Below are 72,089 nucleotides of genomic sequence, written 5' to 3' on the forward strand. Positions count from 1 at the left end.
ACCCATAATTACAAAAGCTTGTATAAGGAATTCAGTGACTATTTAGGTATCACTTTTGCTGTTGGTATTGCAAAAGTAAATCCTGAAAATTTACTACAACATGGATAAAAGACAGACAACCAAAAGATTTATAATGGGTCACATCCATTTGCCAAATTTCACTGGGTCTCAAACCATGAGGTTCTTTCCTGGAGCGTGGATGGGAAGGCAATCTGTACAGCCTTTTATTATGCTCCTAGCTTCCTCTTTTGCTATCCCAAATTGTAAACATAAAGCTTAAGCAGCATGAGGATATTTAGAATAAGATTTTGGGGCTGCCTGAAATAAAGGCATATTGGCTAACATTGTTAGAAGGCTATCTGCCTTTGAATTTCCATAAAAAATAGGACCTGGAAATCCACTATGAAAGTGAACATGAAAGATATAAATCTTTTTTAGATGTTTTCTCACTTGCTCTTGAAGTTCCTTAAAGAGCTGATATATATTAGAGGCTACAAATTTTATTGTGGCAATTCTTTGTACCACACCTACTGAACAGGCTAAATCAGATATTATATTAACATCGCCTGAATAATAAGTAAGAGCTAGAACAATTGCATACAATTCATTCTGCTGAGTGGACTGAAAAGGAGTTCTGACTTTATAGTTAAGTCATGAGAGTGTACAGCACAAATGTTATGTTTGGATGCATCTTTAAAGATAGTTGGTCCTTTAAGAGGAACCTTAGAAACTTTTTTGTCAAAAATCCATTGCCAATTATGTAACAGCCAGCTTATTTTTAATGAAAACCCGTGTGTAAAGTTTGGAGCTGTGGCCAATAAAATTTGCCACTCTGGGATGGTTTCACAGCATACATTAATTTGTGCATTGGTACAAAAGGTATATATCTTGTCAGATCTTATCCCAGATACTTGTACTACCTGCTTAATGGCCTTTAATAAAATTCTAGTCACAAGCACTGGGTAAGGAGTAAGACTTTGTTCTGGTTGTGCTGGAAGGTTCACACACTCTATCACACTGTGTCCTTGATGAAGGACTGCTGTGCATGCTTCTTTCGTAGCAAAAACTGATATTTCCAAGGGTTTTTGAGTAACTTTTTCAACCACATTGGACAAAAACAGTTCAACTTCTCTCAAAGCCTCTTGAGCTTCTTTTATAAGCCGGTATGGTGAGTTTAAAACAGTCTCCCCTTAAAATGTCATATAATGGTCATAATTGATTGGTATTCAAGCCTAACACTGGACACATCCATTGGATATCTGCTATCAATTTCTGAAAGTCATTTAAGGAGACTTCTGGCCAAGATGGCAGAGAGGAGGCACACATCTACTTAAGCTCCATTTTTTGTCTCAGAATTTATTTCATGACAAGCATCGGAATTAGTGGTTGACTGAAAAAAAAACCCACAAATAATTACCAAGAGAAGACATCCTTGAAATTCACCCAAAAATGTCTGCTTTTGCTTGAGGGCATAGGCTGAGGGCAAGCAGCGGCAGTAAGAGCATGGCAGACAGCTCACAGCTGAGCAGATCGGAAGAGGGTGGGGTGTGATCTCAGCTATCTCTGTGGGGAGAGCTTTACCACAGTACTGGATACTTTGCTATGGCAGCAAGCCAGTAGGCAAGCAGAGAAGCTAAAAACACAGGGGGTGAAGACTATAACCCTGAAAAGCTAAGATCTCTCAGGACCTGGCCACCCACCCACAGTGTCTCAGCACACTCTCAAAGTCTCAGAGCACAGACACAGCACAGCCATTGCTGTCTTGCTAGTGCCTCACTGCTGCGAGCTTGGTAACACCATTCAGCCACACACACACTCCCCCCAAAAAAGCAGATTCTATTTGGGTTTTTTTGTTTTGTTTTGTTTTGTTTTTTTTTTACTAGTTTGTCTTCTTTGATTCTTCTCTGACAAAATGAGCAAAAAATTTAAATGGACCTTAACCATTGATAGATTCTATATGGATAGAACAGACTTTAAACCCTGAGGAGATTAAAAACTGACTGTCTCCAGATGAATCCCCAAAGGAGGAGATCATCTGTTCCTTAGCACAGATGAATTTCATAGAAGAAATTAAAAAGGTTCTCACAAGAGAGCAAGAAAAAAATGGGAAAAGGAAAGTGAAGCTTAGCAAGAGAGTCTGGATAAATCATCCCATTCATTTAAAGATAGAGTGGATAAAGAAATCAAATCCTTGCAAAACAGAATTAGTGAACTGGAAAAAGAAAATAGCTCTCTAAAAAATAAAATTGGCAAAATGGAAAAAAATTCCATAGAACAAAACAACTCACTTAAAAACTCAATTTGACAATTATAAAAGGATATAAAAAGTGAGCAAAGAAAATACTTCTTTGAAATCAGAATCAAACAAATGGAATTGAATGACTTGAGGAGACACCAAGAATCCATCAAGCAAAACCAAAAAAAAAAAAAAAATGAAACAAGGAAAAAAATGTCAAATACTGTCTTGGGAAAACAACAAATCTGGAAAATAGATCTAGGAGAGACAATCTGAGAATTATTGGACTCTCTGAAAAATATGATGAAAAAAGATCCTGGACATTATTTTCCAGGAAATTATCAAAGAGAGCTTCCCAGAAGTTATAGAAACAGAGGGTAAAATAGAACTTGAAAGAATTCATTGATCACCTACTGAAAGGGACCCTAAAATCAAAACACCAAGAAATATAGTGGCCAAAGTCCAGAACTATCAGAGAAAGGAAAAAATAGTACAAGCTGCTAGAAAAAAAATCAATTCAAATATAAAGGAACCACAATAAGGATTACTCAAGACCTAGCAGCATCCACATTAAATGAGCGATATTCCAAAAGGCTAAGGAACTTAGTATGCAACCAAAAATAACTTACCCAGACAAAATGAGCATCTTTTTCCAGGGAAGAAGATGGACATTCAATGAAATAAGTGAATTTCACCTATTTTTGATGAAAAAAATAGAACTTAACAAAAAGTTTGATCTACAAATATAGAACTCAAAAAAAAAAAACTTTAAAAGGTAAAAAGAAATCTTGGGAACTATATTTCTGCTATAAAGGTATATAAAGAATACATGTATCTCTTATTCTAGAAACTAGAGGTGGAAAGGAAATTGTACCCGGGAAAGGGTAAAGTGGGGGTACTACATCTCACAAAGAGACAAAGGAAACCTATTATATCTGAGAGAAAGAATGGAGGGGAATGAACATAGTGTGTATCTTACTTCCATAAGAATTATCTTAAAGAGAAAAATTTTAGACATATTTGATTTATGGTGAAACTTCTCCCACCTCATTGAAAGGGAGTGAAAAGGGAAGGAATAAACTAAGTGGAAGAGAATATAGAAATTGTGAGGAAAAGGAATAAGATAGAGGAAGGAACTCTAAGGTGGATGGAGGGATACTAAAAAGGGAGGTCTGTGAGAAGCAAGTGGTGTTTACAAGTTTAATACTGGGAAGGGTGGTAAAAGGGAAGAAAGGGAGAAAAGCATAAACAGGGGTTAGCAAGATGGCAAGTAATATAGAATTGGTCATTTTAACCACAAATGTGAATGGGGTAAATTCCCCCATAAAGAGGAAGCAGTTAGCAGAATGGATTAAAAGCCAGAATCCTACAATATGTTGTTTACAGGAAACACACCTGAAGCAGGGTGATACATACAGAGTAAAGGTAAAAGGTTGGAGCAGAATCTACTGTGTCAGGTGAAGTTAAAAAAAAAAAAGGAGGGGTAGCCATCCTCATCTCAGATCAAGCAAAAGCAAAAATTGATCTAATTAAAAGAGATAAGGAAGGACACTATATCTTGCTAAAGGGTAGCATAGATAATGAAGCAATATCAATATTAAACATATATGCACCAAGTGGTGTAGCATCTAAATTCATAAAAGAGAAATTAAGAGAACTGTAAGAAGAAATAGACAGCAAAAATCTAATATTGGGAGATCTCAACCTTGCACTCTCAGAATTAGAAAAATCAAACCACAAAATAAATAAGAAAAGTCAAAGAGGTAAAAAGAATACTAGAAAAATTAGGTATGATAGATCTTTGGAGAAAACTAAATGGAGACAGAAAGGAGTACACTTTCTTCTCAGCAGTTCATGGAACCTATACAAAAATTGACCATATATCAGGACATAAAAACCTCAAACTCAAATGCAGTAAGGCAAAAATAGTAAATGCATCCTTTTCAGACTGCAATGCAAGGAAAATTACATTCAATAAAAAGCCAGGGGAAAAATAGACCAAAAATAATTGGAAACTGAATAATCTCATACTAAACAATGATTGGGTGAATAATGAGACATCATACCAAAAGGTGTGAGATGCAGCCAAAGCTGTAATAAATGTAATGGGCTGAAGCTCTTGAGTTGTTGCCCTGAGGTCCCAAGCACGTGAGGCTAAATAGCAATTGGACAATACTCTATTACTATATGCTTGTAGAAAGAATGGCCCCACCCACTCTCTATGCAAGTTTTAATGTGTTGTATAGGAATGACGTAGAGACGTTTTGGTGGGTGGAGTGAGAGAGGCAGAGGCACTGCCGGCTAGATTCGTGTTGTAATTGCTCTTACTTCATATCGCCATTTCTCCTTCACCTCCACAAAGAATAAAGATCAAAGATTTTCCCTTAACCTAAATTCCTGACTGGCTGATTTTAACATACACAGTCATCACAAATAAAGGGAAATTTCATATGTTTAAAGGGCTATTTGCATAAAATAGAGAACGAGAAGGTCAATGAATTGGCCTTACAACTAAAAATGCTAGAAAAGGAACAAATTAAAAACCTCCAGTCAAACACGAAACTTGAAATTCTAAAATAAAAGGAGAGATCAATAAAATTGAAATTAAAAAAAAAACTATTGAATTAATTAATAAAACTAAGAATCAACTCTTAGTAGTTTCATAGAATCAATGAAAAAAAACAACAAAATAGACAAATTCTTAGTAAATCTCATTAAGAAAAGGAAAGAGGAAAATCAAATTGTTAGTCTTAAAAATCAAAAGGGAGAACTTGCCACTAATGAAGAGGAAATATTGAATTAATTAATAAAACTAAGAGTTGGTTCTATGAAAAAACCAACAAAATAGACAAACCCTTAGTAAATCTGATTTAAAAAAGGAAAGAGGAAAATCAAATTGTTAGTCTTAAAAATGAAAAGGGAGAACTCCCACTAATGAAGAGGAAATTAGACCAATAATTAGGAGGTACTTTGCCCAACTTTATGCCAATAAACTCAATAACTTAAATGAAATGGAAGAATACCTTCAAAAATATAGCTTTCCCAGATTAACAGAGAAGTAAATAGACTAAACAGTCCCATTTTAGACAAAGAAATAGAACAAGCTATTAACCAACTCCCTAAGAAAAAATCCCCAGGACTAGATGGATTTACATGTGAATTCTACCAAACATTTAAAGAACAATTAACTCCAATGCTATATAAACTATTTGAAAAAATAGGGATTGAAGGAGCCCTATTAAATTCCTTTTATAACACAGACATGGTACTGATACCTAACCCAGGTAGGTTGAAAACAGAGAAAGAAAATTATAGACCAATCTCCCTAATGAATATTGATGCTAAAATCTTAAATAAAATATTAGCAAAAAGATTACAGAAAATCATCCCCAGGATAATAACAATGACCAAGTAGGAACAAGCAGGGCTGGTTCAATATTAGGAAAACTATTAGTAGAATTGACTAACCATATTAGCAAAAACCATATGATCATCTCAATAGATGCAGAAAAAGCATTTGATAAAATCCAACAGCCATTCTTAATAAAAACACTTGAGAAGATAGGAATAAATGGACTTTTCTTTAAAATAGTCAGGAGCATATATTTAAAACCATCAGTAAGCATCATATGCAATGGGGAAAAACTTCCCAGTAAAATCAGGAATGAAACAAAGTTACCCACTATCACCATTATTATTCAATATTGTATTAGAAATGCTAGCCTCAGCAATAAGCCAAGAAAAGATTAAAAGGAATTAAAGTAGGTAATGAGGAAACCAAACTATCACTCTTTGCAGATGGTATGATGGTACACTTAGAGAACCCCAGAGATTCTACTAAAAACTTTAGAAATAATTCATAACTTTAGCAAATTTGCAGGATACAAAAATAAATCCACATAAATCCTCAGCATTTTATACATCACCAACAAAATCCAACAGCAAGAGATACAAAGAGAAATTCCATTCAAAATAATTGTTGATAGCATAAAATATTTGGGAATCTATCTACCAAAGGAAAGTCAGGAATTATATGAGCAAAATTACAAAAAACTTTCCACACAAATAAACTCAGATCTAAATAATTGGAAAAATATTAAGTGCTCTTGGATAGGCCAAGCAAATATACTAAATATGACAATACTCTCTAAACTAATCTATTTATTTAGTACTATACCAATCAGACTCCCAAGAAAATATTTTAATGATCTAGAAAAAATAACAACAAAATTCATATGGAAGAACAAAAGGTCGAGAATCTCAAGGGAATTAATGGGAAAAAAATCAAATGAAGGTGGCCTAGTTGTACCTGATCTAAAACTATATTATAAAGTAGCAGTTACCAAAACCATTTGGTATTGGCTAAGAAATGGATTAGTTGATGAGTGGAATAGGTTAGGTTCACAAGACAAAATAATCAAGTATAGCAATCTAGTGTTTGACAAACCCAAAGATCCCAACTTTTGGGATAAGAATTCACTATTTGACAAAAACTGCTGGGAAAACTGGAAATTAGTATGGCAGAAATTTGGCATGGACCCATAGTTAACACTGTACACCAAGATAAGATCAAAATGGATCCATGATTTAGGGATAAAGAATCAGATTATAAATAAATTAGAGGAATATAGGATAGTTTACCTCTCAGACCTGTGGAGGAGGAAGGAATTTGTGACCAAAGATGGACTAGAGATCATTATTGATCACAAAATAGAAAATTTTGATTATATCAAATTAAAAAGCCTTTGTACAAACAAAACTAATGCAAACAAGATTAGAAGGGAAGCAACAAACTGGGAAAACATTTTCACAGTTAAAGGTTCTGATAAAGGCCTCATTTCCAAATTATATAGAGAATTGACTCTAATTTATAAGAATTCAAGCCATTCTCCAATTGATAAATGGTCAAAGGATATGAACAGACAATTTTCAAATGAGGAAATTGAAACTATTTCCACTCATATGAAAGAGTATTCCAAATCACTACTGATCAGAGAATTGCAAATTAAGACAACTCTGAGATAACACTACATACCTGCAGATTGGCTAAGATGAAAGGAAAAAAATAACAATGAATGTTGGAGGGGATACAGGAAAACTGGGACACTGATACAGTGTTGGTGGAGTTGTTAACGAATCCAATCATTCTGGAGAGCAATCTGGAATTATGCCCAAAAAGTTATCAAACTGTGCATACCGTTTGATCCAGCAGTGCTACTACTGGGCTTATATCCCAAAGAGATACTAAAGAAGGGAAAGGGACCTGTATGTTCCAAAATGTTTGTGGCAGCCCTGTTTGTGGTGGCTAGAAACTGGAAAGTTTTTGTACTATACACACCTTAGGATATACTTCATATCTTAAAATCCTGTAATTTCCAGGCTAGCTTTCTGGAGATACTTCTGATGGGCCTTGGTCTCAGCAGGATAGACACTATGAGAATGGTCAGGAATAGAATCTAGAGTCTTTATTCTGGCCCAATCTTGATCTTAGTGGAGGAGTGCAGGAGGCAGGAGAACCTCTAGGAGGATGATCAAAAATTGAATGTGTCATTTCTAGTCCTTCTTAGTCCGTATACCTTATTGTAATTACATTATTACAGCATACTGATTATGTGTGAACTAAAGAACCATTACATCACCATGCTAAGTACTAAGTGTATATATACTAAAGAACCATCATCTCATCAATTTCACTGAGTTAAACCTTGTTGTAAGTATCCTTGTTTCAAGAATACTTCTCCAAAGTTCAGGCCATCTACCCAGTATCCATAGTTCTCTCACTAGATGTGGTTGGCATTTTCCCTCCCAAGTCTATTATAAATGCCTTGAATTATCACATTGCTGAGAATAACCAAGTAAATCACAGTGGATCTGTTGATTCTATATTTGACCCATGAATTATATCTTTAGTAAAAGTTAGTATCATATCACATGACAGCCAGTCTAGGATTCAGCAAGCTTTCCACCCTAATTATTTCCAAAGGATGTATTCTTCATTGACACTTAGAACTTAGAATTTGAGGAGGAAAGTTAATGAAAATTGTGATGAAATCCTTTTAAATGTCCATATTTATAATGCCTTGTTGTTACATTTTATGTTTAAAAACAAAACTGTTTTAAATAGAATGGCCTGGCTCTCCATCATAGTTCTACTACAGTAATGCTTTGTTGTAGCATAATACATGTTTTCAGAGATAGAGAATAAATTCTGGCAAGCTGAAATGGCTTTAAATAAATGTCTCATATAGCTGTTATTGAAGGAACAACCTAGAAAAATTCAGAGATTCCTCACTGTAAAGGGAAAAAGTATCCTGCCCAGCTGCACTAAATATAAGGGAGTAGATTTATTCTATCCTAAATATGCCAGTGTATATAATGACATGCCCTCAGAGAGAATACTGAGATATCAATAAGGATTCATATCAGATTAGTTATTAATAAGTTTTATTAGAGTTTATTGGGTTAATGGGATGAATTTACTCACAAGAGGCCAATCATCCTGGGCTGTAGCAGAACAAAGTACCATCATCATGAATTCCCACACCAACCCTAAGCCAGGTTAGGTATTATTAAAAAAACAGCATAAGGATGGCATAGAACTAGGATGGTCCAGGATCATGTACAAGTCTTCTCATGGGGTAGTTGGAGCTTCTTTTGTTCTTCACATCTATTCAAGGTAGTTCACATTTTTCTGTGGAGGCATAGAGCATACTCTCACTCTGGCCTACCTCCATACCTGATAATGATTTCTTTTTCTTTTTGAGTCAATTCAAGAAACTACAATTAACCATTGTGTTATAATGTAAAAATACAATCTATTAAGTGAAACTCAAATGTTATTTTTATGTTTATTTGATTCATCAATCTTAAATTGCATTTTATTTAATATCTCTATTGTTATCATGTATTATTGTGATTTCTAATTATCTCTATATGTATCTTATCCATTTACTAAATTGTTCTGGAGTATAAGGGTTTGTCTTCTGCATATTTTGCATCTCCTACATAGTAGGAGATTTAGTATTTAATAAATATCTGTCAAATTTAATTGAAATGAATTGAGATGCTAGTGTTTGGGAGCAGCTAAGTGACACAATGAATGAACCACTGGCCCTGGATTCAGGAGGAACTACATTGAAATCTGGCCTCAAACATTTTCTGGCTGTGTGATCCTGGACAAGTCACTAAATTCTGATTGCCTCAAAAAAGAAAAGCAATGGTAATGTTTTCCTTGAACCAGCTCCATAATTTGCTAATATTGTGTGAGGAGCTATTGTCAGGGGAAAGTGAAAAGATATTTGTAGTCAAATACCATGATTCTAACATGAGTTAGACTATACCATGTAGGTGCCTTCCCTTCCAAATGTGTTTCTGTGCTGTCCTAGCATACTCACTCTACTCCCTGAAGGAAAAACCTCAAGTGTATCATGTTGTGTGTGTTTTCCATGATATGTCTTGTTTGTGCCTCTAGAGTGAGCTACCTAAATATCCTTGTATGTGTATATTCCCTACTGAGAATAAGTTATTTATAATTTCTCGAGTATCTTAGGTTCAGCTATTACTGCTTGCCTGACATAACCTCCTGAGACCATTCTTTTGTTTTCTCAAATCATAAGTTTGGCAGAGATCAGAAATCAAATCTTTAATGGCAGCAGATTTCCCTAGATCTTTGTTTAATTATTATTTCTCATCAATACAGAAGCATCCCCATTATAGTTACCACATCAGTTCCCTAGTTGTGGGGGTTTTTTGGTCTTCTTATACTAACAACATTTGATGTTACCTGTATTTTACATCATTGAAATATAGAGTTAGATATTAAGTAAATAATTAAATTTCAAGACTTTTTTGGTCTGTTTATTATGGCAATTTACTTAAATTAGTTAAATTCCTAGATAGAGATTGCTATGATTAAGGTAAAGGTCATTTCTTTTACCTATTACGCTTTTTTAGTTTTCAATTATTTGCTAAAATATTTGAAGGTTAAAGTATTTTCATTGTATGTTATATCTTTTTCTCATTATTCTTCTTGGCTTTTGCTTATTCAGATCTTAACTTAAGAGAACAATTTGAATCAAATATATGGACATCAATAAAAACACTTTCATATCTATACAATCTATTTTATTCTTTGGATGTATTTGGTACTTACTATGTATGCCACCTACCAATTCTTTTCTTTAAGAAAATGATCATGTTCATGTATACTTATTTTGTATTTAATTTATACTCTAATATATTTAACATGTATTGGTCATCCTGCCATCTAAGCGGGGGGGGGGGGGAAGGAGGGGAAAAGTTGGAACAAAAGGTTTGGCAATTGTCAATGCTGTAAAATTACCCATGCATATAACTTGCAAATAAAAAGCCATTAAAATCTAAAATAAATAAATAAATAAAATATTCTTCCCACATTTCATCTAACTGTAGCTCATGAAGGCCATGCTTTCATTTAATTTCTTTATAAATACTTCCCTCATTATTCCATCCCAAACTGGAAATTATGTTTAGATGAAAATTTATTTTTGAAATTCAAAATAGGAAATCACCATTTTTATGTTTGGCAAGCAATATAAAAGTGTTTTGTTATTACCTAAATACTACTTTTAATAAAAAGTTTTCCTATTTAAATAAAAAAAAAAGAAAATGATCATGTTGAGATTCAAGTTTTTTAAATTTATATCCGTGTCTTTGGTCTCTCATTCTAATTCCCAGAACCATGTTTTTATATGTGTATATATGTATACAGGTAGGTTGGTAGGTATATGTGTATATGTGTTTGTGTGTATGATAAGGATGCTTGCCTTTTGGTACCTTTGTACTAAAATCATCAAATATCAAGTTCATCATAAAATTTCTCTACCATTTCGTACTCAGCAACTAAAATTGATATCTTAGCATCAATTACATTCATAATAGTTTTTTGCAAGTACCTGTCATTAGAATAGCAATGTGTAATGATTGAATAAACCATGAAATAACTTTTATTACCTTCATGTATTTGGGGAAAAAACAATTCTTCCACTTCTTTTCTTACCTCTCCCAGAAGTGCCTTTAAGCCATTCCACTTAGTTGCAAAGTTCTTTCTTCTGCATCTGTTTATATCATGAATATCATGATTTACATAATTTGGATAATAATAGAGTTATTGATTAATTTGTAAAAAAGAAAAAAAAAAGATGCTACATTTGGAATGCCAGTAATTAAAAAGTGATTCTTAGTACTATTCTCTCACTTTTCCATCATTTTGTCTGTCACTGCAGAAGGAGAGGGGGTATATAAGAGTAAGGAACGTTTTTAAATGTTTTCTTTGTTTTATGGGTAGTCATGGCTTCCCAAAAAAAAAAAATCAGTGCCAGGTGGAGAGCTTTCAAGTAGTGTAGCTCTCTGCAATAATTTACTTTGTTCTTCATAAAATAGATTTGGTCTATGCTGGAGTTATATCCAAAGCTTTCCCATTAGAGTAGAACCTATCAAACCATCCCTTTGGATGATGAAGTCCTCCAAATGCTGTTATTTCCAGATTTGCTGTGTCAAGCTTCTTTCCACCCACCATTTCCACCCCCACCCCACCTCCCAAAACTAAATAAATAAATAAATAAATAGCTTGCCGAGCCTCCTGGAAAATAATTTATAGGTGCTTAAAAAGAGTTTGGAGTATTTACCCACCATTAAAAGAGCAAGTGCATGCATAGTGTTTATTGCCAAAATTTCAGCATCCTTTTGGTAGAACATCCTAGAAAGATTCTCCTTTACTATGTTCATTTGGGACAGAAAGACTTGGTCTCTGTAGACAAAAACCAAGCTGAGTGTCAGAATTGAATAGGAAGAAAAGAACAAATTAGATTGCCTTAGGTAATGATAAATCTTTTTTTTTTGACCCAAACTTTTCGTGATAGCAAAGACTTTTCTTTTCCAAACTAGCATTCTTCTAGTGTGGTTATATAACACTGGAACAGCTAGGTACTTCAGCAAATGGAATGCCAAATCTGGAGTCAAGATTTGACTTCTTGAGTTCAAATCTGGCGTCAGATACTTACTTTCTGTGTGTCCCTGGGCAAGTCATTTAATCCTGTTTGTCACCTGTAAAATGAACTAAAGAAGGAAATGGCACACCAAGAAAACCAGAAACAGAAATACAAAAAGTCAGACATAACGGAATTGGCTGATCAACAACATAGAATAAGACTGTCTACCAAAAATTAAAAATAAAAATAAAAAAACGCACAAGCACACATTGTACCACCCAAGGTACAATGGTAAGGAACAAGATAGACATGAATCAACTACAACATAATGATGCGGTGTAGCCCTTAGAAAAGATGTACCAATAACCCCAAGGCCACACAATCTTGGAAATGATGTAGTTAGAAATGATGTATATCATCCCTTAGTTTATCATGCCCCAGTTTACTCTGAATGACCAGGATGCTGAACTCACAAATATTGATGTCAGATAATAGCCTGTTACTCCGGGATAACAGGGTTTCTGAAACTAATGAAAAACAATAATGAGATACTTTGAAGGTACAGAACAAAATTGGGTGCTCATCATTTGAACTAGTGACATTTCAGGCCTAAAAACATGCCTCCAGAATAAAGAACTATGAGTATACTACATCTGCACACAAAGTCATTACCAGATCAGTCCTCAACTCTACCTCTAAAACATAAAATTAGCATATCAATCCCATGAAACACCTGTTTATTTAACTTTTCTCTATAAATTTACCTTCCTTCTCTTGGTTCTTTGCTAACTTCTTTGGATTTAGCCCATTTTAATTGCCGTTACAGTTATAATAAATTTTGCCCCTTGACTTGGAGATGGGTCCAAGCCTGCAAATTCTTTTGAGCCACCTCACAACATTGGTCTGTAACCTCAATATTTTGGGAGTCTCCCTTGAGCCTCAAACAAAGAACTCCAGAAAACTGGAGAAAAATATATCAAGCAATTATATAATAGGAAGAAAATTTGGCAGTTACATTCAAGAGTAAGGAATGACAAATTGAATTGCCAGAGAACTACATTAAACAGAGTATTACATATAATGTCAAGAGAAAGCAAGAAAGGTCTTCAACACATTAGGTAAATCCCTCTGGAGAAAGCTTATGGGATGGCATGAATATAATTCAAACATGATAGGAAGGATTGAATAAGTTTTAATCCATATCATTGGAAGGAAATCCTGAATGGTTAATCAAATCCATTTTAAACAATAACTGAACAAGTATTTATTAATATGGGAAAGAAATCATAAAACTCTAAGCTTTTGCTAACTGTGCTAACTGTGATCCCATTTGGAGTTTTCTTGACAAAGATATTGGAGTATTTGCCATTTCCTTCTCTAATTCATTTTACAAATGAGGAACTAAACCAAACAGGGTTAAGTGATTTACCCAGAGTCACAGAAGTAGAAAGTATATGAATCCAGATTTGAACTTAGGTTTTCCTGACTCCAGGGTCAACCAACTCTTTTTATGTGCATGTAAAAAAGCAACAAGTAGATCTTTTAAAAGGCATTGTGCTGTGTGCAACCTATTCAAGATAAATTGCAACAAACACAGCCCCAAAAGAACTTATAGTCTATCAGGAGAAACAAAATTTATACATCTACATAGACACAATATAGAGTAAATACAATAGAAATAAAAGGTGATTTCAATGGGAACAGAGAAAAAAGAGTCTCTGTGAGTTAGTGGAATCAGTGAGAGCTTCATGAATGAAAAGGTGGCTTGAGAGGACATTTCACTTAGGACACTTTACAATTCATCTTAGGAATTCAAAAGGTGGAAGAGAATGCATTCCAGCTATGGGGACCAATGTGTACAAAAGCATAGAGATGGGAAATATGTAGAATATGTGAGGAACAACAAGAAGGCAAGTTTGGCTAGAATTCAGAGTACATGAAGAGAAGTAAAGTCTGGAAAGCAAGCAACTGGAATCAGATTGTAAAGGCTCTAAATGCCAAGAAGAGGAGTTTGAATTCAATACTAATGGCAATGGGAAACTACTGGAACTGCATGAAGATGATAGACATGGTCAAACCTGTGTTATAGCTATCCCATTTTGGCAATTGTGTGAGGATGTATTGAATAGGAAAAAGACTGCTTCAAAGAGATCAATAAGGAGTATTTTATAATAGTACAAGAAAGAATTATTAAATGATTGAAATGTATCAAAGCAGAGAGAACAAAATTGATGCAAGAGGTGTTAAAATAATATACATTTTTCTTTAGAAAAATTAGAATCAGCTGTGCTAAAGTGAAACCCTGGCCTTGGAATTAAAAATACTTCAAATTAAGTCTCAGATTTGCTATTTGTAAACTATCTGATTTGAGAAATGACACTGAACCTCTTTAAGCCTCAGCGGCTTCTTTTATCTGTAAACTGGAATAATATTGAACTACCTACCTCACAAGGTTATAATGAGTTTTAAATGAGTTAATGTATGTAAAGTATTTGTTAAGTCATAAAGTTCTATGTAAATGTCAGCTGTTAGTATAATTTTAAAAGGAAGAGAAATGCATTTTTTATAAAAATCAAATATCAATAATATGAAACTGGTACATATTTTATGTGACTTAAATTGTTTTTTTTTTTAAACATAAAGCGTGAAATGTATGAAAATCATGTGCATTTGGCTAGTCAATTAGAAATCTCTTCCAAGTGTTAGTGATTGATTTTGTGCCATATTTTCTTCTTTTTTATATGTAAAACCATGGAAATAAATATTAGTCCCAAGATCTAAAAGTAATCAAAGTGGACATAATAGCTTACATTTGGATCACAAAGAACTTTTCCAGATATATTTCATTCCATTCTGATTTCTAAAAAAACGAGCTAATAGGAGTTCAAATGGTATCAGGTCTATTTTACATACGAGAAATGAAAGGATCAGAGTAATGAAATCACCAGAAAGGTGATTTGATCAGGTCACCCAGTGAATAAATGACAGAGAAAGAATTCTAACTTGTGTTCTAACTTCAAGTCAAATGTTCATTTTTTATGCCATGCTTTATGCATCTCCTCTCTATTGTTAATAAAAAATAGTGTCATATTAATGAATACTTGTTTTAGAATAATTGAGTGATTCTAAGAGCATTAATAAATGGATGTATGGGCTGAGGGGGAGAGGTATATAAGATGATAGTGAGACAAGAAAAATCCTCAAGGGTAGATGGAATTTTATGGTATAAGGATATTTTTAAAAATTTGAATGGAAAATGAATTTTTGCTAGCATCCTAAGTATGCTGGGTGTGTGTGTGTGTGGGTGTGTGGGTGTGTGTGTGTGTGTGTGTGCATTGATACCTTGTTAAAAGACAATGTCAATTATCTTTGACTGAAGTATTGATTGGTTTTTAATTACTGAGACTGCCACAAATAAGATAGTGTAGCTGGTATTCAGGTATGTAGGAGCTTTGGGTTGACCTATGCAGGAGAGCAACAAACTCTTATCAGGTTCTTTCTCATCTTTTCATGTGTACCTTCCTTCTAAAAGCTAAAGAATAGAGGGTAGGAAAAAATTTGTTCCTTTTCTTCCCCATTCCCCCAGACCAATTGATAATGACTTATAGCACAAGAACATTGAAGAATTAGACAGATTTTACATATAGCCCAAGAGCAGGGTAACTGACAATGGACTTTCCGGTCCCAAGCAAAATCTGCAGCCAACAAACACTTGTAGCTCGTACAGAAGTTTATGGAAGAAGGAAGCAAATTGTGTCCTCCCCTTGTCCTATAATGGAAATTCAGGCACACTGCTTCTGAATCTTAGCCTCTGCTAGGAAGAGGTGGGAATTTGGACTTATTATGCAATGGATTTCAGAATATAGTCTTCTAACCAGAAAAGGACGATTTCTTGGACAGCACCAGCCATGTGGGTTGCCTTACAGATAACTTCAAATTAGGGTTCCCAAGTCTGAGAGTACAGAGAGCTCTCCTAGCCCTCTAGCAAGAGAAAAGAGGATTTCCTGAACAATGTTCTTGGGTAAAGAAGAAAATTGTCCACATAGCCCCCATCACTCAAGAATCAGTAAAAGAGAATTGTGCCTGAAGGAAGCAAGGAACTTGGACCTTGACAACCCCTGTTATTTTGATGAGTCATTCAAACTTTCAGGTTCAATGGGAAGAGGAGGACCTAGGGACAAAGTTAGCCCAAAATAATCCAAATCTAGTTCACCCCCTTCATTACTCACAACAGTTCCAGGTGGTGTTGTAGAAGGAGGATGTAAAGGGAGTATGTATTGACCTAGTTCCTACTAGGAATTGATATCCACATAAACAGAACTTTTAGCATTCACTTCACTCATGCACATGCCCCTTTTTATTATTATATTATATATTAATATTATTCCTCTTCATGGACTTCATTCTCCAACCAAACCAAACTATCCTTTGTTCCCCAAATTTGTCCTAAGTTCCCCAGTGTCATGCTTTTATTCACATTCATCTAGGCTAGAAGGTCCTCCTATCCTTTAAATCACAACTTATATTGCATTTCCTTCATTACACCCTGCTATCAGCTAATAATTCTGTTTAGAACAGAGTTCTAGGTAAGCAACCCAGGAGAGTATTATGAGATAAGATTAGGAGAACAATTAGAGACCAAATACAGAAGCCTTTAAATTTTCTTTTTTAATGCTATTTTTTTCCAAGTACATGCAAAGATAGTTTTCAACATTCACCTTTGCAAAATCTCTCTCTATATATATACATCTATATGTATATATATATATATATAGATTGTATATATATATATATATATACAATCTATATATATATATACATATATATATATTATATTTGACTTATACTTCAACATATTTAACATGTATTGCTCAACCTGCCATCTGGGGAAGGGGGTGGGGAGAAGGAGGAGAAAAGTTGGAACAAAAGGTTTTGCAAGTGTCAATGCTGAAAAATTACCCATGCATACTTGTAAATTAAAAGCTATATAATAAAAAAAGAAAATATACCCCCAAAAAATGTTCATAATTTATTAACTTCTTTATGTTGGAGGGGCAAGAGACTGATTTCAAATCAGCAAAAAAGGAAAATTTTCATAAAAGACAAGTTGTGAAAAAGAAAACAAATGCAAGGGAGAGATGATTCAGACCTATGTAATCAATATTGGTTAATGAAAGCCTAATAATAGGCTTGCTATATTAGATCCAATCACCAGGTGCCAGATCAAATCTATTCTGATTCAACATAGGGTAACTTCCCCTGCTGAGTCTTTTGTTTCTTCTGCCATAAGGTAAGATTTACTTTATCAGTATATGGAATCATTATATTGCATGTAAGACAATGTAAGTAGAAAGAAAATAAACAAATAACAAAGAAAATTCCATGTCATTCTCCCTCCTCTTTTCTCCGCAATCCAGTAAAAGTAACTTTTCTCTGTTCCTCACACCTGGTACTCCATCTCCCATCTCCATACCTTTTCATTGGTTATATCTCATACATCAAAAACACTCCCTTCAGCCTCATAGAACCCCTCTTTTCTTCTGACATACAGCTCATAAACTAACTTCTACACAACATTTTTCTCAGTTTCCCATCTGCTTAAGACCTTCATCCCTAACTTACTTATATCTTTCTATTTTGTACATACTTGTATTCATTTTCTTTACTTGTAATATATACATATGTATGCAAATTCATATAAATATATATGCAAATATATACATATGTATTGTGTATGTTTCATCTGTGTGTACATATGTGTATATGTATATATGCATGCACACATATTTAAGTATACTTATTGTTTCATCCATCAGAATGAAGCTCCTTGAAAGACAGCAAGCACATAATAAATGCCTATTTAATTGATTGAAATTAAATCATGGTCATGTAGCATAAATTTGAAAAGAAAGTTGTAACTGATTTATTAGATGAATTAAGCCCAATTGTTTGCCTAAAGAGTAAGCATTAGTGCTTATTTCAGCAGCACATCTTGGAGTGATAAAGAGATTAGCACATCCCCTATACAAGGAAGAAATGCAATTGAAGTCCCATAATGACTGCCAGATCACAAGCAGAAACTATAAGTTGTTTTCTTTTAGCCCCAAAATTTCTATTATAATACTCATATTTTATTAAAAAGTTACATTGAAAAACAATGTGTGTAGAAGACTAGGGTTTGATTATACTTCCCAAGTTCCCCTAGAAAATATTCCTCTTGCCTCCCATAAATTATTCTTTGTATATGTAGAAAAGTATAATGTCTATATACTTCTCTTTCACAAAACTCATTGAGTTCAAAAACAGATGAGGGGATGGAGATTGAAGGCAAAGGCAAGAAGAAACATGATACAGTGATTTTTAAGTCAAAATTCAAATTCTGCCTCTATTATTACCTATGTGCTTTGGAGAAGTTACTTTAGTATTTGGGTCTTAATTTCTTCATCTGTAAAATGGGGGAGTTTAACTAGATGTCCTCAGAAATCCAATTCATCTCAAAATCTATGATTATCAGAATGTTGAAATCAAATGTGTCCTCTCAGTGTTTTGCCAAAGAGACCATATAGAATTTAACAAAAATAAAGTATATGTTAAATAGATATGCTCCCCCAAAAAGGAATATCACCAGAAAAATGTTTCTGTATGTGTGAATATACATTATATATGTGTGTACATATAGATAGACACACATCTATCTTCATTCAACCTCTCATACACACATTGAGTAATTCACCAAACTTTCATCTTTACCCAAGGCTTCCAACATCTAAACAAAGCCATAAGTTCTTGGAACTTCTATCCTAGGAAAATATTATCCCTAAGAATGATATCCTGAAATCAAAACCCATTGCTCTTCAGCTGAAACCATGATGTCATTCATTCTAGGAGGTTCTCCAGAGTCCACAGCAAAATAGTGAGATTTCATTCAGTTCAGCTGTCACATCCTACATGATGCCTTTTCTGAACCCCACCTTCACCCTTCCTAATTATTAATATTCTTTCCCTTTTTATAATTAATCTATATACATAGTGTGACACATAATAGAAGATAAGCTCCTGGAGGGCAGGAATTTCTTTTTGTCTTTCTGACCCCAGCATCTAGAACAGTACCTTTCATACAGTATGAAGATAATTAGCCAATGTTTGAATTTAATTCAACTTAGAAAATCTAAAGGTTTCATCAGTCCCTAAGATTATTTGGTTAAATATAAGACACAAAAACTAAAGAGAATCTCTAGCTTAAACATACAAGATTGCCTATCAACTACCTTAGATATTTACTCATTTTTGCATTCATGATCCAACTGCTGACAAACCAGCCTGTTTTTAATTGTTACATGAGATATTTAGATTGTTCCCAAAGTTCTATATTTATATTGAGCCAACTGGCTACTCAAGGTTTCTAAGCTTTAAAAAAAAAAAGTGAGGACTGGCTGTTCATGCTTGCCAAACTCACTAGGTAATTCCCTATTCCACTTAAATAAGAAATATAGTCTGACTTAATTAGAGAAATGGAAATAAGGGAAAATAAAAATCTTTCCTGTTCCTTGAAGTTTATATTAAGCCATCTTCCTATTTGTTCTTCTCCATCCCCTTACCATCCTAGATCACATATCCCACTTTCATCAACAAAAATCATTAGATTTTTCCTAGTGCCCAAATGTTACAGGGCTGATCCAATAAAAGAAATCCTTACCTTTCTCTGCCCCTTCCTCATTTTCTCTTTGCTCTCACCCTTCTAACCATAATAAATAAACTGGGATAAAATACATGTAACATAGACTATTGAGATCCTACTCAATAACCGCTAATCTAGCCTTATTCCCAGGCCTTTTTGAAGGGGTCTCTGGTAAATATAATATCAATCTTACCTCTGTTTTGAGGTCCTCAGAAGTCCTCCGTCTGCTATCTCATATGAGTGCAGTTTGAGCGTAACAGAGCACCCAAGAGAGAGAGAGAGAGAGAGAGAGAGAGAGAGAGTTGGCAAACAAACTTAAACTTTATTCACATGGTTTACACCTCACTCTATGACCTCCTGCACTATCTTACTATACAAGGCCAAGCTCCAGGTGGAAAAAAGCAAGATAAAAAAGAGAAGTCTTCTGTCCTCCTCAAGCTTATATGGGGTCTATAAAGTCACAGGCACAAGACAATCAATGATGAAGATTTACCTCCTGAACTTGACAAGATCTCAGAGTGAGATTTTGGGATTCCCACCATGGCTGGATGTCCCACCCACGAAGGAAGTCCCTAAGTACTCAACTCCAATCACATTCAGGGACCTTAAGACCATTGGTCTACTCCATCTCAACTGAGCCTGCCTGGCCTTTCCAAAGGACTCTTACAATAGACACTTTCTGGTATCACCATAGCTATAGCATTTAGTAGTCCTAGGTATTTGAAAATGAGACAGAGAACAAATGGTGAAACATATTCAATGTACAAACTAGGTAACTAAGACTCCAAATGTACCAAATAAGAATCAGGCCAATTGTTCCTTCCTCACATACTTAAATATTACTGTCTTTGAGTTCAGGCCTAGAACTCAGACCTGTCCTAGAAAGTCATGGTGAAGATTCTTTGTTCACTCTTTGCATTGTTGAGCTAAATAAAAATAGGAAAGTTTTTAAAAATTCCTTCTTTTGACACCTGGTCACAGTCCTAAGAATTCAAACAGTAGAAATTGGTTTTTAGTCATATAATATAAATTCTGTAATATTCAATCTTGTTCTTTCCTTCCATATACAAATAATAATAATGATGATGGTAACAAGCATAGCTGTTTGGCCTCTCTAGACTTGAGGGGTAATAAACTATCCTTCAGTACCCACCCTATCGACCAATAATTTCCTGTCTATTCAGGCCTATATAATAATAGCAATCTATGCCACTGTTGTACACACACTAGAGCAAAAGGGGGAAACAAAGAATCCCTTCACGTTAATTTATGCTTTATACCTTGTGGGAGTCTGAGTGACCATCATCTCAATCAAACAATAAAAAAAAATGAATTTGATTTGATAGAAAGAGGGAAACTTCATTATTTTGAAAAATACTACAGATAATGAATTAACATCAATATTTAAGATATATGGACCAAATAGCATGATATGTGAATATATAAGGAAAATACTAAATGGGTGATAGGAGAAAGTAGATGGTAATCTATAATAGAAAGACCTCCATGTACCTCTTCAGAGTTTAAAAAATATATCAAGGAATTAAGGACATGAACAGAATTTTAGGAAAGTTTTATATGATAGCTGTTTGGCAATAGCACAGGATAGACATTTTCTCCTTTGTGCATGTGACTTTATAAAAACTGTAGGTACTGAATGGAAAAAAAAAGATTTCATGTTCAACTTTGAAGTTTTATTCTAAAGGGCACCAAGCTGAGTGACCTAATTCTTGCCTTCCTCTGTTTCAATTCCATGTTGCCCACTGCCTTCAGAGTAATCTTCAAAGGAAAAATAATTTGTATAGTGTTACTTTCCTATTACAAAACCAACAACAGTTCTTTATTGCCTAACATATTAGGTACCTTATAATAAAAATTATCTAAGGAAGAATTTGTAATTTGATTAAAAATTGGGGGGGAATGGCAAATATTAGTCTTAAATCTATAGATTTATGCCACATTCAACAACACATTATAAATCAATACAGAACCTTAACAATATAGAACATACCATAAAAAATTAAGAGAAGGGGGTGAAGCCAAGATGGAGGAGAGCAGAAACAACTTTCTGTGACCTTTTCTGACCTTCTCTCAAACCAACAGCAAATTACTCCTCTAAACTGGTTTTGGAGTCAAAGAATCCACAAATATTTGGAGTACAACACATTCCCAAAGGAAGATATTTTGGAAGAACTTCAAAACAGGTCTGTTTCACACAGGCAGGAGGACAGTCTGCCAAGCCCAGACAGCAACACAGGGAGATCTGGGCAAGGAGCTGGGACAGAGAGTCAGAGTGTTGCAGCATCCACATACCTGGGAATCTTCTGTGAGCCTTTTTAGCTATTCTGTCCTGTATGAAAGTAGGTAGTTTGGCAGATTTGCTACAAAAGGCAAATTGTAAACCACTGATCCCTGGAAGAATACTGGACCTAACCACCATTATCCAGCACTGGAACTCAATCCTCAGAATGGCCCCAGGACAAATTAAAGCAGCTGTCTCTCCTTTGCCTCGAACAGACCTTAAGTTTTTAAAAAATGAATAAAAAAACAAAAAGAATTCTCACCATAGACAGCTTTTATGAAGAGAGAGAGCAGACCTCAAATCCTGAGATTCCTAAAGGCAAAGCAACTCCAGATAAAGCCCCAAAGGGAGATATGAGCTGGTCCACATTTCACAAGGCTTTCTTGGAAGATTACAAAAAGAATCTTAAAAGAGAATTAGAAGAAAAATGGGGAAATGAAATGAGAACATTCCAAGGAGAAATGGCAAGGCATTTGCCCTACAAAAGAGATGAAAAAGGCATCAATTCACTGAAAAACAAAATTTGTGAAATGGAAAAAGAATGCAACAAGAAAAAAAATTCAATTGGCCAAGTACAAAACTCTAATTTTTAATGTATTATTTTCTGCAGTTACCTTTCTAACTGAAGAAAATAATACATTAAAAATTAGAGTTGAACAAAGGGAAGTGAATGACTTATTAAGATTTCAAGAATTAGTCAAACAAAAACAAAAAAAAATTTAAATAGAAGAAACTATGAATTACCTCCTAGGAAAAACAACTGACCTGGAAAATAGATGTAGAAGAGACAATCTAAGAATTATTAGACTTCCTGAAAGCCATGATGAAAAAAGGAACCTAGATATTATTTTACAGGGAATCATAAAAGAAAACTGCCCTGATATTTTAGAATCAGAATAGCCATCAAAAGAATTCACCAATCACCCAAAAGAAATCCCAAAATTAAATCCCTAAGGAATATCATGGCTAAATGTCAGAACTATAGCACCAAGGAAAAAATATTGCAAGCAGCCAAAAAGAAACAATTTAAATACCAAAGAGTAACAATTAGGATTACCCAGAATTAGCAGCTTCCTCCTTAAAAAAATTGAAGGGCCTGAAATCTGATATTCTAAAGGGCAAAGGAACTTGGAATACAGCCAAGAGTAAATTATCCAGCTAAAATGAGCATTATCTTTTAGGGAAGAAAATGGACATTCAGTAATATAGGTGAATTTCACCTGTTTTAATAAAAAGACCAGAACTGAACCAAAAAATTTGACCTCCAAACACAGAACTCAAGAGAAGCATAAAAAAGATAAAAAGAAAAGAACTCTTGAGAACTATATTTTTGTTATGGGTATACTTAGAGTTTAAAAGTATAATTGATTTTATTATGATAATATGAAAGAGAAACTAGAGGTGTAAGGGGGTCATACTGGACAAAGGAGGTAAAATAAGGGAAATTACAACTCATAAATAGGAAAAGAAGACCTATTATAATTGAGGGGAAAAAGGGAGGAGATGAGCAATGTGTGAATCTTTAATGACCCATCAGATTTAGCTCTGAGAGAATATCAGATATACTTGATTTGACAGAGAAACTTGTCTCACTTTATAGGAAAGTGGGAGAGAAAAGGATAAAAGAAAGGGAAAGACTAATAAAAGGGAAAACAGAAGTATTAGAGGAAAGGTAAAAAAGGGGGAGAGGCTCTAAAGGAGGAGGACTATTTGAGGAAGGTGGTCATCAAAAGCAAAATACTGGGGAGAGAAAAGGGGGAAAGGAAAGACAAAAGCATAACAGGGTAAATAAGATGACAGGAAATAAAGAATTAGTTATTTTAACTGTGAATGTGAATGGAATGAACTCTCCCATAAAATGGAAGCAGATAGCAGAATGAATTAAAAGCCAGAATCCTACAATATATTGTTTACAAGAAAAACATTTAAAGCATAGTGATGCATACAGAATAAAGGTAAAGGGCTGGCACAGAATCTATTATGCTTTAGGTGAAGTAAAAAAAGCAGGAGTAAGCAATCCTGATCTCAGATCAAGTAAAAGCAAAGATACATCTCATTAAAACAAATAAGGAAGGAAACAATATTTTACTAAAAGGTACCACAGATAATGAAGCAATATCAATACTAAATGTATATGCACCACATGATATAGCATCCAAATTCCTAGAGAAGTAAAGAGAACTGCAAGAAGAAATAGACAGCAAAACTATACTAGTGCTGGGATCTCAACCTTGGTCTCTCAAAACTAGATAAATCACACCACAGAATAAATAAGAAGAGGAGAAAAACAGAATGTTAGAAAACGTAGGTATGATAGCTCTTTGGAGAAAATTGAATATAGACAGAAAGGAGTTTACTTTTTTCTCAGCCGTTCATGGAACTTATGCAAAAATTGACCTTGTGTTAGGGCACAAATACCTCAAAATCAAATGTAGAAAGGCAGGAATAGTAAATGCATTTTTTTTCAGATCATGTGCAATAAAAATCACATGCAATATAAGGCCAGGAGAAAATAGACCAAAAGTTAATTGGAAATTAAATAATCTAATCCTGAAGAATGAATGGAAGAAACAGCAAATCATAGACACAATCAATAATTTCACCCAAGAGAATGACAATAATGAGACAGCATACCAAAATTTGTGGGATACAGCAAAAGCAGTTATAAGGGGAAAATTTACTCTAGATGCTTATTTGCATAACATAGAGAAAGAGAAGATCAATGAATTGGGCTTACAACTAAAAAAAGATAGAAAAAGAACGAATTTAAAACCCTCAATTAAATACCAAATTTGGAATTCTGAAAATTAAAGGGAAGATTAACAAAACTGAAAATAAGAAAAATATTGAATTAATAAATAAAACTAAGATCTGGTTTTATGAAAAAGAGAACAAAATAGATGAACCTTTAGTTAATTTGATTAGAAAAAAGGAAAGAAGAAAATCAAATGAAAAGGGAGAACATTCCACCAATGAAGGGGAAATTAGAGCAATAATTAGGAGTTATTTTGTCCAACTCTATGCTTATAAATTTGCTAATCTAAATGAAATGGAGGAATATCTACAAAAATATATGGTGCCCATATTAACAGAAGAGAAAATAAATTATTTAAATAGTCCTATTTTAGAAAAAGAAATAAAACAAGCTATTAATCAACTCCCTAAGAAAAAATCTTCAGGGCCTGATGGATTTACATGTGAATTCTACCAAACATTCAAAAAACAATTAATTCCAATACTATATAAACCAATTGAAAAAATAGGGAAAGGAGTCCTACCAAATTCCTTTTATGACACAGATATGGTACTGATAGCTCAGGTAGGTGAAAATAGAGAAAGAAAATTAAAGGCCAATTTCCCAAAAAATTTTAAATATAATATTAACAACAAGATTACAGAAAGTCATCCCCAGGATAATACACTATGACTAAGTAGGATTTATACTAGAAAACCAGGTCTGGTTCAATATTAGGAAAACTATCAGATAATCAACTATATCAATAACCAAACTAATAAAAATCATATGATTATCTCAATAGATACAGAAAAAGCATTCCATAAAATCCAACACACATTCCTATTAAAAACACTAGAAAGTATAGGAAAACAACTGTCAATAGTATAAAATATTTGGGAATCTATCTGCCAAGGGAAAGTCAGGACCTATATGAACACAACTACAAAACACTTTTCACACAAAGTCAGAACTAATCAGTTGGGAAAATATCAAATGCTCACAGGTAGACTGAGCGAATATAATAAAAATAACAAAACTACCTAAATTAATCTACTTATTTAGTGCCATACCAATCAAACTCCCAAGAAATTATTTTACAGATCTATAAAAAATAGTAACAAAGTTCATCTGAAAGAACAAAAGGTCAAGAATTTCAAGGGAATTAATGAAAAAATGCTAATGAAGATGGCCTGCCTGTCCCAGATCTAAAACTATATTATAAAGCAGTGGTCATCAAAACCATTTGGTACTGACTAAGAAACAGTAGTCGATCAGTGAAATAGGTTAGGATCCAGGACAAAATGAGCAATAACTATAGAAATCTAGTGTTTGATAAACCCAAAGACCCCAGCTTTTGGAATAAAAACTAACTATTTGACAAAAACTGCTGGAAAAACTGGAAACTACTATGGAAGAAATTAGGGCTCGACCCACACCTAACACCATATACTAAGATAAAATCTAAATGGGTTCATAATTTAGACATAAAGAGTGATACTATAAGCAAATTAGAAGAAAATACATGTAGTTTACCTCTCAGATCTGTGGAGAAGAAAGGAATTTGTGTCCATAGAACTGGAACTTGTAATTGAACACCAAATAGATATTTTTGATAATATTAAGCTAAAAAGTTTTTGTACAAACAAAACTAATGCAGACAAGATTAGGAGGGAAGCAATAAGCTGGGAAAACATTTTTACATTTAAGGATTCTGATAAAGGTCTCATTTCTAAAATATATAGAGAATTGACTAAATTTATAAGAATTCAAACTATTCTGAATTGATAGAAAATTAAATGAGGAAATGAAGAAATTAAAACCATTTCTAGTCATAAGAGAAGATGCTCTAAATCACTATTGATCAGAGACATGCAAAGTAAGACAACTCAGATACCACTACACATCTCTCAGATTGGCTAAGATGACAGGAAAAAACAAGGATGAATGTTGGAAGGGATGTGGGAAAACTGAGACACTAATACATTGTTGGTGGACTTGTGAATGAATCCAGCCATTTTGGAGAGCAATTTGGAACTATGTTCAAAAAGTTATTAAACTGTGCATACCCTTTGACCCAATAGTGTTTCTATTGGACCTCTATCCCAAAGAGATTCTAACGGAAGGAAAGGGACCCATATGTGCAAAAATGTTTGTGGCAGTCCCTTTTGTCGCAGAAAGAAACTGGAAACTGGGTGGATACCCATCAGTTGTAGAATGGCTGAATAAGTTATGGTATATGAATGCTATGGAATATTATTCTTCTATAAGAAATGATCAGGAGAATGATTTTAGAAAGATTTGTAGATAATTACATGAACTGATGCTAAGTGAAACAGGAGATCATTGTGCATTCCAAAATCAATATTAAACAATGACAAATCCTGATGAAAGTGACTTCCCAACAGTGAGATGATTGATGCCAGCTCCAATGAGCTTGTGATGAAGAGAGCCATCTACACCCAGAGAGAGAACTGCAGGAACTGAATGTGGATCACAACATAACATTCTCACTCTTCTTGTGTTGTTAGCTTGCTTTTTGTTTTCTTACTCATTTACTTTCTTTTTTTATCTGATTTCTCTTGTGCAGCAAGAGAATTGTATAAATATGTTTATACATATTGGATTTAAAATATATTTTTAAATGTTAAAATATATTGGATTGTTTGCTATCTAGGAGAGGGGGTAAGGGAGGGAAAAAGAAAAATCTGAAACACAAGGCTATTCAAGGGTCAGTGTTGTCAAATTACCCATGCATATCTTTTGAAAATAAAATTAAGAGAAGAAAATCATATACATTTCACAACTATGAGTAGGAAATCCTCTTAATGAAACAAAAGATAGAAAATTGGATTAAATGACCACTGAGTTCTCTTCAAGGTCTTAAATGCTATGATTTAGTCTCCATATGACAGTCCTTGCCTCAAATATGTATTTGGAGTTCTTTAAGAAAAAAAGAAAATAAATAGATAAATGGGTAAATGAATGGATAAATAGAAAAATAAATGAAGTCAATGTTCTAGGACTCAGAAGTGATAAAAATAAAACTGAGCAACTGCAGAAAATTTGACAGTACTTCTGCCAAATCACTTGAATGTGGTTAATATGCTTGTACCTTTATAAATATACAAGGTCCTCTAGAACTGTTCTTTAGTATGCACCATCATTTCTATCCCTGGGAACCTTACGGACTTTGTAGCTTGTACCACGGCTATTATCACCTGTTAGACCCTTAAACTTTATAAGATATCTTCCATGAACAATAAAGAACTACTGTCTTGTGTGACAATTTCTTTCTAAGAGTAGTAAATCACTTAAAAGTCATCAGATTTCAGAAACTCAGGGAAAATCCAGTAGTGAAAAATCTTTCCATCTCCACCTTCTAAAAAAGATAATTTCATCAAGCTAGATTCCATTTCTAAACTTCTCTGAGAAAGAACAGTCTTATTCTTCTAAATCATTATGTCATTCCTTCCTTATATGTCAAGAGAAATAAATAATGACAAGTTATGTAATCAGTTTCCATCACCAAACATAATAAATAAAAGATTGGTTTCTTTCCAAGCAGTTGTCAAATTCTCTTCTTCCTCTTTTTTCTTAGGCACCAATGTTATGTATTATTGAGAGAAAATTATTCAAAAGTAGAAAAGATTTTTTTCATATGAGTTTTAGCCAATTCCTGGTTTCAGTCTCTAGGGAGAAAATAAGCAAAAACAAGACCTGCTATATACACCCATAAAAGTCACAAGAATGAACAATTTATTGGAAAGGGACATGCAGGGCCAAAAAGAGTGCTTGTCTTGAGAGCAGCTGGAGAGAGTTGGGGAAAAAAAAAAGCAGAAGAAAATTATTGAAGTGATCACAGGATCATGAAAGTCAAGCAAAAAGGAATCACAGAGACCTCTTGGACAATTCCCTCATTTTAAACATGAAGAAATTAAGACATAGGGAAATTCAATGATTTTTCCAGAGTCACATGTAGTAAAGGTGAGAAGTAAGAATTATTCCCAGGTTCCTTGAATTTAGAGCCAGTACTTCTTTCTAATGTACCAAGTTATTGGTAAGAAGAATCTTTGATTTGATTTTTTTTAAAAGAAATAACTAACGTCTTTGCAATGTGAAGATGATCTTATAGCATCTAAAGTTATATCAGACATTAATGATTACATTTTGGGTACAGAAATTCAACCACATATGAGTCCTGCCAACTGTTTCATCATCTAGACCATATCTCTTGATGTTATCCAGACATATAGTCTGAGACCTGACTTTGTCAATTGCTTTGCTAAAATCTAGCAAAATAATAACTGTAGCATTCACCAGCTCTGCAAATTTAGTCACTAACAAAAAAGGAAAAAAAGATTTATCTTATATGATCTGTTCTTAAGAAATCCATGATAGCTTTATCTAAATATCCACTATTCAATCTTTAAAAATCAAATCTAGAATTTTGGCAGGAATCACATTAAAATCATTAGTCTATTGTTTGCAAATTCCATTCTCTTTTCTTTTGGTGAAAATTGGGACATTTGTTCTTCTCCACTCTTATGATATCTTCCTTCCTGTTCTCTACAGCCTTTCAAAGAATTTTGGCAGTGACTTGGTGATTACAGCTATCAGCTGAATCTTTTGATATCTAAGAATATCCTTAATGGTTTAAGTTCAACTGGGCCAAGTGATTGGAAATCTCCTAAGGCAAGTAGGTGTTTTCTTATTATCTTCTTTCATATCTTGACTATTCCAACTTAATCACTTTTTTCAGTCCTTTAAAGTTTAATTATCATTATTTTTACCAGAGAAAAAAGAAATTAAATAAGAATTTATCAATTCTATATGTGTAAAGGGATGAAATTCTTAAAAGGTATGCTTGAACCAGACAACCAGGCACTTAAGGCTAATTACCTTTTGGAAAATGACTCTATTAGCATATGTTTGGAATTGCTCTTCTTTCAGTTAATGTTGGCTGAATGTTTGGGAATGAGAGAATTGTAGATAAGGTTTAGGGGGTGGAGTGAGAGAGTGAGAGAACTTCACTTTGCAGCAGGACCAGGAGAAGAGAGGTTGGTGGAGAGCTTGTGGCAGTTTGTTGTCTCCTTCACTTCTTCCCCTGAAGACCAAGGACTTTTGCTTATCCGACTCTGGCTGATCCTGAGACCTCCAGAGAGCTACTACGGACTTTACATATATGTTTCTTTTCCCATATATCTTCAAAGTACTTCCTTCCATTGATCCCTTCTTGATTAGCATAGTTTAATTTTTTGGTTTTCCTCTCCATCCTCAGCTGACTTTGAGCTTTAGCTTTCTTGACACTTATTTTTAGTTTAGAAAGAAATTTATTAGACCCTTTGATAAAGAAAGAAAACCAGGGGAAAAAGCTACCTCCTCAGTCTCTGTGAGGTTTATATTACAGGAGCTTTCATAGAATACACAGAAATTTATGGAACTTAAATGAAGAATTACTGCAACACAAAAGATCCATAAGATGAACAACTCTAGAGAAATCTCTATCCCAAATGTCCAAATGAACTATTCATACTCAATCTGTGATGGAGTCTTCTAAGCTCATATTGGATTGATCAATCACAATAGATGCATAACATGTGCCTTGCTTCCAACATCATGATGACAGTAGCTATCTTCAAATAGGAAGGGAAAACAACAATTAGTAGATAAATCCCACTAATCAGTTAAGCCATTTTATAGAGATGGTAAGTTTTTAGGTAAGGTTCATTGAAATATATTTCAGTAAAAATTAACATTGACATTTAAGTTGATTGAGATGTAAGAATAACTACTTAAATTTGGGGAACTCAAAACACAAGCATTAGGTGGACAAGAAACACTCTGAGAGCAACCAGTTTCTACTCGTATCATGCTAGGTTCAAACAATATTAATAAATAAGTTTTTCAAAAAATATCATAAAATATTTTCCTACAATACCCTCATTTGGGTTGAAATCCAAATATCCTCATAGGTAGAATATGTAAGTAAATAGAAGCAGAAAGCTGGGTTTATGGTTTCAAAGGAAGTTCATTAAAATAAACTTACTGAATACTGTTCTGCTCACTACTATCTAATTTAAAGACTGATAGAATTCCCTTAAGAAGAATTAGGGGCCAGATGCATGACAGACTTTTTCCAATGTTTCCCAGGAAGTCAATATGAGTAAATCTCCAGAGCAATAAATCAAGGGACTTAAACATACAACAGACAGGTGTAACAATAGTGGCCATGAGTATCACAAAAATCATAATCCCATGCTTCCTTGAATGTCATAAAATTTAGATGCTTAATTAAGAAGAGGAGAAAAATCTCATTAAACAGACTCTACAAATAAATAAAGTTGTTATTAGTGTTGTTTGTCCTTCATTCTCAAGAGGACTATGACTTCAAGGACTTTCTGCCGTGATATGCAAATAAATTGAATTTAATCAGCAGAGTGCTGTATAAAATCACCACTCACTTTCTCCTCAAGAGTCATCTGGATCTAGTAGCAAGATTTAGATTAGAATGACTGGAAATGGCCATTAAACCACACTTAGAGAGTTCCCAATAGATTGATTAAGAGAAGAGATTTACATATCACCAAGGTAATCAAGGAAACTCTTGACAAGTAAATCCTTCCTTTTATAATTAACTAATTGTTAGTTAAAGGAGTTTACAAAAACGACATCATTTTAGAAAGCTCAAAACTTTTCTTTGGCTTTTATCTGAGGAATGTCCTCATATTATTCTTATTGGGTTGTATCATAACTTTTAATCAATGTTTTTTCTGTTCTTGATTCCATCAACTCTTCTCTCTCTACTCTTTCAGGGATTTCATCTGTCTCCTTAAGTTTAATTATCAATAACTATTCAAACAGGGGCGGATAGGTAGCACAGTGGATAAAGCACCATCCCTGAAGTCAGGAGGATCCGAGTTCAAACCTGGCTTTAGACACTTAATACTTCCTAGCTGTGTGACCCTGGGCAAGTCACTTAACTTTTGACTCAGCATTGACTCAGCAAATAATAATAATAAAATAAATATTCAAACAACATCCAAAACTACTCTGTATCTAGTCTTGTCCTTTCTCCTGAGCTCTTTGTCACTATATTCATCTAAATTAACATCATGGGCAGATATTCAAGCTCTCAAAAGAAAATTGAACTATTATGTCAGGAATTTAATAAATCAACAAGCATTAAGTATTAATTATGTACCAAGAACAGCTAGGTGATGCAGTAGATGGAATACTGGATCCACAGTCAGAAAGACTTCTCTTGATGATGTCAAATCTGATTTGATTAATCCAAATCTGTTTGATTAAATACTTACTAGTTGTGTGACTTTTGGCAAGTCACTTAATCCTGTTTGCCTCAGTTTCATCTGCAAAATGAGCTAGAAAAGGAAATAGCAATGACTCCAGTATCTTTTCAAGAGACATATATACACATATACATAAATTTCTATTCATATATGTACCTGTGGCTATGATATATGTGTATACAAATGTATATATAAATAAAGATAAATTTGAAATGTGAAATGCATGATATTGAGATAAGATACTAGCATTTGAGGGAATCAAGAAAAGCTTCATGCAGTATATAATACTTGAGATGCATCTTGAAGGAAAATAATTCTATGAAGGGATAGTAAGGAGGTAATATATTCCAGAAATGGAAAATAATCAGTTCAAAAATATAAAAGCAAGAGTTGGAATGTCATGTATGAGATAGACAGAAGAACAATTTGACTAGATTACAGAATGAAGGAGAATTAATAATCTCCATTGTAACTGGAAAGATAGGTTGGGTTATATTATGAAAGGCTTTCAAAGATAAACAGAAAAGTTTGTATTTTATCATAGAGACAATAGAGAGACGATGAATTTGACATAATAGGCACCATAACTGCATTTTAAGAAAAATCAGAAAGTCTTGGGCTATTTACCATGGTCCCTTGCACTTGAGGAAATTAATGACTCTACCAATTGGAGATTTCAGTCTTAAGGAATGTTTCTAAAGCCAATGAACTCTTGATAGAACCCTCCTGATGGAAAAGAACATCCAATAAATGGTTATTTTCTGTGATTAATGGGAGTGACCCAGAAGGCAAAACAATTGGTTTCAACTGCTGTCAGAGCCAGAGGTTTATTTCCCATAAAACTGCATTTGCTCCTAAGAAGATTATTCCTTAGAGATTTTACTTGCTCTAGAGTAATTATGCAAAATATGAGTGGAAAATCAGAACAGACAGAGATCCAACAAGAGGCAAATTTGATTTCATAGGGATCACTGGGCACAGCTAGGTATCATAATATATAGAGTGCTAGGCCTGGAATTAAGAAGCCTCATCTTCCTGAGTTCAAATCTGAACTCACACATTTACTAGTTATGTGACCCTGGGCAAGTCAGTGAATCCTGTATGCCCCTGGTTCCTAATCTACAGAATAAGTTGGAGAAAGTAGTGACACACCACTCCAGTATCTTTGTCCAGAACATCCCAAATGAGGTCAGAAAGAACCAAATACCCCTGAAACCTGTGAACAACAATAGTCATACCTGATAGTATGAGTATCATCTCTGAAAAATAGCTATAGGATTGTAAATCTTATCGAAAACAAAAGTAAATATATTTTAGTGTTGTTGATGATGATGGAAAAGTATTGTTTTGGGGGGTTTTATTTATTTTTGTTTTGTTCTGTTTTTGTAAGAAAGTATATATAATAGTGGAAGAGATTATTTCATGAATGGCCATCTTTTCTTTGCCTCCTTGTAGATTATTCTTTTGTTCTCTGCTATGAACTTTTCACTTTTTACTTTTTTCCCTTTCATCCCCCATTACATTCTCCAAGTAGACAACAGTTAAGTATGAATATATACACATATATATGTATGTGTATATGTATATATATATATATACATACACATATGTATGTGGGAATATGGTTGGGTGTGAATGTATGCGTACAATATAAGCTCTGTATTCTAGTTGTAGTTCAGGCATATTTAAATTGGGCTTTTTTGTTTGTTTTTTGCAAAATTTTCTCTTTGATCTTGGAGTTGTGAAATTTGGCAATGATATTCCTGTATTTTTTCCACACAGGATCTCTGAGGTGATGATTGGTGGATATTCTTTTTACTTTCCCCTCATGTTCCATCACTCCAAGACAAGTTTATTTAATTATTTCTTTGTGTCAAGGTTCTTTTTTTCACAGCTTTCAAGTAGTCCAATTATTCCATTTCCACTGTTTTTTCTTATAAGATGCTTCATATTCTGTTCAATTTTTTCATTCTTTATATTTCATTTTATTTTTTGTCTCTTACAGCTTCAGTGGCTTCCCCTTGTTGAATTCTAATTTTCAAAGAATAATTTTCTTCTTTAAGATTCTGTATCTTATTTTCTTAGTTGGTTAACTTTTTTTCATAATCTTGTTTTTCTTAGTTGATTCTTTTTTAAAAGTTTTTTCTCAGTTCATTTTTGAAGACTTTTTTGAGTTTTGCTATAAATTATTTCTGGAAAGGCATCCATTTAATATTACTCTTTGGAGCAGAAGAGGCTTTTTTTTTTTTTTACTTCACTAATCTCCTCCGAAGATTAACCTTAGTTTTCCCTATTCCCATAATAAGTTTCTATAGTGGCTTTCTTCTTTGCCAGTTCATTTTTTAAAAATAAGAACTGATATCTAAGTCTCTAATCTTTGGAGGAGGAGAGGAGAATGGTACCTATAGCTTTACTTCAACTTTCCACAATGACTCAGAACCCCATATCAAAAGTTCCATCCTCCTGCAAGAGCCCACAACCAGCAGCAACCCAATCCCATTGCTTCTACACTTACCCAATGTGCTAGATCCTACTTGTTCAAGGCAGCATCTCTGCAGTGCAGCTAGGCCTGCTATTCTTAATCAGCAGATATTCCCTTACTCTTCTAGGTTTCAGACCTTCCCCAAAATATTGAAGAGGTGAAAGTTCCTATGGTTTAGGCTGAAGCTCCTTCTGAACCCAGCTAGCCCCAAGGTTCCCCATTTGCTGTTTCTGTGGAGCTAGTCTGAAGGTATTTATACTGCATACCAGTTCAATCCCAATCCTGAGGTCTGGGTCTTCTCAGGTTATCCAAGGTGGACCCCTTTCTGCTGCAAGTCTTCTTTGTTTTTCACTATTTGCCCTGAGATGCAAATTTCTTCTGTTTTGGAGGAAATCTGGAGAACTTGAAATTTTCTGACCTACTCCACCATCTTTTAAGACTCATTCTCAGAAGGACTGTGTATTTAAATACACAAATTATATACATGTGTGCATACATATCTATGTATACATGTCAATGTGAGGAAATCTAAAAACTAGAGAGGAAATGAACAGCATTTGGAAAAAGATCAAAGATTAAAAGAAGAAGAAGAAATGATGTTATCATTAGATTAGATTATAGGTCACCTGGGCATAAGCAATGAGTTGACAGCATACAAATGCTGAACTTGAAGTCAGGAAGGTCTGACTTAAAGTCTTAGCTAAGATATTTATTATGTAACCACAGGCAAGTAACTTAATCTGTCTCCCTCAGTTTCCTCATCTGTAAAATGGGGATAATAATAAAATGGAGATAATAAAATAGATAATAATAACTCCTAGAGTTATTATCAGAAAAAAAATGAGACAATATTTAAAATGTGTCATTTTCAAACGTTTAAGTTCTACATAAATCCAAGCTACCATTATGTTGAGGAAGGAGTGTGGAGAATCAACTTGTAATAATAACTATTGGAGTAAGAGGAACTTCATATTTTCTCTTCATAAAAACAAATACCATAAAATCCCCATCACTGAAAGTTTTCAAGCAACTATTAGATAGCCCTTTGCAAATACATTGTAGAGATGATTCTCATTCAGAACAACTCATTAGTTAGATTAGATCCCAGTTTCTTAAACTGGGTGGCAACTTCATAACTGAATGTGGAACATGAAATTATGATTTATTATCAGTAAATATTAGATTTGTATTCTATTTTATATATCTATATTCCTGGTGACATGTAAAATTTCTAAAACAAAGAGGAATTGTGAGTGGGAAAAGTTTAAGAAACCTTGAATTAGATGACAATTCAGCTCCCCATCTTCCTTACATTTATCTAGACTTCCCTAGAGGAAATGTTACTGGTACTATGTATATTCTGCTGTCCTATACACTCAGCCTGGCCTTAGTCATTCTCAGTTGGCTCTATCTCAGTTAAAGATGAGAGTGAATTTCCAATTTCCTTTCTTATATAATATAATTGAACCATGATTCAGTTCACTTCCTCTAGTGATCATACAATCATAATGTTTTAGAGATTCAAGGGATCTTATACTCCATCTAGCCCAACTTCCTCGCTCTACAAATGATGAATCTGAAGTTCATGAAGAGAAAGGGATTTGCCCACAGTAATCATAGTTGCTTTCTAGAGCCCCCAGATTCTAGAGATGCCAAAATATACTATGAATGTTAGAGCCCCCATGCAGGGGTGCCAAAATATACCATCTGGACTAGCTCTCTAGAGGATCTCAGGATCCATCCGAGTCCTTGGTCTTAGTGGAGTAGTGAAGAAGGCAGAGATCTAGGAGGATGATCAAAGATGGAGTTCATTTATTTCCAGTCCTCTCAGCCCCTAAATACCTTAATATGGTTACATCACTACAGCACACTGAGCATGTGCCAACTAGAGAACCATTACCTCATCACATCACACTGAGCAAGTACTACCTGTAAGCCCCCTGCTATTGATATGTAAATGTATCTCTTTACTGTAAGTATCCCTTGCTTCAAGTAGAACACAGGTGGTCACACCCTCCTTGACTTCTCAGAAAGGATATGACCCCTTATGGGAGATGAAGAGCCAAACCAGACATTGTCAGTAGGTTCTCTCTGGGCTGAAGAGTCTTATATCTTACCCAGTGTTCCCCCACTATCTGCGGCCCTCTAAGTAATCAAAGTAGAGTAGTCAAGCAAGAACACAGTTCTCCCATCTCTAAATCCAGGCTCTTTCCTCTGCTTAGATGGTCCAGATTAATGACCATCTAAGGAAATATGGCTAGAATGGTTAAAGGCTTTGAGTATACAATATAAAGATGATCTTTATTGATCACAAAATAGAAAAATTTGGCTATATCAAATTGAAAAGTTTTTGTACAAACAAAACTAATGTAGACAAGATTAGAAGGGAAGCAATAAACTGGGAAAACATTTTTGCAGTCAAAGGTTGTGATAAAGGCCTCATTTCCAAAATATATAGAGAATTAACTCTAATTTATAAGAAATCAAGCCATTCTCCAATTGATAAATGGTCAAAGGATATGAACAGACAAGTCTCAGATGAAAAAATTGAAACTATTTCTAACCATATGAAAAGATGCTCCAAGTCATTATTAATCAGAGAAATGCAAATTAAGGCAACTCTGAGATAGCACTACACACCTGTTAGATTGGATAGAATGACAGGGAAAAATTAATGCAGAATGTTGGAGGGGATGTGGGAAAACAGGGACACTAATACATTGTTGGTGGAATTGTGAATACACCCAGCCATTCTGGAGAGCAATTTGGAACTATGCTCAAAAAGTTATCAAACTGTGCATACCCTTTGATCCAGCAGTGTTACTACTGGGCTTATATCCCAAAGAGATCTTAAAGAAGGGAAAGGGACCTGTATGTGCACGAATGTTTGTGGCAGCCCTCTTTGTAGTGGCCAGAAACTGGAAACTGAGTAGATGCCCATCAATTGGAGAATGGCTGAATAAATATGAATATTATGGAATATTATTGTTCTGTAAGAAATGACCAACAGGATGATTTCAGAAAGGCCTGGAGAGACTTACACGAACTGATGCTGAGTGAAACGAACAGGGCCAGGAGATCATTATATACTTCAACAACAATACTATATGATGACCAATTCTGATAGACCTGGCCATCCTCAGCAATGAGATGAACCAAACCAGTTCCAATGGAGCAATAATGAACTGAACCAACTACGTCCAACAAAAGAACTCTGGGAGATGACTAAGAACCATTACATTGAATTCCCAATCCCTATATTTTTGCCTGTCAGCATTTTGGATTTCCTTCACAGGCTAATTGTACAATATTTCAGAGTCCGATTCTTTTTGTACAGCAAAATAACAGTTTGATCATGTATATTTATTGTGTATCTGATTTATATTTTAATATATTTAACATCTAATGGTCATCCTGCCATCTAGGGGAGGGTGTGGAGAAAAGAAGGGGAAAAATTGGAACAAAAGATTTGGCAATTGTCAATGCTGTAAAATTATCCATACATATAACTTGTAAATAAAAGGCTATTAAAAAAATGTTTTTTAAAACAATAAAAATAATTAATTGTGCAAGTAATCCCAATACTTTTAAAAGTCCTCCATAAAAGACCAGTTCCTACCTTTCTAGTCTTCTTGTGACTTATACAGGACCAGGAGATCATTATATATTTCAACAACAATACTATAATACTATATGATGATCAATTCTGATGGACGGGGCCATCTTCAGCAATGAGATGAACCAAATCAGTTCCAATAGAGCAGTGATGAACTGAACCAGCTATACCCAGGGAAAGAACTCTGGGAGATGACTATGAACTACTACATAGAATTCCCAATCCCTATATTTTTGTCCACCTGCATTTTTTATTTCCTTCACAGGCTAATTGTACACTATTTCAGAGTCCTATTCTTTTTGTACAGCAAAATAATTGTTTGGATATGTATACTTATATTGTATTTAATTTATACTTTAACATATTTAATATGTATTGTCAACCTGCCATCTGGGGAGGGGTGGGGAAGGAGGGGAAAAATTGGAACAAAAGGTTTGGCAATTGTCAATGCTGTAAAATTACCATGCATATAACTTGTAAATAAAAAACTATAATAAATATATATATATATATATATATATATATATATATATATATATATATAAAATCTGAAAGAAGTAAGATGTTGAATCTGGGGAGGAAACTTTCAGAAAGGGAGCAGCATAATATCTCTTTTCATGTATTTGAATGACTAATGATATAGAAAATAATTAGGCTTGTTCTGTTTAGCTCCACAGGGCAAAAGTAGAAACCATGAGAAGTTGTAGGAATTCAGGTTTTGGCTCATCTTAAGGAAAAATTCCTGACAATTAGAACTATACATAAGTGGAATGGACTTCCTTGGCAGACACTAAGCTCCCCCTCACAAGAGATCTTCAAAAGAAGATGAATAACAATTTGTTGGGGGGGGGTGGAGAAAAGTGAGGGAGACTATTTATTACTAAGGACATTCTCAGTTATGTATTTGTGTTGGGTGATTTCTAATTTCCCTTCCAAATCTGATATGCTCTGATTCTGTGAATAGTGATGCTACATTTAAAAACTCAGAACTTGGAAGGAGAAAGACTTAGAAAAAAATATAACAAACTTGATTTTGAACATATTGAGTTTGAAATGTTCAAAAAGCACTTGCATCTGCAGAGCTCATATGAGAAGTCAAGAATGAAAATTCAAATTTGCAACTCATTTACATATAGGTAATAGTTGATGTTAAAATTGAGATAATGAATATTGACAGGAGAGAGATAGAGAGGGAAGAGAAGAATCCAAGTTTGCTTCTCTATGTTCCAGTATTCCTTCTTGCAACAGGCTTACTACAATCCCAAATCAGACTTCCTCTCATAACTACAACTATTGCCTACCATTGTTTAATTATGTTGAGCCAAGAAGAACTCATCATCCCAAAATTTTCTAAACTCATGAAGGGAATAGGGCTGTATCTAATATCTCAATGACTTACAAATATATGGGCCTGAGGAAAGGAGCTGGGAGCCAGCATTAAACATGTATACCTCTATACATGTAAAGGCTAATACTGGTAATATTTTATCAAGCCAGGGTCTCAAGCAGTACTCTAGAAGGAGCTATATAGTATCTATACTCAAAGTCTCATTAGTGTGACTGAGTAATGAGGGTCCAAATATATTCAGTCTATGACAATAACAATTCATCAGGACAGAGAGAGAGAAGAGGAAATTCTGTCACTTCTCCAAAAGTCTAAAACAATGGGGAGGTCATTTATATTAAACAGGTTTGTTTGTTTTTTTTTTAGCCGAGTCTCTTGTTTGTATGCCTCCTTATCCTGGACAGATCTCTCTTGATTGAAAGTTTTGTTTTAGACCCTAATTTCCTGGTTCATTCTCATCCTCTTTAATTTTGGCTTCCTGTGGAGGGAAAAACTGTTCCCCAATCTGTCCTAGCTTTTAGTCTACCCTTACTTGAATGCTAACCTTTTTAATTTTTGTCTTCTTCCAGGAGAGGAAGCATTTCCCTCAACCTCTCAGCACCATTGTGGAGAATTCAACATATTCACACACACACACACAACACACACACACACACACACACACACACACACACACATACATTATGATGTAATAAACAGAAGCCAAATATGAAGCCAAAAAATATATGCTTAAACTTTCATTTTTTATACATATTTACTGTGTGATACTGAGCAAGTAATTTAGCCTCTAGTCTTCAGTTTCCTTCTCTATACTATCAGAATGATATTTTCAATACTTATCTAATGGAATTATTATGATAAAAGTGTTTTTCAAACCTTAAAGCACTATTTAAATGTGAGTTATTATATGACAGCAAATTTATTTTAAGGAAGGAAGAAAAAGGAAAGGAGGGAGGAAATAGGAAGAAGGAAAAAAGGAAGGAAGGAAGAGAGAAAGGAGGAAAGAGGGGAAGGGAAGAAGAGAAGAAAAATGGAAGGGAAAGAGGAAAAGAGGAAGAAAGGGAAGAAAAGAAGGAAGAGGAGGAAGAAAGGATGAAGGAAGAGAATTGTGAAAGAAGAGAGAAATGGAAGAAAACAGAAAAGAATCATTTATACAGTTCCAGGACTGTGCTAAATACCAGAGATACAAAAAGAGCAAGCAAGATAGTCCCTGCCATCAAAAATCTTATACTCAAATAAGAAAAAAAAAAAACACATAAAGGGGGATCTAGAAGTGCAAATGAGAGAGAAAAAACATAATTTTGGAGTGGCTAGAAAGCTCATAATGGATCAGGGAATTGGTTACATAAGGAAAAGAAAGAAACTAAAGTTCTGTAGTCAGATCTGAGTTCCAGTTGGAGGAGAAAACCAAAGTTAAGGCAGCAAAACTTAGAGCTAGGAGATACATGTTTAAATACCATGAAATTTTGTTTTCCCTCTGAATTTATCTTGGACTATTTGTAAAATTTTAGCTATGAAACCTAACATATAGCATGATAGATTGTAATGGGAAAAAACTCAAAAACAGCATAAACCTGGGTTTGAATACTAGTTCTGACATATGTGAATTGTGTGATCCTGGAAAAGTCCTTTAGTTTCTAGAAGTTTCCATTTCCTCATCTACAAAATGGTAGGCTTTATATTTGATCAATTTTGTTCAGTTGTTGTAAGGAAAAGGGTTTGTATAAACCTTTAAGAATAATAGAAATGTGAGTTATTTGTATAAAATATATTATTTTCTTAAATTTAAAAACTTGGATAGCTTATTGAGCAATTTAAAGAGTTTGTAATCACACTTTTACTTGCTAGGAAGTAATACCTCAGTTTCACAACCTAGAAGCAATAGAAATGTTGATGTTAGTTACTTTTTGTATTTTCAAGGGCCTGCTGAATCCCATTAACCCCCATTTTTCCTCCAGCAAACCCCCAAAACTTGGCTCCTTGTCATCTCCTAGTAGGGTTGCCAGCTGGCTGGCATTGTACTGGTCTGGCTAATATTTTATCACAAAGGAGCAGTGGAGTCCTCTTACTAATAAGTCATGTTATGGCCAATTGTAGTTTCTTTTTGGTTTTAACTGGTAACTGTACCCCCTACTGGTTTCCTTCTTTCTCCACCTCTCTCCTCTTGGCCTGAGTTACTCACCACCCACCACAATTCATCATTTTTAAAAAAATGAGTTAGAAATTACTAGCAAACACTAAAGGAGGAAAATTGTGTAAAGAGTTCAAATCAACAAAAAGAAGAATTTTATCCTCATGTGTAAACACATGAGAATTTAGCCTTACCCTTTTTTCTTTCCATTCTTTTGTGATGAATCCTCTTCTGCCAGATTTTGTCTCCAGATACAAGAGCACTGAACTTGGAGTCAGAAAACTTAGGTTCCAATTTTAATTTCAGTTTCTCTATAAATTTTAGGTAAATCACTTCATGCTTCAGTTTTCTTAACTGCAAACTGAGGGAGTATATGTGCTATAAATCTATGATTTTATAATCTTATAATTCAGCTCAATGCCTATTTATCTCTCCAAATTTATTACACATTGCTCCCTCTCATGCACTCTTCATTCCTGCCAAATCAGCCTACTTTCTGGTCCTCAAACAAGATAACCTCCTATTTCCCTGCCTTTGCTCAGTCTGGTCTCCATTCACTTCCACCTCTTAGAATCCCTAACTTCTAAACTTACCTTCAACAGGAATTCTTTCCTAATCCCCACCTCTTTCTAGGAGCTACTCCCCACCATTACATTACTTTGTATTTTCTTAAATATTTACTGTTTCATCCAATAGGATAGAAACTCTTAGAAAAAAAATACTTTTGTTTGTCTTTGGATCTTCAGGATCAATGAACAAGCCTAATATGTAGGAGGTTCTTTATAAAATGCTTGTTGATTGGGTAAATTTCTGTTTCCTTTTTCTGATCACCCTTTACAGAATTAAGTAGACTTCCCATCCTTCTCCAAGCCTCAACTCCTCTAATAATCAACAAAATTAATGCAATGTATATAATGAAAGGAATATAGTTAGTCTCTCTTCATACACTCAAAGTTCATTTACATATCACTTTCTTTTTTTTTAATTATAACTTTTTATTGACAAACCATATACCTGGGTAACTTTTAACAACATTATCCCTTGCACTCACTTCTGTTTCAGCTTTTTCCCTCCCTCCCTCCATCCCCTTCCCCAGATGGCAAGCAGTCCTATACATGTTAAATATGTCACAGTATATCCTGGATACAATATATGTGTGCAGAACTGAACAGTTCTCTTGTTGCACAGGAAGAATTGAATTCAGAAGATAAAAATAACCTGGGAAGAAAAACAAAAATGCAAACAGTTTACATTCATTTCCCAGTGTTCTTCCTTTGGGTGTGGCTGCTTCTGTCCATCATTGATCAACTGGAACTGAGTTAGATCTTCTCTTTGTCAAAGAAATCCACTTCCATCAGAATACATCCTCATTCAGTATCATTGTTGAACTACATAATGATCTCCTGGTTCTGCTCATTTCACTTAGTATCAGTTCATGTAAGTCTCTCCAAGACTCTCTGTATTCATCCTGCTGGTCATTTCTTACAGAACAATAATATTCCATAACATTCATATACCACAATTTACCCAACCATTCTCCAATTGAGGGGCATCCACTCAGTTTCAAGTTTTTGGCCACTACAAACAGGTCTGCCACAAACATTTTGGCACATATAGGTCCCTTTCCCTTCTTTAGTATCTCTTTGGGATAAAGGACCAATTGTAGCACTGCTGGATCAAAGGATGTGCACAGTTTGATAACTTTTTGGGCATAATTCCATATTGCTCTCCAGAATGGTTGGATTTGTTAACAACTCCACCAACAATGCATCAGTGTCCCCAGTTTTCCCACATCCCCTCCAACATTCATCATGATTTTTCCCTCTCATCTTAACCAATCTGACAGGTGTGTAGCAGTATCTCAGAGTTGTCTTAATTTGCATTTCTCTATCAATAGTAATTTGGAACACTTCAATTTCCTCATCTGAAAATTGTCTGTTCATATCCTTTGACCATTTATCAATTGGAGAATGGCTTGATTTCTTATAAATTAGAGTCAATTCTCTATATATTTTGGAAATGAGGCCTTTATCAGAACCTTTGATTGTAAAAATGCTTTCCCAGTTTGATGCTTCCCTTCTAATCTTGTTTGCATTAGTTTTGTTTGTACAAAGGCTTTTTAATTTGATATAGTCAAAATTTTCTATTTTGTGATCAATAATGATCTCTAGTTCATCTTTGGTCACAAATGTCTTCCTCCTCCACCAGTTTAAGATATAAACTATCATATGTTCCTCTAATTTATTTATGATCGCATTCTTTATACCTAAATCATGGACCCATTTTGATCTTATCTTGGTGTATGGTGTTAAGTGTGGGTCCATGCCTAAATTCTGCCATAGTAATTTCCAGTTTTCCCAGCACTTTTTGTCAAATAATGAATTCTTACCTAACCTATTCCACTGATCAACTAATCTATTTCTTAGCCAATACCAAATGGTTTTGGTGACTGATGCTTTATAATATAGTTTTAGATCAGGTATAGCTAGGTCACCTTCATTTGATTTTTTTTCATTAATTACCTTGAAATTCTCAACCTTTTGTTATTCCATATGAATTTTGTTGTTATTTTTTCTAGATCATTAAAATAGTTTCTTCGGAGTCTGATTGGTATGGCACTAAATAAACAGAAGAGTTTAGAGAGTACTGTCATCTTTATTATATTTCCTCGACCTATCCAAGAGCACTTAAGGTTAGAATCCTTACAAGGTGTTAACTCAATGGAATTGATAGAAACAATGCTTATATTTACACCTTTGAGAATTCACACATTAGCTCACACATTAGTTCACAAGTTTGGGAGATTTCAGGATTCAGTATAAGATTCACAAGTTTACACCTCCCACAATCCCACTCTCTCAGAGGAGGAGTCAACCTTTGGGTTCACACCTTTAAGAAATCATATATAAGGAACTCCTGGAGTCAGTTGAGAGGAGTAGAACCAAGATTCAGAGAGAGTTGTAGGCTGAAGCTGGCAGACAAGCTGCAAGAGTTCTTGGAACCAAGGTGGGTGATAGGCCTCTAAGAAAACTAACCAGGCTATTTTGAAGGAGACAATAAAGGATTTAAACTTTTAACACCTGGCTGCATTTGAGGTGATTATTGATCTGAACTGAAACTAAGACTGCCTCCAGAAGCCCCCCGAGAAACCTGCTCCCAGAGAACGATTATATTTTAGAAAAGAAGAGAACACTACAGTTTGGCACCCAACGTGGGGCTGACAGGACCCTGATCTCAGTGGAAAAGCCTCCAATCCTAATTTCAGTGGAAAAACCTCTGATCCTGAATCCAGTGGAAAAGTCTCCTCAACACAGAAATTAGGGTGAGTACAACAAAGAAATTTTGTTAAAAGAGTTAAAGTAGAATTTCAGCTAAGATGGGACAGATGTTTAGAAAACAACCTTCTGTTTCTGTTCAAGGAAAATGTTTAGAGAGCATTGTCAAGGTTATGAAAAGCCAAGGTTTGATTATAATTTTGGAGCAGATCACTGAACTTTTAGAAACTATAAAGTATATATGTCCTTATTTCTCTATGGAAAAAGAATTGGATTTAGACAAGTGGAAATTAGTAGAAGAGGAACTTTGTCAATTCTACAATAAAAATGGACCTGACTCAATATCCAAAGGCATACTTAATACATATAATTTGATACAACTGGCTTTAGGAAATTATATAAGTGTTAGAATAAAAAAAAAGAAGGGGAAAGTGCCAACTAAACTAGATGAAAAGGAGGATGAATCAGATAAGAATTCCCAGTAGGAGAAATTAGATCCTCTGACCTATTTCCCTCAATTAACCCTTCATGGGTGAAGGTAGAAGGAGGAGAGGGAGAGGCAGTAATGCAATCAGAACCACCTATTAAGAAGCCTGTGACAAGATTAGAAAAGGTATTAATTAAGGCAAAAAATGAAGGACAAGATGTATCTGATTTTATAAATGCATATCCTGTGATTGAAGAGCTTGACTCTTCAGGTCAAAAGGGAGAAGATACACTCCTTTTAATTTGGAAAAAATTAAGGATTTGAAAAAGGGTTGCATTCTTTATGGGGCTATATCATCTTATGTTAAGATGTTACTAGATAATTTGTCTTACGAAATCTTAACCTCGAGTGATTGGAAATCCATAGCTAGGACATGTTTAAAACCTGCACAAAACTTGTTGTAGCTTTTGGAGTATCATGAATTATGTAGGATTCAAGACCAACAAAATAGGCAAACAGGAATTAATGTACAAATCACTTTTGACCAACTAGCAGGTGATGGTCAATATGAAGAAAATTCAGAACAGATTTATTATCCCATACCAATGTATGAGCAAATTTCTAAGGCTGCAATAAAAAGTTGGGGTTCTCTCCCAGGACAGAAAGATGGATGTAAAGCCTTCACAAAAATAGAGCAAGGTCCCAATGAACCTTTGGCTGATTTTGTTGGACGGTTGCAAATAGCTGTAACAAGAACCATTAGAGAAAATGCAGCTACAGAAATAATGACCAGACATTTGGCTAAGGAAAATGCCAATGAGGTTTGCCAAAGAATTATATAGGGACTAGACAAAGATGTTCCTTTAGAGAAGATCATAAGACGCTGTTCCACAGTGGGCACAAATGCTTATTATACCCAGACTATGATGAACATGGAAAGACAGGGTCCTTCTTGGCAAAGGAATTCTAGAGAAACTCGTCGATGTTCTCAGTGTGGAAAGATTGGACATCTGAGAATCCAATGCAGATATAGAGATAGAGGGAGAGGGCAGGTTGAGAGAAAACCCAAAACCCCATGTCCAAAATGCAACCGAGGCTTCCACTGGGCCTCAGAATGCAGATTGACCCAAGGAAATGAGAGGCAGGTCCCAGCTCGAAGATATACAAAAGACAGGTGGGGCATGATGGCAGCTGAGGTTACACCCAGAGAGTTTTTAGAAGGTCAGCACTCTGATGTGATCAATCAGCCGAAAAGTAATCACATGGCATAAAGAGATTATATTTGGGGAGAATACAGGCCTTTTAAATCAACAGGGCAGTGTCCAGTGCAAATAGCTCCAATGTAATTGCCAGATGATGAGGAGAAATCCCAAAAGTGGTAAATAGAAGGGAATTAGGTTAACTGGCTGGAAGAGAGAATTTGCTTGTATTTCTACAGATGGAGAAGGAATCAGATTAGTGCCAACGAGCCATATTCACCTTGTCCATCAGAGAGAGACAGAAAAAGAGAAAAATCTGGAAACAAAGGAGAAGACCTAAGAACAAAATCTGCAGGAATCATTGGATTCCCCAACACAAAATAAGATTGTTGCAGGACTTGAAAACCAGCAGGAATCATTGGATTCCTTGAGATGAAAAAATGTTGATAAAGACTGATTGCAGGACTTGAAAACCAGCAGGAATCATTGAATTCCTTGAGATGAAAAATTGTTGATGAGACTATCGCAGTACTTCAAAGTTTGCAGGAATTATTGGATTCCTGGCACGTGAACTAATGGACAATGGATTCCTTTTGGACTATTTCTAAAACTTATGGACATGTATAAATTCTTCATGCTGATTCATGATATTTGTTTCATCACTACTAGCCTGTGTAATATTGCCATGTGCTTATCTGTTACATTACTACTAGCCTGTGTTATATTGCTAACACTAGGATTCCAACACTTATCTAATTTATGTAATTATGTGTAATACCTCCCATATTGATGGATTTATGTATACCTGTTTCAAGTGAGTCCGTATAGAAACCCGCTAATTTGATTTGATTTCCCATTTCCTTTGGTGTTTTCATCTCCCTTCCTGAGAAGTCAGGGAGGGTGTGACCACCTTATGTTCTAAATCAAAAGAAAGCAGAAGATGTTAGAATCCTTACAAGGTGTTAAGTCACTAGAATTGATAAAACAATGCTTATATTTATACCTTTGAGAGTTCACACATTAGCTTACACATTAGTTCACAAGTTTGGGAGATTCACAAGTCAGGATTCAGTATGAGATTCACAAGTTTACACTTCCCACAATCCCACTCTTGGAGGAGGAGTCAACCTTTGAGTTTACACCTCTAGAAGAGCATAAAGGGAGCTGAGTCAGTGGAGAAGTCAGTTGAGGAGATTGAAGAAGCCAGAAACTGCAGTCGGGCAGAACTGGAGATTTGGAAGAAGAGAAGCTGAAGCTGGAAGAGGTAAAGGACTAGCAATAAGAGCTCTCAGAACCAAGGAAAGCTTACCAGGCTATTTTGAAGGATACAATAAAGATTTGGATTTTAACTCCTGGCTGCATTTGAGGTGATTATTACTCTGAAATGAAACTAAGGCTGCCTCCAGAAACCTCCCCGAGAAACCTGCTCCCAGAGAATCATCATAATTTTGAAAAGAAGAGAACATTACAACTTAATATTTTTCCAGTTATTTAAATCTGACTTTATTTGTGTGGAAAGTGTTTTGTAATTTTGCTCATATAATTCTTGACTTTCCTTTGGTAGATAGATTCCCAAATATTTTATGCTATCAATAGTTATTTTTAATGGAATTTCTCTTGTATCTTTGCTGTTGGATTTTGTTGTGACTAAAAAGTAAAGGTTTATGGTTTATTTTTACACAACTTTCCTAAAGTTATGAATTATTTATTCTTTTTGGTAGAATCTCGGGTTCTCTAAGTTACTATCTATCATCTAAAAATATAGTTGGTTTTCCCCATTACCTACTCTAATTCCTTTAATCTTTCGACTCTTTTCGAGGCTAAATTTCCCTAAACAATATTGGATAATAATGGTCATAATTGGCAACTTTCTTTATTCCATCTTACAGGGAAAGGTTCAGTTTTTCCCCCATTGCATATATGCTTAGCAGTTTAAATATATCTCCTGACTATTTTAAAGAAAAGTCCATTTTTCCTATCCTCTCAATGTTTTTTATTAGGAATGGCTGTTGTTTATAAATCTTTTCTGCATCATTGAGATGATCATATGGTTTTTTTAATTTGGTTAGTCAATTATCTAATAGTTTTCTAATATTGAACCACCCTGCATTCCTGGTATAAATCCTACTTGGTCATGTAATTACCCCGGGATGATTTTCTTAATCTTTTTGCTAATATTTTATTTAAGATTTTAGCATCAATATTCATTAGGGAGTTGGTCTATAATTTTTCTTTCTCTGTTTTCCCAACCTACCTAGGGTATCAATTTTATCTTTTCATAAAAAATTTGGTGGACTCCTTCCCTATTTTTCAAATAGTTTATATAGCATTGGAGTTAATTGTTCTTTAAAAAGTTTAGTAAAAATTCACATTAAATATTTGGTCCTGGGGATTTTCTTAGGAGTTGGTTAATAAACATTCTATTTCTTTTTCTAAAATGGGATTGTTTAGTCTATTTACTTCTTCCTCTGTTAATCTGGGCAAACTATATTTTTGAAGGTATTCTTCCATTTCATTTAAGTTATCAAATTTATTGGCAAAGTTATTGGCACTAATTTCCTCTTCATTAGTGGCGAGTTCTCCCTTTTCATTTTTAAGACTAACAATTTGATTTTCCTCTTTCCTTTTTTTAATCAGTTACTAAGGGTTTTGTCTGTTTTGTTGGTTTCATAGAACCAATTTATTTATTAATTAATTCATAGTTTTTTTTTTACTTTCAATTTTATCATCTCTTCTTTTATTTTAAATTTAAGTTTAGTTTTGCTGGGTTTTTTAAATTTGTTCCTTTTCTTTAAATTTTAGTTCCAAGCCCAATTCATTGACCTTCTCTTTCTCTATTTTATACAAGTAGGCCTCTGGAGATATAAAATTTCCCCTTATTACCACTTTAGCTGCATCCCACACATTTTGGTATGAAGTCTCATTTTATCATTTTTCTTGTGAAATTATTAATTATTCTATATTTGCTTTTCCCCAATCATTCTTTAGTATGAGATTATTTAGTTTCCAATTATTTTTTGGTCTATTTTCCCTGGCTTTTTGCTGAATGTAATTTTCATTGCATCATGGTCTGAAAAGGATGCATTTACTATTTCTGCCTTACTGCATTTGAGGTTTTTATGTCCTAATATATGGTCAGTTCTTTTATAGATTTCTCTCATGCTGAGAAGAAAGTGTACTCCTTTCTGAATCCATTTAGTTTTCTCCAAATATCTATCATATCTAACTTTTCTAGTATTCTATTTACCTCTTTGACTTCTTTCTTATTTATATTGTGGTTTGATTTATCTAATTCTGAAATGCAATGTTGGATCTCCCTATTGGTTGTTGTCTATTTCTTCTTGCAGCTCTCTTAATTTCTCTTTTATGAATTTAGATGCTACACCATATGGTGCATATATGTTTAATATTGATATTGCTTCATTATCTATGCTACCCTTTAGCAAGATATAGTGCCCTTCCTTATCTCTTTTAATTAGATCAATTTTTGCTATTGCTTGATCTGAGATGAGGATAGCTACCCCTGCTTTTTTTTTAACTTCATCTGACACATAGTAGATTCTACTCCAACCTTTTGCCTTTACTCTGCATGTATCTCCCTGCATCAGGTGTGTTTCCTGTAAACAACATATTGTAGGATTCTGGCTTTTAAATCATTCTACTAACTGCTTCTTCTTTCCGGGGGAGTTTACTCCATTCACATTTATGATTAAATTTACCAATTCTGTATTACTTGCCATCTTGTTAACCCCTGTTTATGCTTTTCTCCCTTCCTTCCCCCTTACTCCCTCCCCAGCATTAAACTTGTGAGCACCACTTGCTTCTCACAGCCCTCCCTTTTTAGTATCCCTCCCCCTACCTTATAGTTCCTCCCCTTATTTTACTCCTTTCCCTCTCAATTTCTGTATTCCCTTCCCCTTAACTTATTTCTTCCCTTTTCACTTTTCCCCTCCCACTTTTCAATGAGGTGGGAGAAGTTTCACCATAAATCAAATATGCCTAATATTTTTCTCTTTAAGCCAATTCTGATGGCAGTGAGATACACACTATGTTCATTCCCCTCCATTCTTTTTCTCAGATATAATGTTTCCTTTGCCTCTTTGTGAGATGTAGTACTCCCACTTTACCCTTTTCCAGGTATAAGTTCCTTTCCATACATATCACTTTCAAATTGCCTGTTCTGTATTAATCTTTCCTTGAGTCATAATGAAAAGTCATCAAGAGTTTTTTATCACACAGAACTTTTCTTTCATTGAAAAAAATTCTATTTTCAGATTATAATATGATATTTAGTTTTTGACACTTTGATATCACTTGCAATAGATTGCATTTTATAACATCATTTTATGATACAAAAACAGTGTTGGCACTGTCATACCACAAATAATTTATAACTTTTGATTCAACATTCATTTAATAATATAGATATTAATGTATTCACATAGCAACTGAATGGTTTTGAAATGTTTTCTTTCACTACTCTTTTCTTTTTTTTTTTTTTTTTTTATTTAATAGCCTTTAATTTACAGGATATATACATGGGTAACTTTACAGCATTAACAATTGCCAAACCTCTTGTTCCAATTTTTCACCTCTTACCCCCACCCCTCCCTAAATGGCAGGATGACCAGTAGATGTTAAATATATTAAAATATAACTTAGATACACAATAAGTATACATGACCAAAACATTATTTTGCTGTACAAAAGAATCAGACTCTGAATTATTGTACAATTAGCTTGTGAAGGAAATCAAAGATGCAGGTGTGCATAAATATAGGGACTAGGAATTCAATGTAATGGTTTTAGTCATCTCCCAGAGTTCTTTTTCTGGGTATAGCTAGTTCAGTTCATTACTGCTCCATTAGAAATGATTTGGTTGATCTCGTTGCTGAGGATGGCCTGATCTATCAGGACTGGTCATCATCTAGTATTGTTGAAGTATATAATGATCTCCTGGTCCTGCTCATTTCACTTAGCATCAGTTCGTGTAAGTCTCTCAGGCCTTTCTGAAATCATCCTGTTGGTCATTTCTTACAGAACAGTAATATTCCATAATTTTCATATACCACAATTTATTCAGCCATTCTCAACTGATGGACATCCATTCAGTTTCCAGTTTCTAGCCACTACAAAAGGGCTGCCACAAACATTCGTGCACATACAGGTCCCTTTCCCTTCTTTATAATCTCTTTGGGATATAATCCCAGTAGTAACACTGCTGGATCAAAGGGTATGCACAGTTTGATAACTTTTTGAGCATAGTTCCAAACTACTCTCCAAAATGGTTGGATTCGTTCACAACTCCACCAACAATGAATCAATGTCCCAGTTTTCCCACATCCCCTCCAACAATCATCATTATTTTTTCCTGTCATCTTAGCCAATCTGACAGGTGTGTGATGTATCTTAGAGTTGTCTTAATTTGCATTTCTCTGATTAATAATGACTTGGAGCATCTTTTCATATGACTAGAAATAGTTTCAATTTCTTCATCTGAGAATTGTCTGTTCATATCCTTTGACCATTTTTCAATTGGAGAACTTTCACTACTCTTTTCATAGCAGAAACTATAGGTCAGTGGGAACCACACTGGCCAGCCTCCAAAGAGATTGTGATAACCAATCAGAAATGATGAAGCAGTTATTTTTTATCCTACCTTCTCCTTCAGTAGTCAATAATAGTCTTGTCTCCAAAATCTTCACCAATTATAATTTAACATCACCCTAACACTGACACTGCCATGAATAGTTCTCTATGATTGCACTGGAGTGCATCACTAAGGATAGTTACAATATAAATTCTGTCTAAAATCATCTAGGTATCAAAGTGACTAGAGCATGAATTTAGAGTCAGAAGTTCAAATCTAGCCTCAGACACTTAGTAGGTGTGTGACTCTTGTTTGCCTCTGTTTCCTCAACTATACAATGAAGGAAAAAATGACAAATCACTCCAGTATCTTTGCCAAGAAAACCCCAAATAGAGAATCATGGAAGGTTGGACGTGACTGAAATGACTGAGCAACACTCTAGGGATCAGCACCTTTATGGGCAAAATCCCCTGCCTTACCCCAGATTGTTCTCATGCCTTATTCTCCAGGTTGCTATGTATTTGATGGCAGTCAAAGGCACCATCCACTCCCTAAGTTCTGCTGTTCAGGATAATGCCCTTGAATAATATTACACACACACATAGAATTTATTTTTTAACCTGTAGGAGTACCTGTTCACAAATAGATATATTACATATCTCATTGTATTATGTTCCCCAAAACCTTTTTCCTTTTCTACACTTGCCTATTTCTGTCAAGGACATTACTTTCTTGTTGGAGTTTGTTTTAGAAGTTGGAATTCTAAGAGGTGAAGGTGAATGGGGACCAGCCTGAGCAAAAGCAGGGAGATAGGAGATAGATAATCTTGTTTGAGTACCAAAAAGTAGGCTGATTTGGCATGAATGGAGAGTGAATGAAGGGAGGCAATGTGTAATAAATCTGGAAATTCATATCAAAGTGACTAGTGATCTCTCGATTGCCAAATCACTCAGTCAGTCAGTTAGCCAATAAATATTTATTAATATTTTCTGTGCCAGGCACTAAATCTGATGATCTTTTCTAAATTCTCATCCTTCTTGACTTCTCTACAACATCACCACTTTCTCTTCTGGGATATTGTCTCCAGTTTCAATTGCTGAAAGCCATATAAACATACCAGCTGTAGAATCTCATACCTGCACACTTGAAAACCTTGAAAACAAAATTTTTAACCTATTTCTAAATCTTACAAAGGCAGAGTTTTCACAAGTTTTGAAGCCACTTATAAAATTGTAAGAGTGTAATAACTGCAAATTATTTTGAAAAATTTGTATCAGTTTCATAAACATAGTCAGTGATGTGCTTTAATTCTTCCGTCAGGATGTCTGTATCTTTGTGAGATATCTGTCAGCTGAGATAATCACTAAAATCCTCATCTCTATTTCCTTCCTCATTGATCATAGAAATCAAAAGGATCTATGTATATGATAGATCCTTTTGATTTCTATGATCAAAAGGATCTATGTATGATAGATCCTTTTGATTTCTATGATCGAAAGGATCTATGTATGATAGATCCTTTTGATTTCTATGATCAATGAGTGAGTGTTAATATTCCTTTCCTCCTACAAGCCTTCTCCCTTTCCCATTACTTCTGATAGATCACTAAGGTATCCTTCTTACCTGTAATACCTTCTCTGACTCCTTGTTGCACAAAAGAATTTTAGGTCAAAATACCAAATGCAGTTTTGAAACATTTGAGTCATGTAAAAACAGCATTAGGCAAGCATAGTGGCTGAGGAAAGGTTGTGCTTAGGTTAAATAAACTAGCAAAACTCTTAACTCTCTTACCCTTAAGATGTTTAAGCAACAAAAATGTGTGTATCAAGATAACATCCACATGTAACATGGACATTAACTAACATTTATCTAATCTCATGCTTCAATTCTTCCTTTAATGGAAATAGTAATGTTTTGATGTTGTTTTTCAGGCGTGATACTATGATTTCATGTGGGGATTTTTTCCTTCATTTGTTGGAATAAAGAGAGGAAAATATTACTCCTTGGGATTAAATGTTTTCTGCTGGAAGAGCTTTTTTATTTATTCAAATCATTTAGTGGTTTATGGGCTTTAAAGGCAATAAAAAAGTACACCTGTGTTTTTGTGGGAGCAAGAACATAAGTGGAATTGAATGAGGTCCTTGGGGGCCAAGCAGAAAGCACATACAAGTCCTTTGTGCCATGGGACCTGTATTCTGCAGTTAAAACCATTGAGGCTGAGTTTATGTGATGCCAAAACACCCTGATGAAATGTGAAAAATTCAATCAACCACCTGATATTCTGTCCACATGATTCCAAACATCTGGTTATTTATAAACATCAAGATAACTGACTGTATTTTTTTTACTTTTGATCCAGATGCTTAGGCACAAAGCCAAAATATAGGTACTTTTAAAATATATTTTATTATCATCCTTGGATGTTTCCAGAATCTCTGTTGAAAGCATTCTATTCTTGAAACATTAAAAGAAGAATGATGAAAGGCAATGCTTTGCAATATTTTTACCTGTAGAACTCAAAATAGATTCCTGTAATGCAAAATCAAAGACTTAACTGGATCAGTTTGAAATTATTAAAAGTACAGTGTTGTATTTCAACTTTTGTAGATTGAAATCCTTCAGCATGAGTTTCTTCCCAAAATGCCATTTTCATCAAAATGTGTCATGACATCTATGGTCTCATGTTTTCTTCTTCTCTCAAAGAAAAAAATTTCTCTAATTAAATTCAACAAAAATTTATTAGACACTTACTATGTCCAAGGTAGTATACTAAATGCTGTAGATACAAAGACAAAAATGAAAAGTCCTTACCCTAATAGAGAATAAACTTTATTGAGGAGAAACATATACACAGATAAAAACAAAATTTATGCTAGGTACATGCATAATTTATGGGGAGAAGTACTAATAATTGAGGGATTGAGAAAGGTTTTCTTTAAGGATGGAGTTGAATTTGGTACAAACCTTAAATGAAACTAGGTCATCCAAGAGAAGGATGCCAAAAAGGAGAACATTCCAGATATAGAGAGTAATTTTGACAAAAGAATGAAAGTAGGAAATGGAATTCCATTTGTGGAGAATAACAAATAAGCTAAAATGTAGAATGCAGGGGGTAATAATCTTAGATCAGTCTGAAAAGATGGAGTAGGGGAAAATTGTGAGGAATTCTTAATGCCAAACATAAGAATATGATTTGTTTTATTTTGCTTTTTATTTATCCCAGAGGCAATAGGAAATCATTGAAATCTTCTTGAACAGTAGAATGGCATATTCAGACTTCTACTTTAAGAATATTAATTCAATAGCTACATGTAGAATGATTTGGAAAGGAGAGAGAGTATAGGGGAAAAGATCTATTAGAAGTCTTTTGTGTACTCCAAGCAAAGAGTCAAGGAGTAGTGGCTCTGTAAGTGAAGAAAAACTAATTAATGTTACTTAATGACAATTTAATTAACTGATCAAATATGAATGTGGGGAGAGAACTGAGTTGTGGATGACTCCTCCAAAACTGTGAACCCAGATGACTAGAAAGATGTTGTTGTCCTAGATAGAAATAGGTATGGTAAAAAGAAGGATGAATCAATTTGGAGTAGGAGGGAGATAATTATTTTCATGTGAGTTTGAGATGCCTCTAGAAATGTAAAACTAACCCCTCTATTCTTTTTAATCTCTTCAACCCTCCTTCCATTTCTCACAATTCTTTTCTATTTTCTTTGATTTGTTTCTTTCCCTAGCTTCTACCTTCGAAAATACTTGGGGGTCTCTATTAAAAAATTTCCACATGATCTGCTATGCTTCCATATTTCTTCTCACAAGTAGGTGATAACCTCCATCCAGTCTTTCTTTTTCCTAAACCCTAGCAACTTGGCTTCTGGCTCTCCACCACTATCACTCTATTAAAACTGTACACTCAAATCAATTCTTTTAAAATACAATTTTTTTCTTGACTATTAACCATTTCAACTTTTGCTCAGCATTTGAGACTGCTGATGACCATCTTCTTGAAACTAACTCCTTTTTCTTCTTTGCATTATATTTTCCTGATAATGCTGCTTTGCTGATAATGATAATAATAATAGCCAACATTTTTACAGTGCCTACTATGTATCAGAAAGCTAAATGCTTTATAATTATCTCAATTTTTTATCACAACTATATTGTACAGTTCACTGCGCCACACTTTACATCTTTGGAAACACATTGTACAATTCACTGTGCCACACTCGTATCTTTGGAAATACTGTTCCACCATCATCCTAATGTTTCTGATGCTGACTCACATAAATTAAAAGTTTGCTTATATCCTTTCTCAAAGTTGACCATATCATACTCACTGAGCTTAACTGGACTAATATTTTGATGTTTTTAACCAATTTAGTCTCTGTTGTGAATGTTTCTGTAGTGTCATTTATGGATGTGATGCTTAGGCAGTATTATAAATAATGTTATGCCATAACAATCCAAGAAAAACAGTATACTTCACAGTAATATTTCTTATGCCTCAAGAAAATGCTAATTATTATATTTAATCATGTATCAGCAGCAGAAGTTCTAAGGTTATAAAGAACTTGAAATTGGGGAAAAGAATCAAGGGACTTGAAGAAAGTAGAAACTATGAAATCTGTTTGAATATTTACCTTTTCCCTTAATATTCCAAAGAACTCTTCACATGCTATGTCCCCAAGTGAAGCATATACCAGGCTTGACACCAGCTAGCTCTTTATAGGGCAATTAAAAATTATACCCCAGTACCATGAAAAAAAAGGATTGAAACAATTCAAATATGTAATACTTATTTTTATCCAATAGTACCTAAGGTGTTTACAGATAATCAGCTGCTAATTTCAGTTTTATGTGGAAAAAGAAACACTGAAATATTGATAGCTCAAGAAAGTTGCCTGTGGTCATACAGTAAGTGTTCCACAGCTAAAAGACTATTGAAAAATCAAACATAACATATAATTGTGGTCATTCTCTAAACATTTTTTCAACTGCCAAGGATCCAAAAATTTGTCCAAACTCTACTTTTAGAAAAAGGAAAAAAATCAAGATATCCATAAAAATCTAAAAATGTTCATTGTAAATACAACCATTTCAGATCACACATATTTATGTTTGTGTTCCTACTAATTGGAATATCATAATTATTGCTTTGATTGTTGCATCTCTTTAAATCAATAGTCGTTTTAGTTGAATGAATTGGTTAACATTGTTATTTGAATTATTTTGGTAGCTAATTATTTTTCACTCCCATATAAACATTTCCATAATAAAGAAAGGAATTTAAGAAAACACTTGGCATTATCAAACAACTTATCTGGATGAATGGTCACAATTACATGGATACTAAACCCTTGGCTTAGTGACTATAAAGGTGTCATTTAGATGTCCCCAGTGTCTAAATAAAAATCTTCATTTTAGCAACTATTAAAGAAAACAATGACATTGGTGCCCCTGAGAGTCACAATGCAAAGCAATCAATCCATTGGCCACAGATCAGAAATAAGATATTTGTTCACATTATAAAGACAGATTGTATACTCATCTAAAGTTACTCTGAAATGACCCACTAAGGAAAGCACAATGTGCTTCCCATACTCTGTCACTCATTTAGAAACTTCTCTCTCAAGTCCCTCAAAAATTTGCCAATTGATAAAAAGTGTAAGGAAAGCAGTCCTAGAGCCAAAAGTGGGTCTTGAACCTAATTTTAAAACATAAAAAAGAATTACAGCACAAACTAAGCCTGAATCTCTAGAACTAGATTTCCAAATCCCATTGTTGGTAGTTGAACACAGAAGCAGCAGTGGCAGCCATATGGCAAGGGTTAGCCATGCTTATCCAAGAAAGAAAGTTATTAAATCCTCTGCACTTGGCTAAGGGATACCATAATTATTTTTAAATGGAAAAAAGCCACAGATTTCCTTTCCTTCCTTTCATGGCCCACTCTCTTCCCAAACTACATATTTTCAACTTCATCATACATCAGAATGTCAGGTCAAACCCTTATCCTAAGCATATTAAAATTCTTTCCTACTCCCAACATTTCTAGTGCAAGTGGGAGGCATAGTGTGGTAACAGGAATTAATTTTTAATTGACTTGCAAATTTCTGGAAAAAAGGTGGAAAAAAAAAGAGATTTTTCTCTATAATTATGAACAACTTAAAAGAGTAAGCTTATATTGGTAATTAGTTTTTCCAAAAAGACTATGTAATCGTGTTTATGTATCCAGTATTTCTACCTGTATTTCAGTTTCTTCACAAAAAAAATGTTCAATATAGTTGTCTCTAGAATATGTCCTGAGAATTTCTATACATTAGGCTGCCTAAGAAAGTGATAGCTTCTCTCATACTTGGAAGTCTATAAATAAGGGCTAAATAATTACATATTGTATAAGTGTGTGTATATATGTATATATTTGTGCATATACATACTTATATAGAGATACTGATATATACAATTATCTATGTATCTGTATGTGTGTATAATACTATCATCATTATTAACCACATTTTTATACCATTTATTTCTAATTAATCCAGACCCTAATCTCTTTATTGTCTGGATAAATTTTAATTTTCTCAAATTTACTTTCCCATTTTGTCCCAGAGCAAAGAGACCAACACTATGGTATACAAATATGCAAATAATTGAAGATGACATATATGTGTGTATATAAGTAAACCTACTTTTTTTTTATTTTGTTATTTATAAAGGTAGATAAAAGCATACATACCTGCATGAATGCATACACATACATAGATATATGTATACACATACACACTCATACCTGAGGATATCCTTTAAGTATAGATAAATTCTGATTACTTCTAAGATTCCTTCCAAATCTAAGATCCTATATCTATAAGTAATTAGAAAGCAAGAAATAACATGGCTTAGTAAAGAGACAGCTGGCCTAAGAGTTCTGAAGACCTGAGTTCAAGCCCTAGCACTGTTGTGATCTGCCTGTGTGACCCTAGACACATTATGTAATCTCTCAGAATTCCCAAACAGCTCTCCTAGATTAGAGTTTGCCCTGGAGATACTCATCTGCATTGGTAGAGGAAGAATTCCCTATTTTAGTGAAATTCCATGTCCAATCAACACAACAAACAAGTCATTATTCAATGACAAATAGAACTGAACCAGAATAACAGAATCCAAAATTTTCAAGCGCTCCTAAAGCCACCTGCTTCAACCCATACATAAAAAAAAGAAATACCCACTATCACAGGCCAGATAATTGGTTATCCAGCTTCTATTTAAGAATATTCAGTAAGAAGTAGTCTGCTACCAGCTAAGGTATTTCATTCTACTATGGGTTAGCTTGAATTTTCAGCCTATAATCAAACCAAAATCTACCTTTCTACAAAATAAACCTGTTGTGGGTCAAATACAACAAATCAAATCCTTTCCTACAACACTTTCAAATATTTGAAAACAACTAACATGTATCCTGTGAATCTTCTCCTTTCTAGATGAAACATCTCCACTCCTTCAATCAATTTTAATATGACAAAACTCAAATTCTTGATATGCTAGTCATAATGTTTTGTATGACCTACAATGCCCATCCTAAAATGTAACACCAAGTTTGTTATTGTTGTTTAGTCATTTTGAACCATGTCTGACTCTCCATGACTCTATTTTAATATCATTATTTATGGCAACACTGGCATACCTTTTTTAGCTCATTTTACAAATGAGGAAACTGAGGTAAACAGAGTTAAGCAATTTACCCAAGGTCACCCATCTGGTAAATATCTGAGGCTACATTTGAACTCAGATTTTTCTGACTCCAGGCCTAGTGCTCTATCCACATAAAACTCAGAAGTGAACAAAATATTCTTTAAGTGGTTTGACAAAGGCAATATCTTCTTTTTAAACTCTAAATCTCTCTTAATTTAGTCTAGAATATATTAAAATTTGAGGCTCATCTTAAACAGTGATGGCATATACTGTTTACACCCCACTAAATTCACTTAATCATTGTATAAACTCCTTTTTTTAGCAAAACTTTCCTTATTATCTGCTTTTGAAGTTGTTGGGGCAGCTGTTTTTAACCTCAAATTCATATTTTAGCATCTCAAAAATGTTTTGGATTTGTGTTGAATTGGTATATAGTTAGTATTCTGAATGAAGTCTATTGGCTTTTAGTTAATCAAAAGATCAATCAACAAATATTTATTAAGGAATTATATGTCAGACATGCACAATGCAGTAGGGAGACAGTGAAATAGCACTTGGCCTCAGGCTCTATTTATTACATCAGAAGGGACAAAAATAAGTAAATATCACATATACACACACACAAATTCAAGGTAAGCTTTTTTGAGAAGGGAAATACTAATAACTGGGGTAAGGACAGGGAGAATCAGTAAAGACTTCATTTAAAAGGTTGCACTTGATCTGAATTTTGGTGGAAAAAAGGGCATGTGAGAGGTGATGAAGCAGGGCATTCCATTCCCAGGATGGGAGTGATCATTTCGGAGGAACATATATCAGATACAGAATGTAAACACCAAAAAGACAACTTTGACTGAATCTTTGAATGCATAAGGGGAGGGATGTGATGACCGCCATTAGCACCCAGAGTATATTAAAATCAGCCTAAGTCAGAATAAGGGAAAATCCTTGATCTTTATTCTTTGAGGAGGTGGAAGGGAATGGCGATACGAATTGAGAGCAATCGGGACACAAATCCAGCCAGCAGTCCCCCTGCCTCTCTCATGCCACCCACCAAACCATCTGTAATCTCCTATACAACACACCCAACTTGCACAGAGAGTGGGCGGGGCCATTCTTTCTCCGAGCATATATTAATAGAGTATTGTCCAATTGCTAATCAGCCTCAAGTGCTTGGGACCTCAGTGCAATGAGAGCTTCAAGGCTTCAGCCCATTACAGAGGGAGTTATAATAAACCCAGAAAAATACATTGGAGTCAAATTGTAAATGGCTCTGAATGTCAAATTAAGGAATTTATATTTGGTTCTAGAAGTAAAAACAAATCACTGGAGTTTAATTGGCTAAAAGTGTGATATAGTTAAATCTTTGCTTTGAGAAAATCAAATCTCTATGTGAGATGATTTAGAAAAGAAAGATATCTGAAGCAGTACAATCCATTAATGAGTATCAGTGCAGATGATAATGCCCTGAACTAGAAATCCAGTTATGAATACACAAAAGCAATAAAATGCAAGAGATTTTGATTAATGTTCACGAACTCCCAGTGCTTAGTACAATGACCAATATGCCATAGACATTTAATAAATGCTTGTATATTTGTTGACTGAAGAATCTCTTTTCTTTTTCCAGGTCAACATTTCACCAAGTGTGAACTTTGGCTCAGTGCTCATATCCTGGCTGTTTCAGAAAGCAATGAATCTTCAGTCTCTAAATATTGCAATATCTCTATACCCATGTAATATAATATAACCCTAAGTAGCAAGGCAATTCAAAACTAGATAATAAAAGCCCTATTTAAGTGATTAGGACAGCAAATTAGTTTCCTTTATATAATGAAACTTCATTCAAACAGCTATTATATAGCAGAATTTTATAATTATTTTCATGTAGTTTCTGGGTTTATCTTAGCAGATATACTCCCAGGTATTTTACATAGTTTACAATTATTTTATTTTTTTAATATAACATTTTTCCTAATTACATATAAAGACAATTTTAACAAGCTTCTTTTTTTTTAATTCTAAATTTTCTTCCTCCATCTCTTGCCTCCCCCTTTTCTAAGACAATAAGGAATTTGTGTAGATTATATATGTGCAATCATGTAAAACATATTTCCATATTAGTCAAGTTGTAAAAGCAAAAACAGGTCAAAAGAAAAAAAAAAAACCACACACACACACACACACAAAACACACAAAATACCATCATTATTGTTAACCATATAAGTTATTGTGCCTTCTTTTTTCCATCTTGATCCATATCCCACATTATTTTATAGAGTAAGCTAAAAATGAAGATCAACTTTATTTATTTTTCTCTTTTCTTCTGGAACAAAGCCAATACCATAATACACATGTATGTATTTCTAGAATGTTCTATGTGGCCCATGTTTTACTACCTTTCTGTCTTTTAAAAAGATCAGAACATTTTTGAAATTATTCATCTTTTGAACTAATCTGCCTTTGCCTCATTGTTTTAGCTAAGTAATGTTTCTCTGTCTAAAACCTGAGGGCAAGCAAGATCAGTCTCCTATTTGATCTGCCCTCTGTTTCATTGTACCCTGACATGGCATGAGAATGGATTAAGTAATGTAATCTTGTGGATCTTTTCCATCTCTAATGCCTGTGATCTAAAATTAGCTTTATTTTGGCCTTAAAGTCTCATATTTTGGCTGTTTTTCCCAAGTCTGGCCACTCTATTCTGAAGCCTGAACTGAAGAAAAAAACTATATAAACCAAATCCTGAATTATGTACACCTCAAAACCAGCAGTCAAATTCCATTTTTGTCCCTTACCTCCACCCCCACTATATTTCCTCTTCCTTTTCTTTTAGGCAAACAAGGATTGGATTTATTTTACAAGTGTATATTCAGCCTAGCATTTTGCTCCGGTTAGCCCTTAAAGAAAGATTCAACCATATGCCCAAATACTAGCAGCATTTCAGGATCACAATGGAATTGTCTGTTTAGTTATATTTCTTGTTCATATATAGTACATAACAGATGAACTGATTCCATGATTTAGCAAGAAAAAGGAACTTCCCCTTTGGGTAATTAGGCCACTTTGTCTTTTTCCTTATTCTTTAAGTGAGTAGATAATTAGAGGTCATCAACTATGGCCTAACTATTCCCTTTTCCATAATGCTTTAAAATTAATTTCCTAGCATTGCTGTGAGGCAGGACTATCTTCTTCTGAGTAGGGAAACAGCTCATATTTATAACTATAGAATTTTAGAAGTCCCAAGATCAGGATCACTAAAGCCAGCTCTTTATTTTAAAGATGAGATAATAGAGATTCGGTGAAATTAAAGGACTTAGTTGAAATTGTATTAAGTAGTAGCAGAATAAAACAAAATAAAACAAAAACAAAACTTACGTCTTGGTGACTACAAATTCAAGAATTGATCTTCCCACTTTAATCCACTCTCATGACTTCCACCACTCCCCTAAATTTTTTATTTTCTAACTTTTCTAAGCTAGATCTTATTTTTTAAATTAAATTCATTTAAATTTAAAGGGAAGGATAAAATTCATTTCCTGACACAATAAGTTGCTCTAACTGAAAACTTTTTCTTTTTAGATTCAGTTTTTTTCCAAAAAGAAAACAATTTGATACTATTTTTTAGTTTCTTTGTAGCAACATCTGGAGGAGTTGTCTTTGTTTCTCTAAGATTTATATTAATACGTTTTTTTTCAAACTACCTGTTTATTCTGATATTTTTACTTGGTGATCTTGCTAGAAGCATAATTTGATTTCAGGTACTAATAGCTTATTATCCTTCAACTATTTCAATGATCTATTTCCAGGTTTATAGTTAGTAAGATTCAAAAGTCATTGATTTGAGACCTCCTAGAATATTGAACCCTCTTCTGTTTAATATAGTTTAATATAGTCACCGTTTAATATAGATAATCTGGTCACTCTAGAAATGATGGAAAGACAACCTCATTGTTTTGAATTTTGACTAGAAAATATCAATAGTTTCAAAATGTATTGTCCCTCTCTTAACTTAGGATATTAAAGCAAAGTCACACACACACATACACATTTCCTCAGAACAGATTCTCAAAACAGAATCTTTACAAAACAGATTCACAGCATAGTTACACTAATGATACAGCATCCATTAATATCAAAGAGAAATTTATCCAAATATTTGGAAGGCTGCTGTGCAGGAGAAAGATTAGATTTGTTGACTCTGGACCCAGAAGAAAGAATCAGGCATAGTAGATAGGAACTATAGAGAACACTGAAGAAAAGAGAGTATGATGAATAAAATCTGCCTAATGATTAGAACTATACCAAAAATGAATAGGCTGCTTCAACTATGTTTGAAGATAGGGACAGTCATCAAGAGGTAGCTTTTCACTGAGAATCTTCAAGTAGAGGCTGAGTAATTCATGGAGATATCATAGAAGAAGCTCTTGTTAATGTATAGACTTGATTAATTTACTTCTGAGGTCTTTCCCAGGGCTGGGATTCGGTGATTCTATAACCAAAGCAATTATCCCTAGGATGGAAAAATAATATACTCTCCATGGAAGCTATCTTAGTTAATGAGAATGAGATGTTAATATAAAGGTTGTACACTTCCCATATAGGTTTTGTGTCCACGTGAGTTGGTGTAACTAAGGCTCTGAGGGAGCATCTTTGCAGTCTCAGCCTGGAGAAGAGCAGATGAGCGCTATTACACTAGCCCACTATGCACTCCTTGAAGAAAAGACACATGACTAGGATTATATCTATCTGCCCCGATAAATACTGCTAGTTTGGAGGACATGATTTTAGGTACATGCCACTTTATTGGCTACTTTTCTTTAAGGGCAAGGAATATTCAAAGTTTTATCTAAAATTTTGACTTTTCCCACCACATGCTTGCAAAGACCATCACAAACATTACACAATGAATAAATCCCATTTTGATAGCTGATAGCAAACAGAAATCAGAGAAATTATATAAACTGAAATGTATCAGACAATCTAGTGGGTGAGTGAGCTTTCTACCTATGAGTGAAATAGCTCAAGTAGGTGAAAGAGATAATCCCCTGGCTCAGCCAAAGGGAAGTTCCCTGAAATCTAGTGTGCTAAGCTGGAAACAGGGAGATGCTTGAGGTCCTGACTCCCTTTTTCTCCAACATCTTTCCCTTCAGGGGCCTCTCCCTAATGAGAGAGTATGGAACCCTTTGTGTCCATTCACTCTCAAAACTGGAAGCCAAAAAAGTAATTCTCCTCTCTTTAGTTCTGCAAATTTCACCTCTTACATGAAAATGGAGCATTAAATAAGCATTCTCTCCACCAATGAAGAGAATCTCATGAAAATGCCCTACTTGAACTCACGTTATCCTAGCACCTGAAATCAATTTATAATATCATTTTGATCAAGTCATTATTCAATAAGCATTTATTAAATAACCACAATATTATGGTCACTGTGCTAAGACTTTCAATGATAAATAATGAAATAATCAGACAGTTACATTTTATTGGGTGAGACATATACGTGTTCATATATATACATAATATCAATAAATGTCAAGTAAATATAACAGGGAAGAAGAGCACCAACAATTAGAGGAATTTGGAAAGTAGTTAAGTAATGTAAGTTAAATACATCATCACAACAACAACCCCTCCTCCCCCACAACAGTGGTCCTCACTTTGATATAGGGGTCCTGCCAGGAAAGATTCCTTAAGTAGACATTTGTTGTTTTATAGTTAACAAAAGCTAAGGGTGACCCTTCAGAAATCATGCCTTTGGGCTACAAAGTTAACCTCAGGGAAGTTTAATGAACTTTTATGCCATTTTATTTAATGAATTTTGATATTCAGAAGTATTTTGATGCCAGATATCTAAAGGTTTCATCATACCAATTACTTCATTTCCACCAAAGATCCTCCCTGCTCCATTCCTCTCTTGAAATACTTCATTACCTAATAACTAGGCTCTTCATGGTCTCTGGCTCATATTCCAGCAAACATCACAAGTAGTTTAGTATTTCTACATTACAAACACCAGAACCTCAAACCTTCCTGAGCAGCCAAAAAAAGTATATCACAACACATGATGGATAAATAGGATTGCAACTTTTCCCCTTTATTTTTATTATTTCTATCCTGATTTTGTTGTCCTCAGAAATTCTGATGAGTATTTTTCCATATTTACTATTTACATATTAAAGCATAAAAGAAGACATTTTTACTAATGGCTCCAGTATGCTAGTGAAAGAACCCTCTTCTTAGAGCAGCTATTTCATCCTCTTACATAAAGTTCATTTAGCCCCTGAGTGCTACAGAACTGAAAGTCAGGAAATATAGTCCCAGATGGTCTCCATTTTCTTGGGAAGCTTTGGATAGTCCAGAAAAATGTCAGTAAATATAAGAAATAACATCTTCTATCCTAATGGAATTGCCTTCCAAAGACTGATTGGAACTCATCAGGAAATTAAGCCTCTTATAATTGTGATTTTTCTTTCCCTTTTTCCAAACTTAGATATTACCAGACCTCTAACTTATCCCTGCAATTAATAGAGAACATAAAGATTATATGCATGTTGTTGTCAACTGGACAATCCTCTAATCTGGGAATGGCTGGAGTTGAACAGAACAGGCCAAAAGTAAATGTGTCAGGAATAGCAGTTTCATTCATTTCAGAGCAAGGAAAATATTGCAAGAATTACAAGCTCCTCCTGAGAAAAGGGGCTTAACATCTGGGGCAGGGCTCATCTACATAAAAAAGGGGGCTGAACCACAACGCAATCAATCTTAGGTCTTCAGTAGCAATTTCCACAGCAGATTCATTTTTAGACAATGCAGACATTCCTGATTCTGTGGGAACAAGGTCATATAACCTGTCATTACTCAGTGGGATATAAAATCAGAGTTAGTATGGTAGGAACAGGAGTGCAGTAGTCTGTAGAGAGCTGAAACTCTAGAGAAGTATATTTAAAACAAGGTGTTAACTCAGTGAAATTGATGAGATAATGGTTCTCTAGTTCACATATATACTTAGTACTTAGTATGGTGATGAAACAGTTCTCTAAGTTCACACATAATCAGTATGCTATAATGATGTAATTTCAATAAGATATATAAGGGCTAAAAAGGACTGGAAGAGAGGCATTCTATCTTTGACCAGCCTCATAGTGGCTCTCATGCCTCCTGCACTAAGATCAAGACTGGGCTAAAATAAAGAATCTAGATTCTCTTCTTGACCATTCTTGTGGTGTCTATCCTGCTCAGACCAAGGTCCATCTTAAGGACCTCCAGAAAGCTAGACCAAACATTACAATAGTCTCTGATTCAGTTATAGATGCACAGGAATTCAGAAAATGTTAGCATATCAATAAGTGTGATAGAAGACTTTAGGTTGCAGCAGATCACCTCCTTCTAGCTTGTAGGTTCCTGGGAAATAGAAGAGTTTCAACAAATCTAAACAATTATTGATTAATATGAAAATTTTGAATCCCTCAATGAACACCTGCTACTAGTCAAAGCAATGCACTTTGACAGAAGATGAAATCATCCAGAGCAGAAAGGATTATTATTATGTCATGCTCAGAGCATGACCTTCTTGCTGGACCTTCCTTAGCTTGGGGAAAAAGGATATCTCCAAATATCTTAACATTGTTGTTCAGTTATTTCATTTCTGAATCTTTGTGCCCCATCTGGGGTTTTTTTGTGCAAAGATACTGGAGTGGTCCTTCTCCAGATGAGAAAACTAATGTGTAAATAGGGAAAAGTGACTTACTCATGGTCACACAATTAATAAGTTTCTGAGTCAAAATTTGAGCTCAGGTCTTCCTGACTCCAGGCCCAGCAGTCTATCCACTGTGTGACCTAGATGCTCTTACTACATATGCATATGTGTGTGTGTGTGTGTGTGTGTGTGTGTATTTTTTCTTTAAAATACACTTACCATTACGCTAATAAAATGAAAAATCAACAGTTTTAAACTAACAATTGTCAATTATATGATCCTGAATTAATCACAAGGCTCAGTTAAACTTCATGTGTTCACTATGCATCATACTGTTATATCAATAAACTCAGATTTACCACTGATTTGGGCTTGTCCAGGAGTGATAGAAATTGGTGGTAGAGGATACAGGAGACATTATGTAACAAGATCAAGGAGGAAGCAAATGTATAAGTTAACTTTTTGATAAAAGCATTGCCCCTTACTTCTTGGGTGAGTTAGCCTCATAATCAAAACATACTAGCAATATCTGCTTTTTAATAAGTTCACTAGTAACAATTATTTGCTACTATGTATATCACAAAATCATTGAATTTCAAAATTGAAAGATACTTCAGCAACCATGTAAGCCAAATAACACTTGAGAAGATCCATTGAAATCAGAGACAGAAACAAAGGTTCAAAACATAACAAAATTGTCATGGCAGTAGCATGTTTTGTGGTAAAGAATTAGGCCATCAGGAGATAACTTTACAAAGGAAATTAATCAAAAATAAGTGAATGCCCATCGAATGAAAAATGACTGAAATAGCTATAGTATGTAGAAATCATAGAGCATTACTATTCTGTAAAAAATTTAAAACCTGAGGATTTCAGAGAAACTTGGGATATTTTATATGAATTGCTAAAGAAAATAAAAGTCAAGAGAACAAGACACAATGATTATAAATGTAAATAAGATCTCCAAAAGGAATGTGAACACTTAATAATGGAAAGATAGTGATCAGAAATCATGACAAGACAGATATCTATAATCTCTCCCACCAAGGGAGCTAAGACTGGAGAATACCTTGAATTCCTGAGCTTGGGAGTTCTGAATTGCTCTAAGGTAAACCAATCAGGTGATCCTGAACTTCCACTCTGGGTGAAAATTATTCTGGGTAAAATAAAAGCAATCTAGTCTCCATCTCCCCATCAAAATTCATGAAGACCTTGCAGAAGAAATAACAAAACAAAGCTCCTTTCTCATAACAGAAAGGCAAGAAACTACAAGGATAAAATCTTGTCAAAGAATCTGTCCAAGATCAGAGCAGGTAATAGGATTTGAACCTGTGAGAATGCTATCCTCTTCAACTTCTAAGAACATAAAATTAAATAGATGTCTTATTCAGGATGACCTGATTCAAGTATGGACTGGCCTACTTGGACTTTGAGGTTCTACAGGAATATTAATAACAGAATTCTGTTGTGAGTCTAAGAGTAAAGAGTATAAAGATCAATCTTTTAGTAGGTTAACCAACCAGTATCTAAATTTAGGTATATTTGTGTTTTTTAATAAAGGCAAAAAAAATGGTAAATGGTCCAAGGACTGGTATTTGAAGTAGGAGGAAGAAGTAGGAGAGGAATTTTGATTTAGCTGCTTTTCTTTTGCTTAATATTAAATTAGCTATGCACATTAAATAAAGTAACATGGATTTACTATCCCAAAGCCTGAAAGAAATCAAAATAGACCTATGAAAATTTTGTTTGTAATTATAAGGGAATGTTCTACAATCCCTACCTCAACTAATGTAATTATTGAAGACAGATTTTTCTATTGAATCAATCAGAAGTGTAAACAAGGCATCAACAAATCCTAGACACCTCTATTCAATCAATCAGTTAGGTATGAACAGATCCTTAGTCAACCTGGGAGGAAGGAAATACTTTAATAATTGGATGAAATCAAATGATCTCACTTGGAAAATATATTGGAGTTTATTCAAAAACAGTCTAACCTCCAGGCCTAGGTATATTACAATAAGCCAGGTTGAAATAAAGTATTCCAGCAAGAACATTCCAAATTGAGAAAGTTACTCTGGGGGGATAAGAGTTAGCTCTCTCCCTCCCCCACCATGGACCAGAGAACAATCTCCTAAACTTTCAAGATCAGAAGATTTGACTTTTTTCATCAACAGTTTTCCTGAGTAGCATTGGACTCTGTGAGAAAAACTAGATGCACTGAGGAAAAGTAACTCTTAATTTTAAAGAATACCAAATCTCAGAGCCCAGCAGAAAGCTATCCTTAAGAAAAATTTCATAGGAACTCCATAAACGGAGAAAATGACATCCAAAATTAGCATGAGTTTATGCTGGCTCTATACACTCTCTAAACTTGAGTCAACTTTTGTTGTAGACTCTAATTTTGGGAAAGTATGTCTCAGATTTTGAAGAAGATTGATTTTGTGCCAATTATTCCTGCTATATTGGCTAAATAAATAATCCTTTTTCTAAAAGCCAATTAAGTGAAACTGATAATCAGTAGAGAGAATATCATTTAAGGTTCAAGCAGCAGTATCATAAGCTCTCTGACTCCTCAATATTAGATCCCTAAAAGAAGAAGTGGTCATATCACCTTCCAGGGAATCCAGTCTGTCAGTGCTAGTGGGAGTCAGGAAGTGGTCCCAAAAAGGGTACTACCTAAGAAAAAATTTTTTTAGAAAATGTGCAATTCAGCTACAGTATTGGTGTATTATTTCTTCAAAACATCAATACCACCATTAATGGCACATAGGTATATCTTGAATGAAGGTGAAAATTTGTTGAAGAAAGTAAAAAAGAAAAATCCATCTTGTATTTAAATATAATTTTGCCAAAATATCTCAGTTGTCTGGAAAATCCTGACATCCCAGCATACACTTCTTAATGTTGCTATTTTTTAGCTAATAAGAGAAAAACCTACTTGATTACTAAATTAAAAGGGGTGAAACTGAGTTTTATGTCATGATTCTACAAATATTATTTATTTGTTAACCACAATAATCCTATGACATAGGTGCTCTTGATTTCGAAGGATCTAGATTCTAATCCCAACTCTACCATTTGTTACCTGTTATATGGTAAATCATTTAAACTCTATTTCATCATCTATAAAATTAAGGGTTTGGCTTAAATGAATTCTAATATATCTTCCTGTTATAAATCTATTATCTCATTTTATAGATATATAGATATACAGAAAGATTTAAGTGAAATGTCCATTGTCACACAGCTAAATATCAGTGGTGAGATTTGAATTCAGTTCTCTTCTGATTCCAAAGCCAATATACTTTCCACTATACCAGCCTGGCTATTTAAGCAGAAATCTCACTACAAAACCAGAACGATTAACATATGCACAACTAAGATGAATCATTCTATGTGAACACAACCTAAGTGTTGTTAAATAAAGGATTTTGCTTTCTTTTTTTTTTCAAACTGCTAAAAAAAAATCCTAATTTAGATATTGACAAACATCTGAAACTCAATGTTGACATCAAGCTTTGACATCAAGCTCCTTGAGGATAGGGATAATGTCTTATCTAAACTATTATTTCCAGTACCCTCAAATCCCTAGCATACTAAGTGGAATGTATGGCAAACCTCAGAAAACGGAACCCTGCCATGGTTTAGAGCTATGTTTCCAGAAAACCCCACCTTGCTTGTACCCTTGCTTGATCTCACACAAATTACTAATTGTGTTCCTGGGATTGTACTGTGAGCCTGCTATGAAGTCAGGGACAACTCAGGCCCCAAGAAGGGGTAAAAATTGCCTTAGGGTTTTAAAAAAAATGTGCTTTGCTGCATGTCCTTTGCCTCCCTTGACTAAACTAAGACATTGATAAAGGTGACATCGTTTTCCTGCAAGAATTGAATAAACTGTTTTCTGCTTTGGCTCTGAGAGACATCTATTTAAATTATTTTGTGTTAGTGGTCATTGTCCTACCCAATACTTCTACTATAGGACTTTGTTAATTCTTATTAAAAAGCATGTGAAATTTTCACTTCATTATGTTTCTTCTTTTATTTTTAAGTTCTGTAATAGAAAGTCCTGATGGCATATGCTCCATTTCATTCACCCTTTTTTTTATTTTGGCTGTCTTTTTTTGTCCCATTAGGGAAAATTGGAAATAATATAGATATTTAATTGAAATAGATATGATTAAAACTCAGATCTGAAATTATTTAGCTATATAAATCATCTTCTAATTATTCTGTTTAATTCCTGCCCTATTAACTGACTACAGCTGTTCTCTTGGCTCACCAATTATAACTTCTGAACTTATAACCTTCTAGAATTCAGAAAAAGTTCAACCAACTCTGTTTTCACTTATCAATCGTCCATCCTCTTTCAAGGAAACCTATGGTAAATGTGTATAGCATATATCCAGGAGTAAAA

This window comes from Sarcophilus harrisii, chromosome 1 (assembly GCF_902635505.1).
Source record: "Sarcophilus harrisii chromosome 1, mSarHar1.11, whole genome shotgun sequence".
In the NCBI taxonomy this organism is placed as follows: domain Eukaryota; kingdom Metazoa; phylum Chordata; class Mammalia; order Dasyuromorphia; family Dasyuridae; genus Sarcophilus; species Sarcophilus harrisii.